The following is a 72,089-nucleotide window of genomic DNA, read 5'->3' as shown; positions in this document are numbered from 1 at the left end:
ATTTTAGGTAATGTGCAGTATTTAATTTTGAAGGTAAAATTTTAAATGTGTGTGTATATTTTCTTGTTCTCCAAGAAATTTCTTGTTCTCCAAGAAATTTCTTGTTCTCCAAAGTTACTACTCTTCAGCATGGGTAGCTGTCAGTATTTGCCAAGTGTATTTTCTCTTGAAACTATTATTAACGTAATATTTTATTTAGTTTCTTTCTAAGCTATAGAGGTACTTTTAAAATAATATTTTTTATTTTAAAATAGATTTAGATTTACAGAAAAATGGAAAAGACAGTACAGAGAGTTCTCATATACCTGGCACCTAGTGTCACTTATTATTAACATCTTACGTTAGTATGGTACATTTGTTACAATTACCGAACAATGATTTAAAAATTTTTTTTTAATGTTTATTTATTTTTGAGAGAGAGAGAGAGAGAGTGAGCAGGGGAGAAGCAGAGAGAGAGGTAGACACAGAATCCAAAGCAGGTTCCAGGCTCTGAGCCGTCAGCACAGACCAAGCCACCTAGACTCTCCTTAATGAACAATATTGGTGCATTATTATTAATAACTAAAGTCTATAGTTTTTTACAATTTACTTCATTTTTACCTAATTAATTTTCCAGGATCCCGTTCACGATATCACATTACATTTGGTTGTCATATTTCCCTAGGCTCCTTTTGGCTTTATGGTCTCTCATACTTGTGTTTTTGTTTTGTTTTGTTTGTTGTCGTTGTTTAAATAGATTCCACACCCAGCACAGAGCCCAACGTGGGGCTTAAACTCATGACCCTGAGATCAAGATCTGAACTGAGATCAAAAGTCAGATGCTCAACCAACTAAGCTACCCAGGTGCCCCAGACCTTCCTTGTTTTGGATGACCTTGAGGTTTTAGGGATATTGAAATGATAACTTGTAAAATGTCTGTCAATTGGCACTTGTATGATATTTTTCTCATGATGAGACTGGGTTTATAAGTTTTTAGGTGAGGACCACAAAAGTGAAGAAAGTGCCGTTTAAATCTCATTGTATCAAGAGTACATGTGATCAATATGACTTATCATTGTTGATGTTAAACTTGATCACCTGGCTGAAGTAGTATTTGCCAGGTTTCTGCACAGTAAGGGTACCCCCCTCCCCGCCCCCCGCCTTTCCCCTTTAAATTGTACTCTTCGGAAAGAATTCATTATTCACAGGCCACACTTAAGGAGAGCAAAGTTAGGATCCAACTCCTTGGGGTTAAAGTATGTACATAAAGTATCTGGGACATGTCTTTAAAGGAGATTTATCTATTCTCCCCTATGTATTTATTTAATCATTTCTCTATATCAGTTTGGATCCATGGGTATTTATTTTTGTTCTTTGGGTTATAATCCAGGACTACTTTATTTTGTTGCTTGAACTGCTCCTATATCCCTTGACATACTTCTATCATTACTGTTCTCCTTTCCTTCCTCCATTTTATTCCCATCCTCCCTTCCTTCCATCCTTCCTTCCCTCCTTGGCATGGCAAGGTATTGCATGCTCACGTTATATATTTAATGCCTCAGTCCTAGAATCAACCATTTCTCTATGGTATCTTCCTTCCTTTTATTGGAGGCAGGATTAGAAATGAAGATCCGAGCATTAGGTGTGCTAGCTGCTGCTGGGGTGCTTCCGTTAAAGCTGACAGCTGACAGGACAAGGAAATATACGTATGTATAGTATCCCGTATGTACACACGTCTATACATGTTTCTATATGGAGCCATCTGTGTCTGCATTAAGCTAACCACAAGTTCATGTTGAAGTCTCCAACTCTAATCCATTATTAACCCACTTTATTTTAACTGAAATGGCTTACATGGGAAAAACATGAAGAGAAGGAAGAACAGGCAAAGCAATGTCCCTACTTTGGGGTTGAGGAGGCCATAGAGCACACTGGGCTCTTGCAGAATGTAAACAAGTGCTCTTGTGCAGGAATAAACTACATACTTGAGTAACAGTCTTCAGATTTATCATCTAATAAGGTTATACTTTAAATGTGTAACATGCAAAAAATGAATATTTGCAATTGAAGTCAAATAGGTTTTTTAACTGAACTTTTCCAAGGCCAATATTTTGTCAATAACTTTTCAATAAGAAAGGTGTCAGAATTCTGTAAATGTAGAGGAAGAATTCTAACACAGGCCTATTGAGAAGAATGTTAAGAAGGCCTATTAAGAAAAACATTCCGGCTCTAGCTTGGTCTTGTTTCTATAGACCTGATTTTGCTTCTATTGATTCTGATGAGCACTAGAAGTTCCATAACAGGATGGTTGTAGATATAGTTGGTCTAATGGTTCAAAGTCCAAGGGGAGTAAGGGAAAAGAACACAGAATTTAGGATCGAAAGAAATGGATTTGAGGATCACCTGCATCATTCATTGACAGCATAAATATCCTGATGCCTCTAACCTTTAATTTTCTCATTTGTAAAATGGGATAATAATAATTGGTATAACATTTATTTCTAAGAGCACTATAACAGTAAAGAAAGCAAATATATGTGAAAATAATTTTTGAACTGAGAAAAACAATGTAAAATTATTATGGGAGGAAATTGTACCCATGTAGGTAATTGGAGGTGATACTGCATAGTGATCAAGGATGTTGGTTTTGGAAAGAGATTGTTTGAGTTAAGACCCCAGCTACACAGTTTACCAAGAAACCTAATTTCTCAAAGGATCAGTTTTCTTATGGGTAGAATGGGATTCATTTGGATTTCAGTTTAATCATCTATGGAAGAGAGAAGGGCATTATGTGGTTGATAATACCCTTTTAAGCTCTAAATATCTAAATTATTTCCTTGCAATGCTGATCAAGGCATTGGATATGGGATCCCAGCTCATAATGCAGAGCGTAGGTAAATTCTCTTGAAGTAAGTAGGAAGATTGGGCCTCCAAAGCAAGCCTGAGGGACCTCAGATAAATGATGCCTGCATTCGATGATCAGAGGAGGCTATACTCTGGGAAGCCCCCTCACTTGCAAGGGCCCCTTCCAAGCCTCTGGGAGTGGCCCTTGCAGTGTGCAAAAAAATTTTTTTAAAAAGGATGTTTTGATTGCAACCAATTAAAATTTCTCTCTATTTTCGCTTTGAATTTCCCTCATGTCAGATGGTATTGGGGGAGCCATAAACATTTATGAGATGTGATGGAAGGGAAGTTGAACAGAGAATGTAGTGTGAATTGAGTAGGGTGTATTTATGTGTTCACAATTACTTTCGTGTAGAATTAGGTTATTATTAGCTGCCTCAGTGAAAAAATGACTATCAGGAATATTCTGGCTTTCCATTGTAATGACTCATACAGCATCAAGGGAAAAAAAAGTGTAGGATTGGAAGTTCTATTGTGATAGGAATGTACACTTGAAACAGTCCTTAAAGAATATGGGGGTATTTAAGATGATTCCCTGCACAAGAAAAGTGAAATCTCATAGCTTGTAGGTGAAAGAAACTTCAGAGTTTTCCCCAAAACATATCGTACATGTTGGGAAACTGAAAGAAATGTGCTATGCTATCAATAATAATAAAAAAAATTGATCAATCATGGTAGAAGAAAGACTAGAAAGATGGCTCTTTTGTTCTCTAAACAACTATTACAAAATTTTTGCCATCATGCAATTGAAGACTATGAAGTCAAAATTTCATGGAAAAGAGCATTATAAAGGTATGTATTAGTTAATTCGTTAAAGTTATGTTATTTTTGTGGATTTTGCAATGTTTATAGTAATGCTGCCTTTTAAAAATTTGTCATTTTAGGCACCAGAGAATGTGTATCTACTCATGTTTCCTTCTTTAAGAATTCTGCCAAGTCTGTGCAAATAGCTATGGTGGTAGATGGATTTCTCTGATGCACAAGGATATAGGCTGAATGTACATTTCCTTTTAGATCTTTTGTATTTCAGGAATTCCCATGAAATGAACAGTTGAAGTTCCTGGAGTTTTCTTCTGTTTTTATGACCTCTCCCTGCCCATCTGGAAGAATCCTATGGCTTCTGAAGGCCCAACTTGCTACCTGGAGGCGCTTAGGCAGTTAACTGATCACCACTGGGGATAGAAGGACCAGACTTGTTTGTTTCAGTTGTGCTGTATACAGATGGGTCTCACTATGTATTCATTCATTCATTCAACAAATATTTGATGCTATTTGTGAGACGACTTTTGCATTCACATGTTGTTTCATAGAATAAATGCTTTGAGGTTCGTGCAACAGAAGAATTGGTACTGTGAGATCATCTAAGCACACCGTCACTTATCAATACAGTTCTGAAATCTGTAGAAACCTAAAAACTCTTCTGGGATCCCAATCTGGATTTTTTTGAACTCATACAGATATGTGGTGGCAAGTCAGCAGCTTTCATCCTCAGTTGCTTTATTCTAATGGCCAACATGTCAGAATCTGATAGAGTATTTGTGCTAAATAAATTTCTTAATAAGAATGCAATGATTTAAAAACAGCAAATTATTTGGGAAAATAATGCATTGTTGATTAAAACATCTAAATAACAATTTAAGTAGTCAGTTCTCTATCCCAGGGTGATTTTGCGTGTATGTTTATATGCATTCATGAATGTATCCATGTGTGCACACACACATATGCGTGTGCACACATGAATTATACTTTTCCATAGATGCACATCTACATACATGTCCATAGATACTCATAGTGTATATAATGTCTGCATGTGTGCACTTTGTAAAGCTTAAGAATTGCTTTACCCATTCTTGGAGGGTATGGTCTATTAAAATATTGTTTTAAGACCAATGTAATACCTTTAGTGTAGTAAGAAATATTACCTGTTTCCTATGACCCATGTGGATTCTGCCATATAAGAATATATACACGTTTGCTCAGTGGCCTTGTATATTTCCCAAGAGTGGGGCACCAGGTGGCAGATGCCAACATTAAGCAACTAAAAAAATTTCGCTCTACTCTCTAAATATTTCAAAGTCCCCAGAATCTAAATTTTTGTACAGCTCAGCCCCACAGCATGAACTGAATGGAAGGCATATGTTTTAAGTGAAGGACTTTCTGAGCCCATTTCTGGCACCCAAGCAGCAAATACTGGCACATGAATCTGAGCTATAGATCATTCAGAGTGGAGTTGGTCATTTTACCCTCTACTATCTGCAGAAAACACCAACCTGTTATCACAATATCCTAGTCAGCAATTAACTGGAGGCTGTGCCCATCCTCCAGGGTCCCCTTCACATTGGAGACACTCTCCTATTTGCTCTCTTCCATACCCTACTGAGAAGATATGTGGTTCCACTATGAGGGCCCAGGGGTAGCTTAAATAATTTCTGAAGTTATAGCTTACTGTAAGCTTTCATGCACTTACTCTGCTGAAGAAAATGAATTTACTACATGGAATCACACTTCTCCCACAATATCCCTGGGTCTCCACAACCTACAGACATATAACAGGCAAAAGAGTGCTTCTGGACACTCATCTATTAAACCATTTTCCTAAAATACCTACAATCTTTTCATATGAAACAGAAAAATACAATCATTAAACCTATGGTTTGTCAATCACTTTGTCAAATCTCAAGAAATTGCATAATAAATTGTAAACCTGCATCAAACACGAACACCAGAGGAGTCTAACAAGCTATGTATTTCCAATCTGCTTGTTCTTGTATCCAAACGGTAGCTTTTGTTTTCAAGAGCAAGTCTACATCCTTTTGGAAGGCTTTTACAAAATATGGACATACATTTATCTATCAAACTAAGTAGAAATAATTGAAACACTTAACATGCACAGTAATGGGGAAATGCACGAATAACTTCATTATTAATGTCTATTGATTATTTATGTTTTCAAACAGGCAAATGTGCTGCTAGTATTTTTATCATGTAAATCTATATGTGCATTTTGGTTTTACCTGTTTATTGGCAAATTTACAATCCACATTATGGGCATTTTTATTGCTTTACACACTTATTTGGTATGCACATAACCAAGGTCAGTTTAGAAACTGACTAGTGTTTACTCAATTTGATTACTATGTTACATTTCTGAGCAAATTTTCCCTTTGGAAAATTAACTGTACAAGGAAGCCCAGTAAATCTTTACTTAAAAATTCCAAACTTTAGATTGATTTCAGCAGTGAGTTTGTATTGATCTCAAAAGCTTTGCGTTCCTAACTAAAAACTAATCTTTATTTCACCCTTTAGTGACTGCAGCCATAAATATGCTCACTCCTACCAGTGTAGAGTGGATTAATGGTTATTGGAGATTGGGGCTTCCAACTGAGTCTGGGAAACCTTAACCTTTGGAGGACAACATGAAGGCATTTACCCCTTGTCAGCTATAATCCCTAGGTCCACTTTTGACATTTACCTGAGTGTTAAAGAGGAAGCAGAGCAGGGACTGGGGAATAAAGCTCCAGAGATTCTGCGTGGCTATTAATCACTCACAGTTAGATTGACTGCCGTGCCTGAAGCGGCTGCTTCCGGCCATCAGAGTCACGGGAAGGCAAGGCCCCCGGCTCCACTCTGGAACCTGGGTTAACTCCTCCTGGGGAAGACTTGTACCGCGCGCCTGCAAGGAGGGGCTCCCCGCAACGCTGAAACCCATCTGTCACTATCCTTCCTACTTTGCTGTATTGATGGAACTAATATTGTGGGGAGTGTGTCCAACCCATTTGTATGATCTAATTATAGAGAGTTAAAGAGTTAAAAAGGAACAAAACAGGATTTGTTATCGAGGGATGATCAATAACATTCCGGGCAGCAGCAGATGAAAGGCTGACAAATGGTAATGAAGCTGTAAAGCAGTGTTTCTCAAAGCGTGGTCCTGGGTACCTCCTGGATCACAATAACTGGATGAGATTGTCAACGTAGAATGTTCTGGCACCAGTGTTCCGAACTTCAACAAGCACTCCAAGGAGTTCTTATGTCCCACAAAGTGTGAGACACACAGTCACCCTTTTCCACTTTGTTTTTATTAAAAATTTTTTCTTAAATGTTTATTTATTTTTGAGAAAGAGACAGAGGGCAAGCAGGGGAGGGGCAGAGAGAGGGGAGACACAGAATCCGAGGAAGGCTCCAGGCTCTGTGTCAGCACAGAGCCCTACGCTGGGCTCGAACTCACCAACTGTGAGATCATGACCTGAGCCCAAGCTGGACGCCCAACTGACTGAGCCACCCAAGCGCCCCACCCCTTTCTGCTTTCTATGGTGGAAAGTAAAAGTTTTAATTTTCTTGGAAATGATGGCAGAAATTACTATTAGCTAACTCAGTACCCATATTTGTCTTTCTTTTTTATAATGCAACCTTAATTTTCACCTGAGCTCCTTGCTGCAGTTATTATTTTCCAGCCTTCCTGACAGCTAGATATAAGAGGGGCTTTTGTGTAGGCCTCATAAAATGGCTCCTTTAAAGGGTTGGGGCATGCCCTTTATCTTCCTTTTCTTCGGTGTGCTGCCTAAATGTGTGTCCATATTAACCGGAACCTCAGCAGCTCATCCTGGACCACGAGGACAAGGCTGACACCTGAGATAGGTGGGTCAGAGAACTTGAAGGGGCTTGGGTCCCTGATGATTTCATGACAATACCACCCTGGTCCTGGGCTGCCTATGACTGGATCTCTCTTACATGGCAGAATGAAACCTGTGTGTTTAACCCTTTACTGGGGGAGGGATTCACTATAGTTCATAGCTGAATGAGATTAATAAATGCTACAGATCCCTTGACGATTATGGGTTAACTTCAGGCAAAATCCTCCCACTTCGGATGACCCAACTTTTCCCAAGCTTTATTATTGCCCGTGACAGTGAGAGCGCATCTGAATATTAATCGTCATTTTGTTACATTTCTGTGGGCTCAGGAGTCGGGAAGGTACTCCTAGAATTTCAGAAAGGTCTGTGTGCTGTTAAAAAAGCTGAGAAGCTGTTACAAATGTAAAGTCTTGGACCCGGTCCTGGATCTACTGATCTGTTGTCCACAGAAAGGTGATAGGTTTGCAGTGGCTAGGTGGCTGGCCATGGGGGTTCTAGGGAGGGCGGCAGCCCCAAGGACAGAGGAGCATGCAGGAATCTAGATTGTCTGTTAGAGCAATTGATCACTTAGTGGTGCCCTCCATGCTCCATGAAGTTAACCTTTATCAGACTTAAGGCTAGGCCTGTTACATATTGATGAAATGGCAGTGTCTTAAAGACATTCGAAGCTTACTTAAAGTGTTCCTTTTACCTTGAGGAAGAAAAGATTGTATTTCTTTTCTCCCATTAGTATTTTTACTTCTTCTGTTTCCGAACCTGATGCTCTCAAGTCGTTATCTTTGCGTAGGGATAACACTTCCAACCCTTACCGTCATGACTCTTAAGACAATGTGCAAATACAGCAAGCAAAGATTCTCTATTTCCGTTACTGCTGCTGGCGCAGTTATTGAAGTCATTTATTAGAGGCTTTGTCCCTTTTTTTCTTTTCACCTTCATTCTGCCACAGATGCAGTTACAACCTTTAACATGATTATCTTTATTGATACATTGATTAATGAAACGGCTACAGATTCACTTGCCCAAATTCATTATTAAATATCATAGTCCAACATCTCATATGACTCTAGTTATATTAGAACAGGGACAATCAAAGTGTGGTCCCTGGACCAGCAGCAGTAGCATCACCTGAGAAGCTGTTAGAAATGCAAATTCTTGGACCCAGTCCTAGATCCACTGAATCAGTCCTACTTCCACTGGAAGTAGGGTCCAGAAATCAGTGTTTTTATAAGCCTTCTAGATGATTGAGATGCCTGTTCAAGTTTGAGAACCAGTGTTCCAGAGTGAGTCTAATCATGTCTTCAACCTAACCCCCCAAGAATACTTAGAGGTATATTCCTCATCGTTTCCATACAAGTGAAATCTTAGATTCCTATATGTGGGAATTGAACATTTAATTATATTACTTTTATCTCATCTATCTTCAGTCTACAAATAACTGGGCCAGGCAATAAGATGATTCACTTTGTGCTAAAATAACACAAATAATAATAACAGCTTACAACATATAGTATTTTTTCAGTCTTCAAAGTGCTGGCACATTTAAAATTTCATTTGATTGTGCAGCAGATTCAGATATACCATCTGAGTTAATGCAATTTAATTGTGGGACAAAATTATAAAAACAAACCGTTGCAGGCCATGTTTTATTTTTTCTTTGTCCCTATCACTGAGTTTTCTGGCATTAGAAACTATACTTGGTAAAATAAATATTACTTAGTGAATGATCACCTAAATGAACAATTTTTAATAATACTATTTGATTGGTATTTGCTAATGAATAAGAGGGAAAATCTATGGAGCTTTAGGTCAAGTCCATTTGGAAGGAGAGATAATTTATGAAAAACATTTCAATTTTGTAACCATGTATTTGACACTAAGACCTTTGACAGAGGTTAATACTCACTGACCTACAGATTACACTGGAAAGCTTGACTTACTGTCCTCATTTCAATGGAAAACACAAGCTCAAGATGGCTATTGGATCACACTCATGGGGCAAATATTCTTTTTGTGTTATTATGAAATATTGTTAGATGGGAGACTATAATTTTTCAAGAACATAAATAAAATATTTAGGAATTTGTTTTAAATGATTCTTAAATCCATTTTCCTTATACCTATAATACAAATTGTGCTTTTATGCTCCATTAGTTTACTAAGTATGGCTTAAATAGTATTTTTAAAAATTATATTAAAGATAAAAATTAAAAATTGCCTTTGAAAATGAGGAGAAATAAAGCAAAGAACTTTAAAAAAAAAAGCCCAGCTTCTAGCTAAGTGCTGAGTTTATTTAAAGGCATTAACCAAGTACTTTTACTAATATTCCAGGATTGTCATCCCAACCAAATATTTCAGGGTTTGATAATATTCTCTCTTAGCTCTGAGACTCTTAAAAAGTAATATCAATCCTAAAACCCTTAATCTTTTCGTAAGCTTTCCAAAAACAGCAAATCCCAAACCACAGTGTTTTGAAGCAAATTTCTGATAAAGAATTTGGAGTATTTTCAATAAGAATAACAAAATTAAATTTCCAGGAGCGTGCTTTAGTGGAAAAGATTCAAGCTTTGGAGTTAAAAAACTGAGCTCAATTTCCACCTCTTTGACTTACTAGCCCTAAGTCCCAAGTTAGTTATCCCACTGAACATCAGTTTCCTCATCTATAAATTGGGACTTATAATAATATCTCTCTCATGGAATTTTTGTTAGCATCAACCAGAATTATGTGTGTTGATTTTCCAGCCTACAGACTGGCAAATAGAAAGTCCTCGATATACAATAGCTCCCATTATGTGAAAAAACAATGCAAATGTACATGAGATAATTTGTAAATGTAAAAGGATTCATCCATGTTGGTTTGATATATTAGTTTTTGCGGAAACAAAGTGAAACAGTTATAGTTGGGGAATCACTATTTCTAAACACACACTTGGAAAATTCAAACTTGTTTGATTTCATGACTTTGTTCAGTTAGTGCACTAAGGACTCACGTAAAATCTGAGGAAATAGCAAAGTCTTCTATCAACGTGTATGAGGGAAAGCTATGCCCAATTTCCTAGTAATTCAAAAAGAAAGCTGATCTGGAATTCTGGTATGCTGAAAGGCAGGGAACTCCATAGGCACATTCGGATAACCTGCATGCTTTTTTAGTAACAAGAATATAGCGCTGAATTTTTATTTTTATTTTTATTTATTTATTTTTTTAAAGTTTATTTATTTTTGGGACAGAGAGAGACAGAGCATGAACGGGGGAGGGGCAGAGAGAGAGGGAGACACAGAATCGGAAACAGGCTCCAGGCTCCGAGCCATCAGCCCAGAGCCCGACGCGGGGCTCGAACTCACGGACCGCGAGATCGTGACCTGGCTGAAGTCGGACGCTTAACCGACTGCGCCACCCAGGCGCCCCAGCGCTGAATTTTTAGAGAGAAAAATAAAGATGACAAAGTGACTGACAGCATCCAGAAATGATCCTATCCCGTCTTCCATTCTTAAATAAATTTCACATCGCCATCTACCACTTACCCTAAATGTACAGTAATAAAATAAGGGTGAACAATATTACGCAGGAAGACAACTACCCTGTTGTCTTTTAATTCACTGAACCCCCAGCCTCTCCTGAACACTTACAAAGCATCATGTGTTATGAGTTCCAAATGAAAGAGATACAATACCTGCTCTCGAGCAGTTCAGCAGTCCAGCTCCGCAGAACGTAAGTGAAGGACAGATATCTCAAAGAACCTTAGTAATTGTTGAATATGGGGGTAAAATCAGATGAGTGAAAATAGCCAACAGACGAAGCGCTAACTAAAACCCACTCATTTTGAGGAACTTTCATGATAACGCATACATAGTTATGCACACCTTACAAATAATACCACAGATAAACCAGTGAGAAAAGGCCTGAAGGCGAAGATACAGAGTTTCTCATAGCTCTAGGATGCTCCATTTTTTTCAGTCCTAAGCACAAGATTATTTATACAGAGCAACGGTTCTTAAAGTGTGGTCCATAGACCCCTGATGGTGCCTGAAATCCTTTTAGAGGGCACACGAGGCCAAAACTATTTTTAGAATAAACCAAGACGTTATTTAAACTTTTTAGCATGTTGGCATGCCTACTTAAGTGGAAAAGCCGTGTGATAAAATTGCTGGTGCCTTAGTAAAAATCAGGGCAGCAGCACCAAAGGAAACAAGCAGTCATTGTATTCTTAAATGCTACACCCTTTCAGGTTAAAAAAAAATTGCCAGTTTCATTTAAGAATGTCTTTTTTTTTTTAACGTTTTTATTTTTTTTATTTTTGAGACAGAGAGAGACAGAGCATGAACAGGGGAGGGGCAGAGAGAGAGGGAGACACAGAATCTGATTCCACGTTGCAACTGATTCAAAGGTAACTACTATTTGTTGAATTGATGTAATATCCAAAAAGAATATCAAAGTTATCTGAAATGGGTACACAAATGCCCTCCCTTTTCTGTCTACCTCTCTGTGTGAGTCTGGATTTTCTTCACATGCCTCTCCCAGAGCAACATATCATAGCAAATTGAATGCAAACGTAGACATAAGAATCCAGTTGTCATCTATTAATCCAGGCATTAAAATGATTTGTAAACATATTTTTTAAATGGCAGGCTGTTCACTAATGTCTGTTTGCTTAGGACAATATAGTTACTTTTCATAAAATTATGATTTATAAACAGGTTTGTCATTTTCAAATGAATGAATAAATATACATTTGAAATGTCTGCCTTTTCATTTCTAGCAAGGTAAACATCAATAGGTATGATTCATGTAATTAAAATCTCTTTGGACTACTACATATTTTTCAAGAGTGTAAAAGTTTCCTGACACAAAGGGTATGAGAATCACCAGTGTGGATTATAAAAAAATAACTCTTGGTAAGGTTTTGATTTCGTAAACATACTCAATTTGGAAGATCTCAACAACCTTGGTCAAATGCAACATTTGAGCATGAAAGGGCAAAGTTAAAATTGCTGTGTTAAATGTCATAGAGGGATTCTTGTGGGGGCTGGGAGTTGTTAATGGACTTCCAGAAGAACCACAGGAAGTGACTCTCCCTTATAAGCAAGTCCCCCTGGTAAGATCCTCAGGGCATTTATTCTCTGAAGGCCAAAATACTTCTAGCACTGGAGCATAAGGTACTTTGATTTTGTGATACCCCAGGATGTAAAAAATAATCTCAAGGGATGATTATAAAAAACCTTCAGTGTCAAATAATTTTCATTTGCTTTAATTTTTAAAAGCCTTATAAATATTGAACTTATGATTGCTTTTTAGAGATATGTTGTATGTGTGTATATCTATGTATGTGTGTGTATGTATGTAAGTGTGTGTGTGTGTGTGTGTGTGTGTGCTAAACTTGGTGTCTAACATTTACTACCCGAGGGATATGGATGTTAAAACATTAAATGGCATCCATGGCTATGACGACAATGCTTGTGACATGAACTAATATAACCATTACTGAAGCTCACCTGTTAAACTTTTCCTTCAACTCTAGCCACTTCAGTCTTTTGTTTTTCCTCTTCCTTCCCAACGAGGTTCTAGCTCAGTACCCTCATTGTAATTGACTCCCCCAGGCTCTGTCCATTTTTATTAAGCACCAAAATGTCAGCTAGTTAGCCAAAAGATGTTGCTGAACTCTGCATGGTGCATTGCACACACTCATATTTAAAGGTATACATGAGCAGGGGAGGCCTTCTGCAGAGCCAGAAGCAGGTCACAGGAAAAGGAAAGCCTCTTCTGCAGTCACTCCTGCCTGCCGGAATTTCCTCTTGGAACAGAATCCCTTCTGTTTAAAGCTGAAAATATGGGGGAGATCCAGATACCTCCAATGTTGTACCTTACTGCGAATGAAGAACTCCAGAATCTGTTCAGCAGGTATCTGGAAGGAGAGGCTAGCGGAGGGCCTTCCTGTGGGAGAGGAGAGCTGAAGGGTGCAGGGGCCAGAGACACCAACATTAGTTTCCCTGGGAGTCCAGGTGGCGTGGTGTCAAGACCATGAAGGCTGGTGCCAGTAGACCTGAGTTTGAATCCCTGTTCACCCACTCATTTACCAGCGGAGTGACTTAAGGCTATCTGCTTAATCTCATGGAGAATCAGCCTCCTCATGTGATAAATGAGGACAGCCGTATCTACCTTGCAGGGCTGAGTGAAGATTCAATGAGAGCAAGCGTGTGACATGCCTGGAACACAGTAGGTGTCCAATAAATGCCTATTTTCTGTTTCTATTTTAGAGGTTTTCACATACATTTTGGTAATTCGTTACCTTTGGAATGCGCGAATGGACCCATTTTTCAGGGAATAGCTAGACATATCTTAACGTCTTCCCCATGTCCTAATGAGTTTACCTGTTTTAAAACTTTTCGTAGTATTTAACACAGACCAGTATCAAAAGCTTTCTTTAAAAAAATGCAAAGAATAGGGTGTTCATTCTATTCTCTCAGTCTTCATGGTCAGTTGTGTCTTCCAGAAATTCCAAGAAGTTAGTGAGGCCCGACCTTCCTCTTTTTCTTCTTTTCTTTTTGTAAAGCATGCCAGCAATCTTTAATCATGCTGTGATTTTCTAAATGCCACCCAGGTTAGCTTCTGAAATGGTTTCAAAGAAAGATCTAACCCACAGACACACAAGTAGCTCATTTGCAATTTTTAGAGAGGACTCAGAAACATCTTTTTTTAAATAGTACATTTGTCAGTTTTCTCCCTTTATTTTCCTATTCATTTCTAGAGGGAAGCATTTCCTTTGTCATATAAATTTTACTAAAAATTCAAGCCTGATTACAGTTTGGTGTGTGTTATGTGTGCTTTTTGCCGGGGTGATTAACATGAAACCGCTTTATAATGTCTTTTTCTTTTAAAAGAAGAAAAGTGGGTATGTAAGGTGGATGGAGTTGATCTATTAGCTGCTTCCCAGGTCACCTAGTTTCTGATTGTTAAAAACTAATTTGATCAATAGAATTTACTGTTCAAAATGGGAGGCTTTGGAAAGGAAGATTAGTATAGAGAGAATAGGCTAGAAGGAGGTCGAACCAAGCATAGCAAGTGCTCTATGTATTAATAGAGAGTGTGCTGTTGACCTGTCTTATTACAGGCCAAAAATTAGCCATCCAATCACTCTGATGGAAGAGGAGAACAGTTTAAAAGTTGGTGTGAGACGAGTACAAAGGGACAGAGGCAAGACACAAACAGCCGGAAAGTCCAGTGGGAGGAATTTCATCAGAGATGTGAGTACACCTTACAGAAGCAAAGTTCACATCAAATGGTTTCTTTGAAGCAAACGTTTCTCTGCCTGCTTTGACATGGCAGTGACCATACCTGAAGTCACGGTTCAAAGGGACAATCTCAGAATGAGGAAAATGGTAAACCGGACTTAAAAAAAAATACGGTGATCTCAGAGATGTATAAGAAGCACACAATGGCAAAAGCTTCCTTTAAAGGAGCTATTTTTCAATGGTATTCTTTTCATTGATGACAGACAAATCAGGATCCTTTCACTTGATGAAGTGTTATTGCCAACAGGAAACTCTTTAAAAAAATTTTTTTAATGTTTATTGTTTTGAGAGAAAGAGACAGAGTGTGAGTGGGGGAGGAACAGAGAGAGAGGGAGACACAGAATCCGAAGCAGGCTTCAGACTCCGAGCTGTCAGCACAGAGCCTGAAGCGGGGCTCGAACCCACCAACTGTGAGATTATGACCTGAGCTGAAGTCAGATGCTCAACCAACTGAGCCACCCAGGCGCCCCCAGGAAACTCTTTAGTGTCGACACCCAGGGATAGCTTGTCTGCCTGGGGTTACCTACCCCTCCTATGCTGAGCAATGATCAGATGAAAATGTTGGAGCTAGTTTTTGGAGTGAACTGAAGCGTATGGTGTGTGATAAGCCAAAAACATCAGTGGCATGCAGGGATGAAGGCATAATCAACTGGACTTGGGGCCTGATGTGGTATGCCTTCTTGCATTTCCTTCTACCTTACATTTCTGTTTGAGAGATTTGCTTTCATTCTTTTCAGACCTCCAGTGCGTGCAGTGGAAATCCTCCTCAAGCATTCCTCTCTCGATTTTGTTTTCTCTCCCAATAGATTGCATGCTTCCTTCCCCCTGTGAGAAATAGGTCTGGCAGCTTCGAGGCGGGTTTCTTAAAGTGTAGTGGGAATGCCTTGCGCTATTTGTTGAACTTCTTACAACGGTTCTCCTACATCATGCCCAATGTGCTATTTGCAAAATGCACGGCAAATAACCATTCATCACTTGACATCACTGTAGCACGCCACCGCTTTATTTCTTCTCCTCTAGGTGAGTGGAAATGATGATCTAAATGAGATCACAATCATTGCTGATCAGTACCCGGCCTCCTGCAAAGGCCCGTGTGAGCACACAGACTTTTTCTAAGACGCCAGCCTCTATCAGATGGAGAACCCTCCCCCATCACCTTCTCGCTGCTGAGAAACTTACTAACTTGGTATTGTTCAGGGAGTCACTCAAGCAAGGAGAGTGGAATTCTACCTGTTCCTCAAGGTAGAGTATCTGGTAAGCTGCTGCAGAGACTGTAAGGCACTTACAGCTCTTTCTACGTATAAAGAGCTAATGGTTAGGTGAATGCAAACCTTGAGTGAGAGCTTTGTAACTTCCTGTGTTTGTCTGAAGTCATGCACAAATTAAGCCAGTGTTGTAAAACAGAGCCCAACAAATATAGTCCCCTTTTTCAGGGGCTGTATATTTTTTAAAGCTGTATTTCCCCCCTCCACACACACACACACACACACACACACACACCGGGGAAAGGTGTCCTAGAAACAGATCAGAAACACGCGGAGCTGAAAACTTTAAAGAAAACTTTCATAAATGCCCGAAATGCTCATGTAAAGGTTTTTTTTTTTTGTTAAAACATTGGTTGTAATTTCTACTAGGTGTCACAACTCAGTGAACCATTAAAAGTGAACCGGCTCACTGAACCGAACTGAACTGAACAGATGGAATCCCACCCTCGCAATGCTTGAAAGAGTCTGTGAACAATGCGAAGTCTTCTCTTAAGCTCCCTCCTTGCAGGTGCTTACCTCACTAGTGCACACATGTGGGGGGATCTCAGGCTAGAACACAGCCCCTCCGCCCTTTGTTTGGTTGTATGGTGCCCTTGTTCAAGCGGCAGGGAGGGCGGTTCATTTGAAATCCTCAGGGCCACCCCCATCATTTTCAAAGTCCCAGTGTTATTTTCCATTTGTTTCCACGTGTAAGTTTTAGGAGGATGTTTGGTTCTCTTTTCATTTTGCCTTGAGTTGTAATTTGCTCTAATCTGTCTGGATACAGATATACCTCAAAATGTTTTTTGAAATATTTTTTCTTTTGCCAAATTGGCCTGAACGACACGGACTACTGTTGTTATTATTATTATTATTATTATTTATTTTTTTTTTTTTTTGCTGGCCTTTGGTTTATTATTTAAATTTTCTTTCTTTTCAGAAAATGCAGTTGAATGCCAGACCATGACACAGGCAATTTTAGGCTGTTCTTGACTTCTTTTTTTTATGTTTGTTTATTTTTGACAGAGAGAGAGAGAGAGAGCGCGCATAAATGGGGAAGGGGCTGAGAGAGAAGGAGACACAATCTGAAGTAGGCTCCGGGCTCTGAGCTGTCAGCACAGAGCCCGATGCGGGGCTCGACTCCCGAACAGTGAGATCTTGAACCAAAGACAGACGCTCAACCGACTGAGCCACCCACATGGCCCTGTTCTCGACTTTTAAAATCCTCATGACAACATGGGGGAGGTAAACTGATCAACACAGTTATAAACGTGTGTACTGAAGTGCCAAAGGTAGTCTTACAGGACCAAGAGATCAAAGGGCTGTTTTTAGTCAATTTGTTAAGCATTAGTTACTCAATTGATTAGTTCAGTATGTACCTATGAGGGCTAACGAGGCCCAGGCATTATACTGAACATTGTGTGGGATCTAAAGTGGAATGATGTTCAGCTTCTGCTTTTAAAGAGACGTAATTTAAAAGAGAGAAGCTAGACAACAATTGTGCATTTGAAAATTCGTACCCTCAAGTGGCTCTTTCATTTCTATATTTTTTCCTGCTCTCCTTCCTTTCTGGGCTCATGACTCGTGCCATGTTCTGCTGCTGTGTGATCAGCCCATCAGAATGTTCACTTTTGGGGTTTTGTAGATATGTTTATTTTCAAGGCTCGTGTTTTGTAAGGTTTCAAGATGATTTTGCTTCTTTGAAAGTCAGACTGTTCCTTCAAAGCATGTTCTAACAGGGTTTGGGAGACAATGGGCCAGAGAGAAAGCCGGAGACCCAAGACTGGGAGCTTGGTTAGGCACAAAGGTTACTGGCAGGTGGATCATTGATTAATTCCAGAGAGGTCAGTTGAGGGAGAGATTAGCAAGTAAGAGGACAAGAACCAGGGAGAGCGGCGTCAGGGATGGGATACCAAGGTTAGGATTCTGCAACACACAAGGTCAGAGGGTGAAAAAGAAGTTTTTGGCAACATTGGGTCATGAGTCCAGGTCACAACCCCTCAACAACAAGAGATTAGGAGCCGTTCAAAAGGTCTGAATAATAGGCATAGGATGTAAACAGAAAGCACAAGCTTGATGGTGACGGATCCTGTGGCTCTCAGCCGTTTGACGTGGCTCTTGAACTCAGGCTGGAGCTGGTTACAGGGGCAGGCATGTCTGTCTGAGTCTACAAGCAGACAGTTTTTTGATTCGACGAAGGAGGGGGCAAAGAATTAAGTATTTTGTGAGAGCATTAGAATATTATATTTGGAATCTGTCGGTGAACCTGGATTTCTGAGTTTACATATTCCTTCAGGATTAAATCTGCCATCTAATTTTTACACAGTAAAACATAACAGTGAAGTTCAGCCTTTCACATTGTAGATTTGAGCTTGGGTCCATGTCGTACATATGAACTTATGTAGGGTACTTAACCTCTCAGAGACAGGGTTCCTTCAAGTGTGAGATACAAATGACACCTATTTAAGAGTGTGAAATAGTCTCAACATTTAAAAATAATAGATATAGGGGCGCCTGGGTGGCGCAGTCGGTTAAGCGTCCGACTTCAGCCAGGTCACGATCTCGCGGTCCGTGAGTTCGAGCCCCGCATCGGGCTCTGGGCTGATGGCTCGGAGCCTGGAGCCTGTTTCCGATTCTGTGTCTCCCTCTCTCTCTGCCCCTCCCCCGTTCATGCTGTGTCTCTCTCTGTCCCAAAAATAAATAAAAAACGTTGAAAAAAAATTAAAAAAAAAAATAATAGATATAAAATTATTAGTTGCAGACATTCTTATTATCATAGTCCTCATTATTACAAACCTGGATTTTTTTTTACTCAGGAATCTTATCCTTTTCCCTTTCAGAATGCAAATATTATATTCTATGAAATTAATAGTTTGGTTATTCTCATTGATTTTTTTTTAAGCCAGTGACTCAGTCTTCTTTTAAAAAGTCTTTGCCTATTTTTTATGGGTCCTGATAAGCAGCAATAACATAAGCTTATGAGGAAATGTAGTTTAAACCCTCCTGCCCGCCCCTAAATTTTCCAAGCTTACATCCAGAGGTGCCCATCTAGGAACATGGATCGTAACACCAGGAGAAAGACTGAAAAGCCTAGGAAGAGCAAATATAAGTCCTTCTCCATCTTGTTCTCATGAGGCAAACATTTTACAGTGTCACTACCCCAAAATCACACAAAAATGAGTTCCTATGTGATTCCTTGAATTTCCCACATAGGAATCGAGTTAATAAGGTTTTCTTTTGTGTGTGTGGTCAGTACTTAAACCAAATGGATACTCAACTGTAGAATAGTTCAGAATGTGTTTAATTTAAATCCTATTTTAACTACTCCCCATGAATTACTATAGAGGGAAAAATACCCGCCATAAATGGAAGACTCCCAAAGCGGAAACTGATGGCTGTAATTACAAAGGAAAAAAACAGTTTTCTTCCATTCTTCACATTGATCTTCCATACACTTTATTTAAAAATATTAAACTAACATCAAATAAAGGGCAAGAATTTTGCTTTTTTTAGGCTAGATCGATCCGAACCTGGATTATCATAGACTCTTGAGAAATGTTTTTGAGGGGAATTTTTTCTTTGTCCCTGATGCCTGCTTGCGTTCTCATTCTTGCTACTTACTCCCTCCCATCATTTTATCTTCAGTAGTGTTTTCACATCCATTTCTGAACCTTAACTCATTTGTGTTGCCTGAATGTTGGTGTCACACGCAGTGTGGCATCAGTTTGGATGTTGGGGACAAGAAGGCCATTGTCCTAAAAGCAACCATCAGTCTGTGGCTGATTCCACAGTCAGACAGAATTCACTCATCTATAAATTAAGCATACCTCAGAATTTTATGCTTTCACTTGGGGAACAAACTGGTCACTTGGACTTTTTGCTTGATAGGAAGTTGGCAATATCTTTGCAGTTGTAGATTCTCACTACCCCACGGGCTTTGGGCAGGAGGACAGAGGAGTGAGATGGCTATGTCTACATTCAGATTCTGTGGAGCCATTGAAAGATCTAGGAGCAGATGGATCCCTAGGAAGGAAGAAGCCAACTGTACTACGCTCAAGCCACACTGTGAGGGTTCTTTCCCCTGTACATCTTCCAGATTACAGGGTCTTAGCTCCATGCTTCTGCCTCTGGAATGCCTATCTCCATCCCTTGTTTGCTTCCAAGTTCATATGTTGTCTCTTTTGCGACACTTCCTCACACACTTGTGTTCTCTGGCCCCAAACAAATTTAACTGCACATTTCTCTTTACTTCCATAGCAGTTATTTATGAATCTTCTTCCTCCATTCACCCATGAACTTCTTCACAGGAGGTTCCATCTAATCTTATTCATCTTTGGAAGGCAGAGTAAGTTAGTGGTTAAGAATATGGACCCTGGAGTTAGAAGGTTTGGGTGAAACTTTTGTTTCTTCCACTTACTAGCTGTGTGATCTTAGAAAAGATGTATGGCCACTCTGAGCCTTAGTTTTATCATCTGTAAAATGGCTGTTTGTTATGCCAGAGGGGTTGCTTTTATAAGTAAAAGAAAAATCCACAGAAAGCACTTGGTACAAAGTAAGTCCTAAATAGCTATGAACGCTGATTGATCATGCTGTTTAATATGCTTAGTGCCAAGCAGTGTCTGGCTCATAGCAGGGCCTCAGTACCTGTTTTGTTTCATTCAGCCCATGTCATCATTAAATTCTGTGGTAAAAAAATATATGGCTTCAAGAGGTAGCCTATACATTTCTTTCACTACAGGATAGGAAAGAGTCAGGATAGAACCTTTCCATGAAAGACGGTAGAATGGAGATGGAAACTGAACCAACTAAAACCTATTGAACATTGTGAAGACTATTGCTCAAGCAAGAGATTGGGGAGTTAGAGATCACTTTTATATCACTTCTCATTTACTATATGAATATAGAAATATCTTTGGATTTTTTTTTTGGTAGCTCAGTTTCAATATCCACAAAACAGATATCATAGTGCTAACTTGCCTTCTCCAGATGTAAAGAAAACAGAGCACAACAACACTCAACCAATTTTATTACAAGCCCCCTCCTGCTCTTACAGCAGGGAAACTGAGATACAAGTCTGGGGACTTGATCAAGGTCACAGTCAGTGGCAGAACCAAATTAAAATTCATGTTCCCAGAGTCCTTTCCATGCCATTGCTTCACCTACTGACCCATGGTGCTCTACCAAGAAGTACTTCTGATTAAGTGAACTTTCAGGTTTCAATAACACAAAATCTTGGCAAGGACTTTAGGTAACAATCTCATATCATACACCCTGGTCACTTTTTGGCGAGAACCAGCTGTCTCATATATATGTTGACTTAATTGCCTTGTACAGGCTGACATTGACAAAAGGGGTGCATTTGCAATGTTGAACCAAGAGTATAAGAGTTTATTAAAGTCTATTTGAAAAATAAAAAAGGGCAAATAAAAAAGGGGACAGATGCCTTCCTTGTAGACTGTATAGTCCATTATCAGGGACCATGACTTTTTTGGTTCTCTATTGTGGTTTCAGACCCAAGCACAGTGCTTACATATTATGCTTATTCAGTTAATACTGAACAATGAATGAACGAGTGCATGGAAGCCTCAATATTTCAGGTGTAGTTAAATGGTCACCCATACTTTGGTGTAATATTGCCCTGATACTAAAATGCTGGATATTTCCCTTTATCTAATGTTTAAAAAAAATTGTTTGCGTATATGTATTATCATGATAAAATCTAACACCGTACAATAGATGTGGCCCACCAAAGTGAGGCCTGGATCAAAATGCGCATATTTTAAAGCAAAAGGTTAAGAGCTGGTTTTGCAAATTCGGAGCTTGACATTAGGGGAACACTGACCCAAATGGAGGGTGTGAAAATGTTAAGAAAGGAAAGGGGAAAGCGTTTGAGAACCATTTCACAAGGAAAGCTGCATTGAGAGCTTCCTCTTTCCCTAAGGGACGAGGGCTGGAGACACAGCTGTCCTCTGTCCAAGAGATTAAGGGAGAACTTCAACAACTGTCCAGAGACCTTGTCATTCCTCCTCTGGGTTTGAGCCCAGAGTGAACTGAGTCTGATTTCCGTTCAGGAAGAGCAGAGATGTGTTGGAAAGCTGGTTTGGCAGCTATGCGGAGGTGAGTCACCCCTGCATCCTGAAGGTAACTGCTCTCTCTTGCCAGGTTGGAGACTGAGAAGCAAAACCCCAGGTACCAGAGAGGGATTGATGTAGGAATGAATGGCCTGAAGCTATTTTATGTCCTACCAGAGAAGCTGGCCTGGAAGAGACAATGGGACGCCAGCAGAGAAAAATCTCCATAGAATGGGTTGTCTAAGAACCAGGGGCTGAGAGGGGAGGTGGACCAGTGAAAGGAGAAACACAGGCTAGACATGTAGTTGGAGGGGACCAGCAAGGGACCTCCAAATTTAGCTACTAAAACTTCCACGAGAGAAACAATCAGCTTAAACAATATTCTCTGCCCGGGTAGCATAAAGTCAGCTTAGAACAATACCAATTCCCTGCCTGCCTTTCTGCTTCTAAGCTGCCTGTCTTTCAACCCAGGAAGAGTTAAAGACCACAGATAATGAGTAGGGTAGAAGAAAGAGAAGAAATAGGACAAAGAAGATGAGTGTCCTGCCTTCCAGGTGGCAGGAACTCTCCTGAGACTGGGAGGCTGGTGGATAGAGGAGGATTTAACTCCAAACCAAGTTCAAATATTTCATAATTGCTAGCAATGGGCATATGACTATTGATTTGACACTGTTTTGAACCTAAGGAGAATTTGGAATCATTTATTACTAAACAGTAAACAAAGAACCTGTTGAAAAGGTGTTTGATTTTTTAATTTCTTTTTTAATCTTTAGTTATTTTTGAGGGAGAGAGAGAGAGAGAGAGACAGACTGTGAGCAGGGGAGGAGCAGAGAGAGAGGGAGACACAGAATCTGAAGCAGGCTCCAGGCTCTGTGCATAGAGCCTGACGCTGGGTTCGAACCCATGAGCTGTGAGATCACGACCTGAGCTGAAGTCGGGCGCTCAACTGACTGAGCCACCCAGGAGCCAATGGGGCATTTTAATGGCAGGGGAAAACCTTCTCCACGGAATACATTTTTTTAAAAGTTTAATCAATTTATTTTTGAGAGAGAGAGGGAGGGAGGGAGAATGAATGGGGAGGGGGCAGACAGAGAAGGGGACAGAGAATCCCAAGAAGGCAAGGAGCCCGAAGCCAGGCTTGAGCCTACAAACTGTGGGTTCATGACCTGAGCTGAAACCCAGAACTGGACGCTTAACTGACTGAGCCACTCAGGTGCCCCATCCACCGAGTACATTTTAAAGGAGGAGACACTGAAGTAAAATTACATTTTCAGGATGTCTCATAAACTGAGCTTAGCCCAAATAGCAGATAGATAGATTTCCCTTGATTTCATATGTACATTCTTTTGTAAATATGGACAGAGCTCTCATATGAAAGGTGCATAATTTTCGTAGTTTTCGAGAACAATTTCTGTGTGTTACCTCTGTGTACCCAAGGGTGCACTGCCTACTTTTAGGGGGTGCAGATCTGAGGAGGCCATGGGTCACCAAGCCTGCTCCTTGGAAGCCAGATTACAAACATGTCAGTTTGACTAGGATCAGAAGAAAGGGCCTGAAAGAGACTTGAAAGTATTTGGTTTCATCCATCTAATGTCTGCATTGTCTCCATTTTACCCTGAAAAAAACAAGTCCATTCTCTGCTGATCTGCCATACTTAGTTCATATTTTATTTTATTTATTTATTTATTTATTTATTTATTTATTTATTTATTTATTTTTAACGTTTATTTATTTTTGAGACAGAGAGAGACAGAGCATGAATGGGGCAGGGTCAGAGAGAGAGAGGGAGACACAGAATCTGAAACAGGCTCCAGGCTCCGAGCTGTCAGCACAGAGCCCGACTCGGGGCTCGAACTCACGGACCGCGAGATCATGACCTGAGCCGAAGTAGGCCGCTTAACCGACTGAGCCACCCAGGCGCCCCACTTAGTTCATATTTTAGAGCTACCTTAATCCAGGTCAAGGTTTACCAGCTGGTGAAAAGCACTTCCTATAATGTGGTTCCTCTATATGTTTCATTCTCTCAAGACCTCTCAAGACCATTTCTACTCTTCCATTTTTTTCCCACTGGCCCGGTAGACTTAGAGAGTTGGCCTGGAAATGGGGATATGAGCACCTCGGTGGAAGAAGGAAGAAAATGAGAAAGGGGAGCTAATGACCGGTAGGTTGTTGCCCTGGAAATGAAGGGGGATGAGGAGGCGAGGCGACATTTACTGAGCAACTACCCGATGCCATACGCCGCGGGAGGGCTTTCACACGACTGATCTGACTTTCCGGGAACAATAGCTCTTTTAAAGCAGGTATTCCTGTACCCTTTGTGCAGCACAGGAAATGAGAGAAGTGACTCGCCTGGCATCATGAATTCAGGCCAGTCAGGCTCCAAAATCCCTGTTCTTTCTGCAATTCCACACAGCTTCCTTTGAAACTCTGTTTTAAATACATTTTGAAGCTCGCTTGTGACTTCTCTCATTCTTTTTAATCTCCAGAATCTAATCCCATATCACAGCTGATAGTATTTTTAAATAAGGAAATTGTTTTTGATTTCCATTACTACATTTTTATGAGACTACATTGACTTCTGTTATTAGAATTGAATTTCAGGATAGCAAATGTCATATGTTCTTAGCACTGTATACCTTTCCATTATAGTGCACAACAGTTGATTCCAATCAACTTTTTTTTTTTTAACTCATTCCACATTTCCAATATTTTTGTACTTCTATTACCATTCACAAATATTCTCAGAAGTGTGTTCCAATCTGGTGATATTATAACTTTCCCCTAGGGGTTTATTAGCTTCCATGTTACAGTATTCATTTCACCTACTTTCATTTCCTTGGACTAAGTCCAGAATAGCCCCTGGTCCTGTTGATTGCTTCACAAGCTGTGTGAGGGAACATTTTCGTAATGCACTCAGAGACGAGCATCCATCTGACTCCATTCCTGCGATCTATCCGTCATTGTCAGGGGATTGAAATTATATCGCGTTGACTACTTTTATTTCTCTAATGCCTTCACATTTTTTTCCCTGTTCATTGCCTAGTTTTCTGTTACAGAAAAACACATCTCCTCACATCAATATTTGTTTTTATGAATTTGGTTCTTTTCCGAAAAGTGGTCTTTCTATGCGGCCTTGCTTTTTTTTTTTTTTTGAAACCAAGTAGACAAGGGGTTTCAATTTGAACCCATGTTGCCTTTACCAGGAGCCCCTAGAAGTCAGGCTATTGCCCTCTGGGATCAAATAACCTCTTAGGAAAGACCCTTTCAAAGGAAGTTCAAGGGCAAAAGGTACATTTCAAGTTGGAGAGGGGATTCTAAGTACGGCACGGTGGTTGTCAAGTGGAGGGTCCAACAGCCTAATTGTAGGATGTCAACTTGAGTCCTTAGGATAAAGCACGTGGAAAAAAGCAGGCCAAGTGAAGATAAAATGAGCAATTTCTCCACCTCTGAGGGACAATAAGAACACAAGGTGTAAGCAGCATTGACATCAGTGGCCAGGTGTGGAAGGCCTTACGTTGGCCTGGAAGGGGCAGAGCTGGAGACAGCCGTACAGCTGGGGTTGGCAGTGGTGACACTGGTAATGGTATGCCCATGGTGTGTTTTGGGGCCCTCAAAATTCGATATTAGAAGTATCGTTGTGTGTATAGGCATCAGCAATGACAGAGCTTCTGATGGGCAGTAGTGAAGACCGCTTACATCATAAGACTTCGAGAAAGGGGCAGGATTGGGCATCCTGATAGCCCAAGGAGACAGTATGTGGTGATTTCCAGAATCGTTTGGCAGCTTGAGGAGGCCGGTCGAAATTCCTGCAACGTAAGCTGGAGATGGAGTCACAGAAATACCGTTTTGTAGCTTGTATGTCCATTTTCTTAGCCTCAGGTTGACACGATGTGGGAAACACAAGAAATAACAAGGCCAAGAATGACCTGAATGACAGCTGACGCTATGTACCAGGTGCCTTCTCATTCCTCACTGCCACATGACACTATGACTGCCCCCATTTTGCAGATGGTGAAATCGAGGCACTGAGAAACCACGTCTTGTCCAAGGTGGTATGACTCCTAAATGCTGAAGGAACTCAGGAAGGCTAGTGCCGGAGGCCGTGCTGGCAGCCGTCGCACAACAGACTGGAACCTCATTCCTTTGGTCTCAAGATTTAAGTAGACTCTTACTTACGATCTACTTACTTAGGATCTTAAGATCTTAGGATCTTTCAGAGAATTTTCTGAGGCTGGCGGAATTCTGTTGAGAAAAACCACTGAATACATGAACGCAAGATTGGAAAAGGAATATTAAGCTTACTTGAAAAAGAAATCTTGCTTTTGATAACTAAAATATCTGTGTTCCAGAATAAAACTCCTTCAGATTTTCCCGTTTCTCTTAGTATTTCAATTATCTTGCATTTATTCTTGCATTCCTCTCACATTTTTCTTTCGATTACAGTTACCATTGCCCTCGACCAGACCCTCATCACATCATGCCTGGACAATTACAACGGCGCCCCAAGGAGATGCCCCGACTCTTGTCTGTCATTGAATATATTGCATTAGACAAACGTCACTAAAAAAGCAACCACTTGTAACCCGTTCAAAGCGTTTATTGGCTCTACATATCTATAATATAAATCCTGTTCTCTTTAGCCTGGAGCACAAGGCTATTCATGTACACATACACTCATATAATGTCTTCCCCATAAGTTTCCTTATCTGTAAGCACTCCCCTTGTAAACACTTCACTCTCCCCACACTGGTGGCTCCCAAACATACTTTTCACCTGCTGGATTTGCAGCAAATGACACTAGTTCTCCAAGACCGTGTTTAAATCTTACAGCTTCCATAAAATTCCTCAGTTCTTGGCATAAATAGTATCTTTGTGTGAATTATAAAAAGGCCCCTCCTATCCTGTCTGAAGCAGGCTGTATCCGGGGAGATGGCTTGAGTGGAATTGGGGTTGAATTTCAGCTGCTTCACTTCCACCCCACCAGGGTTTGTGTGCGGAACACGTATGTTCTTCTGCTGGCAACAGCCCCGTTCACGTCACCCCGGCGCTCACACTGCGTCCACTTCCTAATGCAATGCTTGCCTCTTTAATTCATTAGGCAATTCATCATGTAATGCTTGGTGACATTCCTTCAACTTGGTTTTTAAAATTATTTTATCCATATTTTTATTGTTAACGTATCACTGTCTTAACTTCTCAGAATGTACCTTATCGAGGGCAGGGTTAACATATTATACTTTTTTGTCATTCTCAGAATGCACAACACAGTGCTTTTCATTGTAGAAATGCAACGAAGACGTTTGTTGATTTGCATTGTTTTTGCGCAAATAAACATAACTAACTACAAATGAAGGATGAATTTGTTGGAATTAATGATCAACAGTTGGCTGCCCATTGCTAGCTGGACAAGATAACGTTTCCACCACCACACAAACGCACACACACACACACACACACACACACACACAGACTCATACACACACATACACACATGACAACGTTAGTGTGATTATACTTTACCTTAATTGTTATTATATATCTTTCACATTCTGGTATATTGTACTACCCACAACTACAGGGGAGAGAATTTTCTGGTACTTTGACTTACACTGAATGCTATATAGCCTTTCATTAAAGCAAGGTCGTTATTCTCAATGTCGTTATTTTGCCAACAACTATTTTTTTTTTCAACGTTTTTTTGTTTTTTGTTTTTTTTTATTTTTGGGACAGAGAGAGACAGAGCATGAACGGGGGAGGGGCAGAGAGAGAGGGAGACACAGAATCGGAAACAGGCTCCAGGCTCTGAGCCGTCAGCCCAGAGCCTGACGCGGGGCTCGAACTCCCGGACCGTGAGATCATGACCTGGCTGAAGTCGGACGCTTAACCGACTGCGCCACCCAGGCGCCCCAGCCAACAACTATTTTTAAGTACAAAGTAGTTCAGGGGAAACGATGGAGACATTTCAGTCTCTGTCATGACTGAGATTTAATTCTGAGTGGGAGAAGACATTCATTAATAAACACAGTGTTAGCAAGACCAGTGGAAATTCCATAAAAGCACCCTAAGAAACGTGGATTAGGTGTCTGGAGGACCAAAGAATCTCTAACATTTACAGTTGAGCTGGAACTTGCAGCAAGGCACATACGTCACATAGTCGTGTTGATGTGAAAAGAATACTCGCGGCACAGGCGAAGACTGGAAAAGGGTACATTGAAGAACCAACCTTGAAATCACAACACTTTTTTCCTCTGGTGCAAAGTTTCCTCGTCTAGCACCTTCCCGATACCGCATCCGAACTCCTCCCAGTCACTACCGATCTAATGTATGAGGTCTGCCGGGGCAGACCTCACAGCATTTATCACAGCATTACCTGTTTCAGTCCTCAGCAATGATACCCGTACAGTGAGAAGCATTATGTGCTAGCATATGTTTTCTTTTAAATTTTTTTTCACTGTTTATTTATTTTTGGGACAGAGAGAGACAGAGCATGAACGGGGGAGGGGTAGAGAGAGAGGGAGACACAGAATCGGAAACAGGCTCCGAGCCATCAGCCCAGAGCCCGACGCGGGGCTCGAACTCACGGACCGCGAGATCGTGACCTGGCTGAAGTCGGACGCTTAACCGACTGCACCACTCAGGCGCCCCTTAGCATATGTTTTCTAATACTCATTATGCTCTAGAAGGAAAATTTCTCAGGGAAAAGAGATGGCTGTAAGACTCAAGACACTGAAGTTTTCCTTAAGAGTTTCCTTTTAGAGTTTTCTTACTTGAACCAAATTTTTCACCACCTCAGTAAGACGTGGGAATATTCTGCAGTACTCTTGGGGGAAAAAACCCCCAAACAGTCCTTTTGTATTTTCCATTCACCTTGGCACAGTTAAGAGAGATTAGAATTTTCCAGAGGAATGTTATTTCAGAAGCGTGTGAGTGGAATTTCTACCTCTGGTTATGACAGACTACTTGTGTGAAAATAATTCTTCTTCCAAGTACAAGTAGGAAAGCTGGAAGAAGCTTTAGAAATCTCTGGTTAGAGGCAATACCCCTCTGACTTGAGGGTTGGAGTTAAAAGCTAGCATTAGGGGGGCGCCTGGGTGGCGCAGTCGGTTGAGCGTCGGACTTGAGCCAGGTCACGATCTCGCGGTCCGTGAGTTCGAGCCCCGCGTCGGGCTCTGGGCTGATGGCTCAGAGCCTGGAGCCTGTTTCCGATTCTGTGTCTCCCTCTCTCTCTGCCCCTCCCCCGTTCATGCTCTGTCTCTCTCTGTCCCCAAAATAAATAAACGTTGAAAAAAAAAATTAAAAAAAAAAAAAAGCTAGCATTAGGGCTAGCAGGGGCTTTGAATACTCGAGACACCATGAATTCAGGGAGAAGTGTATTGAGGTTATCCCAATACCTTATGCCACATTCATCCTCAATGCATATGCTGATTCATAGGTGTGCAGGCTGGAGAGTAGAGAGAGAGTTTTTGGCAGTTTTACAATGTGGGGAGATGAAAATTGGAATTTAGGGATATGAGGGCAGCCAGAATTTTAGGAGTCAAAGTTCTGAAGACAAGTGGCATTTGTTAATTTACAAGCATCAACTAAGAGGATGGCAAGCCCAATAAACTTTTATCAGTCTTGTGGTCCTGGGGAAACAAATTAAAACTCAGGGCCCTTCAAGGAAGCAGGATGTAAGAACATGCCAGTTTTTCAGTTGTGACCCCTGAAGTCTACACTCGATCGGTAGAGGCAAACAAAAATTAGCTGTCACAAAAATAGAAATTCAGCTTCAATTCAGTTCAATCCAAATTTGTACTAGTTAATACAACTCCTATTCTTACTTCTTGCCAGAAACAAAAATAAAGAATCTCTCCAGGAGGACAACATCATTCAGAGCTTCAGACTATCATGCACAATGTCTGGTATTCACCACCAACGACAACAAGTTACCAAGAAGGAAAACACCAGGAGAAACCATCAAGTTGCAGAAAGCCAAGAGAAGACAGCAAACACAGTAGAGACTGACAGGTGAGTCAGATAATGGAAACAAAGTACAGGGACTTTAAAATAACCGTGATTATAACACTGTGCCAATGTTAACCAAAAAGAACAAACAGCTGGAGTGGCTATACTCATATGAGACAAAGTGAACTTTAAGACAAAGTACTTTTAAGATAAAAGTACTGCGAGACTTCATGCTTGAGGGTTGGTTCACCAGCAAGAAGTAAGAGTCCCAAATCTATATGCACCAGATAGCAAATCCTCAAACTGTGTAAAACCCATTTGATGGAATTAAATGGAGAAACTGACATGTGTATAATGATAGTGATAGATTCAAACACATTTATTTTAATAACTGAAGGCGAGCATAAACAAAACTTAGTGAGGATATAGAGAGTTTGAATAACACAAAAACGTTCTTAACCTAGTTGACTTGTATAGAACATTGCTCAAAGCAATCACAGAATATACATTCTTTGAAGTGCCTGTAGAACATATCCCCAAAAGAAACATATGTTGGACCGTAAAGCAAACCACTACTAAATTGAAAGGTTGAAAACATACAGAATACATTTCATAGTTAATACTTTGCTGTTGTACACAAATATTCATTAAGAGCATAGATCTTATGTTAAGTGTTCTTACCATAAAAAACAAAAGGCAGCAGGAAACTTTTGGAGGTGATGGATATATTTCTTTTTCTTTTTAATTTTTTAATTTTTTGTTCTTTAGAGAGAAAGAGAGTGGGGAGAGAGAGAGAAAGAGAGAGAGAGAGAGAGAGAGAGAGAGAGAGAGAGAGAGAATAATAAGCATGCTCTATGCTCAGCATGGAGCCCCGTGTAGGGCTCAGTCCCACCACCCTGGGATCATGACCTGAGCTGAAATCAAGAGTCAGACACTTAACCAACTAAGACACCCAGGAACCCCATTTATTTTATTTTCTATTTTTTGGAGGTGATGGCTACATGTCTAACTTTGACTGTGGTGATGGTTTCTTTCACAGGTTTATGCATATACCCAAACACATTAAATTGTTTACATTAAATATGCCCATTTCTTTTGTATATCAAGTAGGACTCAAAAAAGTTGCTAAAGAAAAGAAAATTTCCAATTATTTAGAAATTAAGAAAGTCTCTTGTGTAATTCACAAGGAAATACTTGCAGTGGAAATGAAAAACGTTTTTAACTTGATAATAAAAATGTGATATTCAAAACTGGATTGTAGCTACAGCTGCAATGACAGAGAAGTTTTTAGTCTTAAGTGCATGTATAGAAAAGAGGACAGATTACAAATTAATGATCTGAGCACTCATATAAAGAAGTTTAGAAAAGACTGGCAAACAAAACACAAAAAATAATATGGAGAGGATAAAGGTGACAGAAAACAAATGTACAGAGAAAATTAAAGAAGCAAAAAGTTGGATATTTGAAAGATTAATAAATTCATACAACCCTAGCAAGACTAATCAAGGGAACGAAAAGGAGGATAAACACAGAATATCAAAATGGCAATGCAGCAATTCCTCCAGATCCTTCAAACAGTAAACATATAATAAAAATATGTTAAGAAAAATTTAAAGCTATGAATTTGAGGATTCAGAGAAAATGGACAAATCCCTCTGAGAAATACAACCGAATACACCCTATATAAGAAGAAATAGAAACGCCAAACAGTCCTATACCTATTAAAGCTATTAAACCTTCAAAAAACAGCTTTTCACACACACACAAAATGCAACGATGAGATGGCTTTATCAGTAAATAATTCTTTCAAATAATTACAGAAAAAGTCTTTAGAACATATCTCTGTGATTTAGCAATTCCACTCCAACAGAAATACATACATGCACTCACCAAAAGATGTGTGTGTGTGTGTGTGTGTGTGTGTGTGTGTGTGTGAGAGTGCGTGAGTGCATGTATATTTGTATGAATATTCACAGCAGACACTTCAAACCATAGCAGATGGTTCAACACTGGTAACGAACCAATTGTCTATCATCGATAGAATGGATAAATTCTAGTATGTTCACACAATGGAATTCCTCATAGAAGTAAAATTAATAAACCATTGCTATATGCAATAACATGAATATATCTCATAAATAATGTTGACTGAAAGAAGTCAGACACAAAAGGTTACATACTATATCATTGCATTTATACAGAGTTAAAAATCAGGCACAGCTAATCTCTGACATTACATGTCACCAGAGTATTACCTTTGGAAAAGGTGATAGAGAGGGTCCATGGAAGGCCTCCGGGGGGGGGGGGGGGCGGGGGCGACATTTATTTCTCTCTCTGAGTGGTGGTTATAAAGGTGTGTTCATTGTGTAAAAATTAATTGAGCTGCACACTTAGGATCTTTGCACTTTTTAAAAAAAATTTTGTTTTAATGTTTATTTATTTTTGAGAGAGAGAGAGAGAGAAAGAGTGTGAGCAGGGGAGGGGCAGAGAGAGAGGGAAACACAGAATCAGAAGCAGGCTCCAGGTTCTGAGCTGTCAGCACAGAGCCCGACACGGGGCTCGAACTCACGGACCGTGAGATCATGACCTGAGCCGAAGTCGGCCGCTTAACCGACTGAGCCATTCAGGTGCCCCTGTGCACTTTTCTTATATTTGTATTGATAAAAATCTTTATTTGAAAAAAACAACGTGTAGGAGTGGGATAGGGTGAAGGCAAATCGATGCAGAATTAACAAAATATACTTTTTAAAATGCATATTAGTGTTTCCAAGATAAAGATTTCTGACCCTAAGTTTCCTGTACAAAATACTAGAGAATTATGTAACAAGTTTTCTCAAATTCCCTTATAAAATAAGTTGACACAAACTGCTAGGTTTCTTATCAGCTTTCCCTAGTTGTGTGTTTGTGTTTGTGTTTGTTTTTTATTATTAGTGTAGGAATGAATTAGACAAACTTTCTCCTTTCCCTCGCTCACCTTGTTCCATCCTGCCCTCAGGGCTGAGTTATAGCTGTTGAAACAGTCTTGGACCTCTCTTGTCTTCGCCAATATTTTCCTCCTGAAAGAGCTGTTGGAAAAGCAGGGGCCACTGAGTAGCAAGGGAAACTCACATCCTCATTTTTCAGGATTACAATTTGGCATCTGTTTGTCACTTCAGACAGCCTAAAAACAGATGATTTCTTATATTTTTTTTGACCAGTTGTGTTGGTAATGCATTATTTTTTTAAGTTTATTTATTTTGAGAGAGAGAGAGAGAGAGAGAGAGAGAGAGAGAGAGAGCAGGGCAGCAACAGAAAGAGAGGGAAAGAGAATCCCAAGCAGGGTCTGCACTGCCAGCACAGAGCCCGATGCGGGGCTCGAATTCACAAACCGTGAGATCATGACCTGAGCCGAAGTCTGATGTGTAACCGACTGAGCCACCTAGTCGCCCATATTGATAATTTTTTTAAAATCAACACACATATAAGTGACCTCCACAAAGTAAATTTGCTGCTCAATCTGTAACCTGTTCATTGAAAATTGTTTTATATTTGGTTTCCTTCTATACCATAGCTATATTATTTCAAGATACGTTCAAACACAGCGTTTCATCTTCACTAAGGGAGCTCACTATTTAAGAGAATCTAATATTTTGAAATTAACGAAGCTTCTAACTGATCTCGATAATACACTCAAATTAAATTCCATGCATTTCCCTAAACTGTTGGACAGCAAAATTTGGAGTTGATATGGTCTATTGCAGTTATCCACGGACTCAAATTCAGTTTTCAAAACTATTCTACAGGTTAAAATATTCTCACTTTAAAATTCTACTTCTAGGATCCAAGGCACCTTTCTGATAGTTTATTGACAAAAGTGATTCCAGAGAGAAAAATGGAGGCGAGACCATGTGAGGGCCCTTCATGCCCCGAAAGAGCCTCTTTGAAAAACTCGTATCTCGCAATGACATACTGTTGTTTTAAACAAGTCCTGCTGGAATTATTGCTGCTGTGGGGTGGATGGCAGAGAAGGACTGTCCCTGAGGATGAAATAGTGCTGAAATTCTGCACTGCGGATGGAGCTGTGAATGCTGTGGGAACAGGACACAGAGGGACTGAGAAATAAAGGGGAGTGAAAATCCACCCTTCTTATAAATGCTGTATTTCTGGATGTCTGAACTGTGATTGCTGAAGGATTCGATAAAGGTATTACTTAATTGCATACACTTAATACTGTGAATACTGTGAATACGGAAGAGCTTGGAAATAAGGGAAATCGGATCACGCTGTGAGGGTCAAGCTGTAAAATCGGCACACCTAGAATGAATCACACGCAATCATCTGAACGAGACCGGTTCTCACTTCCGAAGGAGCACCCTAAATGCTGCTCTACCTGTTCTCTGAGAGTGTATTCCAGATGCTTCTACCCCAGCCTTCTCAGTTGCTGCCATGCAGGTACTTCTTACTCCGTGTTCCTTCATGAGACCGTGGATGCTCTAACGACTATTAAGTTCACTCGTGGCGGCTACACCTGCCATCCTTAGCCCATCCTCAGGGGAGGACCACTGTTTTTCCTGTATCGTATTTGCCCAGACCCTGCCCCACTTACTCACAGTATAGCGCTTACAAATATCATGCTGTAAATTGAACAAGGTTTTACTTAAGGTTTGGGTACAAAGGAATGGATGTGAAATATGGAGAAGTCATAACTTGTTCCTAAGCCCAGACTCTTAGATGCAGTTGAGGTCTGGCCCCCTTTTCTCTCCCAGGCTCCTGCAGGGTGGCCAGGGATGGTTCGCGTCCACCTACTTTCACTTTCAGATTTCTCCATGCACCTGAACTCCACAAGAGCCTGTCTCTGGCTCCAGAGAGAAACTGTTGCTTTCTCCCATCCCTTCTACGCCTCTTTGTATAAAGAAATGCGTCTGTCTTGATTCTAGTTGCACCTTCGGCCTAAGACATAATGGGTCTTCAATAAATATCGTGTGAATTTAAAATAATGGTCACTTAGCCATTGTTTATTGTCCTGTGGAGATTTGACAAATATGATTGTATCATGCAAATTAGCTAGCGTTTCCAGATAACCTATTGAAAGTTAGCAGGACCCCCCTCCTCGAGATCTTTGAGGACATACTTTGTAACTGACATAATTTATAGACCAGATGACAGCTATCATTTCTTTGTCTTCTTTTGGATTAGGAGTTTGATAACACACATTCTTCAAAGTCAGCCTTGAAACTCCTGCCTTCTTAAGTAAGCAGTTAAGTGAATTTTGATCCTAGGGTTCAGTGTACTGATTTTTAAGACGGTTTTGTAAACTGTTCATCTATGACAGAGCAAGATTTGTAGTTAGTTTTCTTAAAGCCTTGCTTGAGTGTGACAGCCCCAGAAGGAGTCCCCGCATCACCTGGGAGCTGGAAATGCAGAATCTTAGGCCCTATGACTTCTGAATCAGAATCTACATTCTAATAAGCTCTGCAGGAGACTCCTGTGCATTTTAAAATTTGAGAGCACTTCTCCAAGGGGTCATGGTTCTTGCTTCTCTTGTTTTAAGTGGTCTGTACTGAGCGGAGTTCATCTTCACTGAGGAAGAAAAAGTTCCTCTTGCTTTGGGTTTTCTTCCTCCGCGTCCTTCCTATTCAGATAGCACAACTCTCTTAATCTAAGAGACTGGCGTAGGAGATGGTGAAACATTTGCTTCTTGCTGCCTCTCTCTTCTGGTAAACTTCTACACGTAAGACATGGTTAGGAAGAATATCCATCTGGATGTTGTGTCTGCAGCATCAGCTAATTCCTCTGAAGAGACTGGAGTTTACTGCCATCAACTCAACCACTGCTGTACCCGTCTCCTCTTGAACGTGTCCAGCCTTTAAGAAGATTCCAACTCTAAAATCACTTATCTAAGATAACTGCAGGTTCCTGCACCCAAGCAGCACAATTGTAGTCCATTAAACTCTTATTAAGAAGATGGCTCCGTTTTTCTTCATTGTAGAAAACTTTAAAATTAAGACCACTTCTAACCCTCTATCCAGACCCCGAATATAACATCTATTTTATTAGGATTGCCACCCCAAGCTCCACGCAACAAACGTTAGAGATGATATGTTCGGGATAGTTTAAGTTCCTGGTCTGTCTTTAACCTCGAGAATGGTACAAATGGGCTTTCTTCTTGGCAACAATCTTTGCGCTTATGGCTGTGTGTGTGCGTGTGTGTGTACGCATAAAATTTAGTTCTATTACATTCTGCATCATCTCACATCATCTATATTATTTCAGTGGGTAAATTTCCTTTTTAATCCCCTTTCTCCACCAATACTCAGGGCTATAATTTGCTGTTACATGCTTATGTTTTCTTTTGCTCCTTGTGGTTATCTCAGATGTTCTAGAGTCCTCCTTCTGATGAGGGAGCCTTGACCCCTTGGTTTTCCTTTCTCTATTAGAATAACTAAAAGAACCTGGACGGTTATCTTTGAAGTGGTAGCTGCAACTTGGACTGGAAAGTTCTCCCTGGGATAACACTGGCCTTCCTCGACCTAGTGGGCTTCTCTTTGTATGACCTTCCTTGACAGGTTTCCAGATTGCAGTACATGGGTCAAAACCATTCCTCCTGTTGCTTTCTGCTACACGGTAAGTTATCTGGCTCCCAGAGTCTTGGGTTTCCAGAAATTCTTATCTCTAAAGGCGGCTTTGAAATTCTTCAAAGTCTAGATGTTAGATAATAACCTTGCCTATATCAAGAGTATAGTGTGGAAAAGTAACAATGAAAGGAAGGATATAAAACTGTTAATACAGTTAAGTGGAATGCTCCATATGACACACTTTAAGCGGAAAATATAAAATTTTACTCATAATGTTCTGGAAAATATATACAATTTGAACATGTTGCTGTATGTGAGCAAACGATTTTTATCGAGAACAGCAGCATAATTATGGAAGATAGTTTTCCTGGATATCTGCTTTATTTTGAACTCAGTAAAGTGTTTGTTAAGGGTGTCAAACATTTGTCATTATAACTAAAGAATTATTAGGGTTGAGAATGTAAGTGATGAAATGCCTGGTGTCTAAGGTTCTGTATTACCTGGTCCCTCTCCTGTCTGTAATAGCTTCTGTTCTTGAACTTTCTAGTGGTATTCTTCTGATCAGAGTTCTAATGCCTCCCAGAGAATGCTTTCACCTTCTGGAACCTTATGATTCCCACTCTATAGTCTCCCCTACCGGCTGGCTCAGTAACTGGCCAGGTTGGGCTCTAACCCATCCTGACACCCAACACTCTGACACTTCCAACAACTATCATTTCTTGTGCAGTTTTTGAGAAACTCCATGTTTAAAAGGCAGGGCTTAAAAGCAACCACATTTCACACACTTTTCTCTCTGGACACTTTCTGGAAGATTGCAGGGCATTTTCACTGCATTCTAACGTTCTTTCCTCAAACATGTCCATTTTGCTCCTGGCAGTTTTGAGTCGTGTTTATGTTTGCTGCTTCTAATGATCTTTCATCTCTGTATGTTCTTCATTTTCTCTTCTATTTCTGATTCTTCCACCGGCTCAGTTTTAGCTTATCCCTTTCTCTTAGTTTTGAATCTCTAGTTTAATCACTACAGATAATACAGAACCTGTAGGTTTTCTTTGACTGCTCTTTTTACTATTTATTTATTTATTTATTTATTTATTTTTGAGAGAGAGAGAGAGAGAGAGAGAGAGACAAAGGATGAGTGGGGGAGGAGCAGAGAGAGGGAGACACAGAATCTGAAGCAGCTCCAGGCTCGGAGCTGTCAGCACAGAGCCCCACATGGCTCTCTGCGAGATCACGACCTGAGCCAAAGTCGGATGCTTAACCGACTGAGCCACCTAGGTGCCCCTTGTTTGGTTTCCATGCACATGTTCCATAGTGTCTCTAGTCTTATAATTAGCTTATAGTTGTATGTGCTATACAATATTCGAAAGAGGGCAGAGATTTGGGATGGGATAAAGGTAAGGGGGCAGGGGAGCATGAGGTGAGATTTACCAGGTCTGTCTGATTCACTGAATCAGTTACATCCTTTTCTGGTGCCGTGTCTCTCATCTGATCGTTAGCGTTCATAACATCGGCTCATCGTGTTTCACTTGACACTATCCTGTGGATGGGTGTCCAGGTTGTAGACCATAAAAATGATGGCTAAGATAATTCTTCCTTTAGTATGGTCCTCCTGTTGCTCCATGACACCTCTATGGGGGGGTACCCTGCTTCTCCTAGATCACATCTCTCTCTTCAAATACCCACTTGCTTAGCACTTAGGGATATGATCACTTTCATTACTTTAATTAATTGAATAATTTGGTAAAACTCTGTATTTTGATACAATATTTGGCAGGGACACTTTGTAGTTTGGGCTTTGGCACTGTGACTATTTTCTTGTTCCAGTGAAGATTAATTCCTCTCCTTGTGTTTCTTAGATTTTGGTGAGTGCCTTTACTCTGCCATCTCTCCCTATATCCCCAGACTACACGTTTGAAAATGAGGCTTCCTTGATGTCTTAGAGAAAAGCCAAACAGAAGATCAGCACGGAGCATAGGCTGTGCCTCCTAAACGTAAACTTAGTTTCTTGGCGCTGGCTGCCCTGTGCCTCACTCCCATCCTGTCTCCTGGACAACATATGCCTTGTATTGGGAAAACTGTTTTCACTCCCTTTCTCCTGAGTTTGTAGGGGGAAACCCAGTTCTTCCTCGCTGTGTGTTTCTTCCCTGTGTGTCTCCTTTCCTCTCACAGAGAACACTTCCCTTCCGGTCACCAAAGGTATAGTGTTTTGTCCCCACACGTAGCAATTCTCCACATCAGCTGGGCATCCTACAGTTTAACTCAGTTCTGACGCTGTCTACCTGGAGATAGTGTCAGATCCCACAAGTTAAAAGCTCAGTCCCTCAGGACTGCTTCCATCCCACTTCAGATGCTAATCTCAAGTAGGTCCCCAGGCTACCCACAACTTCTGACCTTGGCTACCAGCTGGAGATTCCCATGACCCCCACTTTGGGTTGGATTAATTTGCTGGAGCAGATCACAGAACTCACGGACACACTTCTTATAGTGACCAGCTTTTTAAAGGCTCTGATACAGAATATTGATGAACGGCCAGATGAAGATATACATAGGGCAAGAGTCCCAAGAGCAGAGGCTTCTTTCCAGCAGAGTTAGCATACGTCACCCTCCCAGAATGGGGTTGTATTCACCAACCTGAAAGCTTCCCGGGCCCTATTCCTATGTGAGGAGACTTCCTCACACAGGTGTGATCAATTATTAGCTCAATTTCCGGCATCTCCCCACTCTCTGGAGGATGGAGGTAGGGTCTAATCATGGCTTGGTCTTTCTGGTGACCAACCATCATCCAGGAGCCCACCCAGAGTTACCTCATCAGAACAAAACATGCTCCTAATGCTCTTATCGCTTAGGAGATCACAAGGGTTTCAGGAGCTCTGTCGGGGGGGGGGGGGGGGCGGGGCGGGGGGGTGGCAAAGGCCAATATATATTTTTTTCTGTTGTCTCACAGCCATCCACAGAAAGGAGCTCACTCGGTCCTCTTCACCACCCCCAGGACTTGCTCCAAACCTTTCCAGGCCTCGTAGTCTGGGCCGAAGCAACCCTGCTCTCCATGGTTATTCTTCAGCTTCCATTCGGGAACTCTCCCTCTCAGTGCTCATTTCTGTGGCGGCATATTGAACGCCTCTTAGAACGAATAACAAAAGAGACATCATACCTTTCAGATGGTAGTTTTTTCATACATATAGGTTTGTGGTTTAGACTGACAGTCAACAAGATGAACATAAAATAGTGTAGTGTTGATATGCTTCCAGATTTCTTGGTTATTCATTTATTTCCAAATTTCTATATTACACAAGGAAGAGATGTGGCAAATAGATGTTTTTCCAGCAATCGAAGGGCAGAGAGAGGCTACTTAGAAGGGCGACTTTAATTAGGGCACCCCAGGTCTTGTCCCTAGGAGATGTATTCTTAAGTTAAGTAGTTATTTTGTCTGTCTATTGAAGAGCCAGCTGCAACCCCCTATCAGAACCGATGCTATTAAATACAAGAATCATATAACTTCCTTATTCTGATTTCATTCTGATTCTTTCATAATTTGATTTTCTATAAGCTTGTCTGTAGGAAAAATATATGCTCATTTAATCTGCCGATTAAATAAAGTTCTCCTCAGCAGTGAAATGTCTCCTTATGAAACAAAAATGAAAATTCTGAATTTACAGGTGAGTCTGTTGTCAGGATTGATAGCAGAGTTCAGTATTCCTAAGTTAGATGGTCTTCAGAACAAAGATGAGGTGGAATTTTGGAATATGCAAGGCTTATGGCGGCCCCTGGGCTGTGGTCAACATTCCAGTAAATGCACCTGACGGGGGCGGGGGGGGGTCAGTCTTGGAAACAAAGATATACTTTCCTGAAGAGGCTGCTTTAGAAGGACAGAGTCTGCTTCCATTCGAACCTCCATAGTATGGACATTGCCTAACTAGAGAAAACATCAATCTGATACCCAAACACTCGTAAAATTAGACTTATTTAATGAATCTATTGTCACAGGTCAGCCCTAAAAACAACCCCAGGAAAGTTTCAAGCCCAAAATAATTTTAACCAATATACCATCCCTTGCAGAAGTCAAAGCTGTAAAAAATTACATCAGAGTTCACCGAGCGGAAATAATTTCTCATCCTGGGAAGGTAAATACATGTTTATAGTCAAGATTAGTTTCACTTATTTAGGTGAGTGTCAAATGTAAGATACCTTGGGATATTTTAAATTTAAGCAAAACTTGAAGTGATTTCCTGGTTTTTGTAAAAATAATTTTTTATCCTCACTGAGATAAGAAGGAAACCCATATGCTGAGCATTTTCTTTGCTCAAGGCAGTGTAATCAGTGATTGCTAGACATTATCTCATTTAATTCTTACAACTGCCTGATTGGTTATGATATTGTCCTATCTTTTTTTTGTTTTAATTTTTTTTAACGTTTATTTATTTTTGAGACAAAGACAGAGCATGAACGGGGGAGGGTCAGAGAGAGGGAGACACAGAATCCGAAACAGGCTTCAGGCTCTGAGCTGTCAGCACAGAGCCCGACGCGGGGCTTGAACTCATGGACCGCAAGATCATGACCTGAGCCGAAGTCGGCCGCTTAACCGACTGAGCCACCCAGGCGCCCTGATATTGTCCTATATTAAAGATGAGGAAATTGAGGCATTGAGAATTTGTTTCTTAGGCAAAGTCATACAACTCATAAAGATCCAGAATTATAACCTAGGTCTGTGTCCCTACTGGAAAAGAAAAAAACAAAAGATAATTATTACTATGCCCATGCTTTCCAGCCAGAGCCCATCAGAAACATATCTGGGGCTGGGTTTGGGGATTATTACCTATCGCAGAGAGGGACAACGCATACCATGTGGAAATGTGTGGCATCTGAGTGTGTTAGAAAGACCCTATTACGGGATTTGGGGGTTTGGTTGGGTGATTTGGGGAGGGGTCTGAGGGAGTGGGGGTTTACTCTACATTGGATAGAAAGCAAGAGTAATTCTATAATTAGGTATCTCAATTAATCTTAACGACAGGAAATGTAACCTTCAGTATCAGGCATAATGGTAAAGAAGTAGCACTCATTCATATTAGCCTATAGAGACGCAGGTTTGGTGTTTTGTGGGTGGTACAGAGACTCTGTTTTTGTCTGTGTTCAGGTGACACTGTGAGTGACCTTGTCTGGCGTTGGTGTTCTGCGAGATTTTTTATGTTTAACAGAGGAATGTACATGGCCTAGTTGTGCACACCATGCCAGCTTCCTGGTGTCAGACCAGTTCCTGGCTCTCAGGGGCTGCTTTCTGTTTCTCAGCTAGAGCCGTGAAATGACAGCAGAGAAGTAACAGTAGCTGAGCTTTGAAATGATGAAACTAAGGATTCTCTATTGGTCAGAATGGTTTGTGGGATTTGGATGAGTCTAAGTCACGATATGACAACAGAGAAGGGTCTAAGTTTGAAGTTGAGGGATAGATAATGCAGTTTCCATAGGATCATTCCCAGGACACGGTTTGTGAGAAAGAAATGGAAGAAGGAAAGAAAAAAATGATAGATTAGAGAAAGAGAGAGAGAGACTGCATCCAAGATGGAAGCTGCAATCTGTTAAAAGCACACCCATCCTGTTTGCCATATGATATTCATTACAAATGTTGGGGCGCCTGGGTGGCGCAGTCGGTTAAGCATCCGACTTCAGCCAGGTCACGATCTCGCGGTCCGTGAGTTCGAGCCCCGCGTCAGGCTCTGGGCTGATGGCTCAGAGCCTGGAGCCTGTTTCCGATTCTGTGTCTCCCTCTCTCTCTGCCCTTCCCCCGTTCCTCTCTGCCCCTCCCCCGTTCATGCTCTGTCTGTCTCTGTCCCAAAAATAAATAAACGTTGAAAAAAAAAACAAAAACAAAAACAAATGTGTCACTAAGCCCAGCCCACACTTTACCTCCTGAAAGGAGATGAATCAGAGAATTTGTGTACCTATTTTCTAAACCGCCAAAAGTACATTTCTTTTAGTTATTGTGATCCCATGAAGTTTTTTATACTATGCTTTATTTAAAAATATATCATGTTTTTAAAAATTATCATTAATTAAAACAAATTGCATATTGCACATTTTAACTTCATAAAATTTACTTAAACACAATCCATATGAGAGACAGACATGAAGAGAGAGAGAGAGAGAGAGAGAGAGAATACCTATTTAAATAGTGCTGGGGAAGGGAAGCACAGTGCATGCAACTTAATTGGATTCCAGTTGAATTAACTAGCTACAAAAGGTATTCTGAGGAATACTACAGGAAATTTGAATATGGACTGAATATTAGATGATATTAAGAAGTTACAGATTCTGTTAGGTGTGATAATGACATTGGGCCATGAAAGGAAATGCCCGCTTTGGAATGAGGTACTTATATTCAAGTTTTTCAGGTGAAATGTAATACCTGTGTTTTATAATTTCAATCATTCCCCCAAAAGGTAAAGCAAATAACGCCCAAATTAACATTTTCACAACTTAGTAAAGGTGTATGAATGTTCCATATACCATTCTTTGTACTCTTCTGTGTTTGAATTTTTTTTATATAACAATTAAAAAAAAAAACAAACCCAGTGCAGGTGAGTCAGAGCACAGGCAGAGAGTGAGGAGAAGGTAGGTGTGTGGGCTTTCCATAATGTGAGTTTTGTGCCACATGGAGTGAAGATCTATCACAGAATGGTGTTTTATATGGAAATACTTGTTTATAGACTGTGTATTATAAGTTTGTGTACACAAAATTGCTTATATCATACCCCACGGGCTATTTTAATATTTTGAAAAACTGCTTTGACATCGTCTGACTTTTGCCTGTTGTGATGTTGTTACGACTGAGACTGGGGAGATTGGTTTTTTTTTTAACTTATATTTATTTGTTTATTTGCTTATTTTTTTAATTTATTTTTTAAATTTACATCCAAGTTAGCATATAGTGCAACAATGATCTCAGGAGTAGATTCCTTAATGCTCCTTACCCATTTAGCCCATCCCCCCTCCCACAACCCCTCCAGTTTGTTCTCCATATTTAAGAGTCTCTTATGTTTTTGTCCCCATCCATGTTTTTATATTATTTTTGCTTCCCTTCCCTTATGTTGATCTGTTCTGTGTCTTGAAGTCCTCATATGGGGTGATTGTTTTAATAAGGGTGTTTAAGCATGTTTTTGTCTGTACGTTCCAGGCAATGGCAACCCAGGATTCCCTCTGGTTCTCCGCTCATGGCCCAATATGGTGCCATGGGTCGAATGTGCGAACAAGGGCAGCCTCCAAGTTGGGCGATTGTCTATCACGATTCATCTTTCCCAAAATGAGACAGTTTCAAAGTAGTAGCTTGGGTTTTGCAGTGCTTGTAGCTTACATCTCCCACGTTGAAGATTTCACGTCGAATCCTTCCAGCTATGAGAGTCGATCTGCCAGATATCAGTGTCTGACACTGCAGTTTGGGTGGGAGAGGCTGCGAATACTGTGGAAGAGGAGAGCCTGCCAGAGAAAAGTGTGACAGAGGGAGAGGGGAGCCAGCAGTGAGGAGACCCGGATGGCAGAGGCCAAGGTCTGGAAGAGAGCAGGGAAGAAAGGTCTATTGCAATTGAGGACGGAGCCAGAGACCATTGTTGGATTTAGGGTCAGAAAAATCTGTTGTCTCGGTGAAGAATTAAATAGAGCAAAGACAATTGTTGCTCCAACTCCAGGTTTCACTCATAAAACAACGTGGGGTAGGTCTGCAGTTACCGAGTGGTGGAAACCTTGTGTCTAATTGATCCTTTTGAACATTTACCTGTAATGATGGAATTAAAACATGATCTGTGCAGCACTCCTGCCGAAATGCTTCAAGCGTACAGCGCACGGGGGGCCAATCAGATCTTGTGCACCCTCCCACTAAGGCGACATTCAAATCTGTCATAACCACCCTCTGAATTCCGTCGTGGAGGGAGCTCATTCCATCTGTCTGCCACGATGGCCCGTTTGCAGCCACGTGGATTGCAGCCCTTAAAAATGATTTCCCCTCCAAAGCCCTTCCTTTGTGTGTGCTTGTGTGAGATTTCCTGTCTCGGATCAAAGTTCACCTCGCCAACATTACCACGTAGTAACAAATGTTATTTAAACATAGTCCCCCTCACGCCTGCTCGTGACAAAGTTGGTTCTCATTCATCTCCCAAAACGCCATCATATTCACCAGTGTCTTACAGTGGCCTTGCCCGCTCGGCAGTGTGCGCCTCGTATTTTTATCTGTGTCTGTCAGAGACCCAGGGTTCAAACTATTGGAGGTCCAGATGACATCTGGCTTCCCAGCTCCCCCGGAATCCTGGCTGCAGTGCTTATCAGTGCATTATTCATCAAAACTGATGATGCAAGGTACAACATGCTGTCTGCAGTTCAGTGTATGAGTAGAAAGGAGTTGGCAGAAACGCCTGGTGTTCTGTGAGCAGCATGTAATCAATAGTCTGGGTGCTTGTTCACTTCGTGTTGATGACTATTCCCTCTAGTACATTTCTGTATATTTTTGGGTTCACTCTACTACCAGCTGTGCCATTTTTCTTCCTCCTCCATTCCTCATCTCAGCCCTGATAGAGCAGAAGGAACAACCTTCCTGTGTGGTGTCAAATCAAATAATCTAATGACCAAAAAGAGGGCAGCAGGCATAGGCAAAAAAGAGACAGCTCTAATAATTTTCAAGTGTACTTGGTAATAAAATCAAATGAGTTGCGTTTAAATTCAGACTTTCTGCTACTTGACTCAAATTAAACAATACCAATCCTCCCCTGTGCTTCATCTCAAATGACAAACAAATCATTGGATCCCCCCTCCCATTTTCTCCTTTAAGTGTGTGTGTGTGTGTGTGTGTGTGTGTGCGTGCGCGCCCACTACTGTTTGTAAATCTGTTTCCTCTGAGAGGGAACTTAGTCCCTCTGTTAAGGACAAATGCTCAACATTGTCACCAACTTGAAGAGTGTGAGAGTTAATACCCCAGCCCCTCCATCACCGATAAAGATCTCAGGCATTGTGTAAGATATTCTGGAATCAATACTGAAATCCATTCAGTTATCTCTGAGGTGAAGAATTTAATTTTCACTTGCAAGTTAAGCAGTTATCCATCTTGTACAGTTTTAAAAATGTGATTATTTATTATTAAGAGAAAGATATATATCCTTTATAAGACAGAAAACAAACAGAAATCCAAGTGCAAAAATCTGGTTTTAACTGTTTCTAATCAGTCTCAAATTTTAGTCAACTTAAACTTAGCAATTATCCTAGAATATATTTAAGATTTTAATATCCTCTGCAAGTCAGAGTTTTAAAGAGCTCAGTCAGGGTCCCCATGGTTTCAGGCAGGGTCCCCATGATCTCAGACTTTACTAAGTATGTTTTCTGGGAGGGGATTTGAAGGCTGGGAGGTCGTGGCCAATGTGTACCCTGATGTTGGTCCCATGTCCGTGGTTTAATAGCTGTCTCCATCGTTTTTGTTAGGCCAGATGGTAATTGTAGGACAAAACCATGATCACTAGAAGACATTAACTGGTCTCCCAGGTCTCCACACATCTTCAGCATTAAAAAAAAAGTTCCTTATTTTTATAATAAGTCTGGTTAGACTGATTCCTAGTTGGCAGTGGTATTACGTGGATGCAGTGAAGACCTCAAGTAGGAATTCCAAGTTCTGAGATGTGTTCTGGATGCAGCCCAGCCAGCCACTCTGAACAGATATGACGTTCATCTCCTGATAAAGATGAATCTCTGGCTTCTGGGTCTTGCCCAGAAACACAGCTTAAAGTGGACACCCACACAGACAATATCGTAGGATGTCGCCAGCTATAGACAGAATTGGAGTGAAAGAAACAGCCATCACGGTGGTTATCAAAGTCACAAAATTCAGGTTTGGATAGTGTTGCAGTTCAGTCATGGGGGGCGGGGGTGAGGTCTCCATGCCTGGGTTCCCTATCTTGCCATTTCCTAGCTCTGAGGCCGCCAGTTAATTAACTTGTCTGTCATTCTGTTTTGTTCCATGTTAAATGTGAGTAATATTACCCAGGTCATAGGGTTATTGTGAGGAATAAATTGAGATATATCATGTAAAGGATTAGCAAGCTCCTGTCACTGGGTAAGTGATCAGTGAAAGCCATTATTATTACTGATGGCTATCTACTAGGACTTTGTAGCATTATTTCCATTCACTTCTCTTCAACTGCACTAGTGTCTGAGCATCTAACATGTGCAAGGCACTATCCTACGTGTTGAAGAGTAAAAATATGATGAAAATATGGCTTGGACCTTAAGTTGCTTAGAATTGATGGGTAGAGTTAGACATGCATACGCCTAATAACAATAAAGGTACAGAAATGCCAGCGTAGAGGCACAAATCATGTCCAAAGCCACGAGGCTGAGAGGGAGGACAGAGTCTCTGATTCTTACTTGAGGTGGGGAGGAGGGTGGCTAAGGAGAGCCATTTGAGCTAGCCCTGGAAGTATAAATCAGAATGTAAAAAAGTAATTGGGAATGTGAGAGGATATTCCACAGGAATATCAGAAGCAGGAATGTGGAAAGTTGTGGGGATTGTAGCAAATGGCCTGGTGCACGTCAGGTATCTATCTTGTTTCATCGGGAACTCACGTGAGGTGAAGAAGAAAGTATGAGCTTTAGCGTCAGGTTGACCCGTGACTGGATCTTGGATCTTTATGCCCTGGTTGTGTGATAAGAAACCTCACCATACGTGAGCCATAGTGACCTCATTTATATGTACAACAGTGATGATAATAACCACATATATCCCATAGTACTTTTGTGGGGACCTACAAGAATAACATATGTAAAACACCTGGTTTATGATAACCACCAATAAATATTTCCTTTGAGGGGTAGAGAGTGGGAGGTTTGTTCAAGCCCAAAATGCACTTTCTGGTGTGTCTGTGCATCTCTAGGTCACTCCTGGTTCTAAGCCCCCCAGGCCGCCTCTAACTCTCCTTTGTGCTCTCACTTGCCTTCCAGAAGCTGCCGTTGTCCTTTTCTGAATAGCTGTGTGGACATTAGCCCAGGCAGAATGGATAGTACATGCAAAGACCGTGAAGTAAGAGTGTGCGTGCCTTACTCAAAGAAGAGCAGGGAAGTCCTAGGGCCAGAGCAGAGGAGAAAAAGAGACCGTGACAGGAGATGAGGTCAGAGCAATAGTCAGGGAGAGATCATGTAAAGCCCATAGACTATGGCAAGGACTTCAGATTTTATCCTGAATAAGATGGCAAGTCTTTGAAGGATTTTAGTAAAGGGAGTAAGATGATCTATTTTATGCTTAATGGGGACAATTCTGACAGTAAAAGGGAAAACAGACTACCGAGGCGAAAGAAGCAGGGAAACCACTTAGGTGGTTTTCAAGAGCTGACAGTGACCCGGGCTAGGGTTGTAACAGTGGGAGTGGTTAGAAATGCTCCAGGGGGAGGGGACATGATCCATCCATGGTTCAGATACCAAGGTGAGAAAAAGAGGAGTCAAGGGTGAGTCCAGAGTTTTTGGCCAGAGCAACCAAGGGTTAGTGTTATATGCCAAGTGGAGACAGATTGTAGGAGGAGCATGTTTTGGGAGGGAAAACCAAAAGTTCTGCTTGGGACATATTAAGTCTGAGATATCTTTTCCTATTAATCGTCCACCAAGTGGAAATGGCAAGCAAATAGTTTGAATACATAATTTTGGAATTCAGGGGAGATCTTAAGGCTAAAGATTAAATTTGGAAATGCATTATCCTCCATTGTTAGATGAGAACATTGCACTCATAGCTCAGAACTAACATGGATTTTAATTTTGACCAGAGATATGAGTTTTGTTCCAAATCGGTTTGCCTAAAACACCATCAAGTACCTTGCAGTGCCTAGGAGGTAGGGTGCTGGGAGCAAGGCCAGTTCCCTGCATTGGCTTGTGTGGGGTTGCACAGTGAGGGCACTGGTGAGCCAACAACAATGAATGTTGCACACAGAAACCCAACGGGGGGAGAGGGAAGCAGAAATCCAAATTGTTCTAGAACACATCCAGAGTAAACAAGTAAAACTCATCGTCCTTTATTTTGTGTTTTATATCACTGAGCAATTTGATTAAAACAAATCAGCAGGACAAAAAATGAAGTTGCTTTTCTGTGGGGAGACAAAATCAATGAGAAGAATCAAGGTTGAGTAAATGTCCTATGGATACTCAGGGGAGAGAATAAATTTTCCAGAATAAGAAGGGAATTCTTCAGAATTAGTTTTCTAAAAGACAAGGTTGTTTTCATTTAGTGCTTTAAATGGGGTCGGGGGCAAGGGGCATATCTAAGGATAAATATCCCATGACCTGAGAGAATTTCAAAAGTGTTCATGATACATTTTTGACTTGATGTGGAAAATTTTCACAAAGGAATTTCTTTATGAAAGTAATTGGGAAAGTCATTTGGATAGAGTATCCGTGCACATTAAATCTGGCAACACTGATGTAATGACCTGGTTGGCTGTCATAAATTTCAGCCCATGCAACCACACTGGAAGGGAATCTGTGTCTGCAAGTGGATCGCCATTTAGCGATTGCTACAAGACGTGTGTATAGCCTACAGACTTTGGCTATAGATGACGTGGGGATCTGTCCCAGCTGACGACTAAGCAAAGCTTCCGTACAAAGGCTTGTAATTCTGGACAGTGGGGGACTGCCCTCTGGGAGCTCATTATGCTGCAGCTCCTCATTGGCTGATTGAGCCTTTCCTGCCCAACTCCTTCCTTCCCTAGTACTTTTGCAGGTGTCAGACCTACATCAGAGTCTGAAAGTCTCCCCCAACTGCTCTTCTTCCTTTTCCCTTTTATCTTTCATAGGCACTATCTCCAATTAATATCTTGCACTTCTAGCTCTGTCTGGGCATCTTCTTCTGGGAAGACTCAACTGACATATGCTGCATTAACTTGCACTTTGTAGTTTTGGGGAGCTCACAGATAAGATACGGGAAAACAATAAACAAGCCTACTTTTATAACTTCTCATTTATTCATATTTTCCCCATTTATTTATTTATTTAATAATTTTTAACATTCATTTTCGAGAGAGAGAGAGAGACAGAATGTGAGTAAGTGTGGGGGAGGGGCAGAGAGAGAGAGGGAGACACAGAATCTGAAGCAGACTCCAGGCTCTGAGCTGTCAGCACAGAGCCAGATGTGGGGCTTGAACTCACTGATTGCAAGATCATGACCTGAGCTGAAGTTGGACACCTGACCGACTGAGCCACCCAGGCACCCCATATTTTCCCCATTTATATCAATTTTTAAAAAATGTGTATTTATTTATTTTGAGAGAGAGAGTAGGGAAGGGGCAGAGGGAGAGAGAGAATCCCAGTCTCCACACTCAGTGTGAAGCCCAACATGAGGCTTGATCTCATGACCGTGAGATTGCAACCTGAACGGAAATCAAGAGTCAGACACTTAACGGACTAAGCCACCCAGGCATCCCTATACCAATTTTTGATGTACTCTGAGACATTCCTTGCCTCTAATGCCTGATTTTCAAGTTTCTGCTCTGATTAGGCCCCCTGGACTCTTTGTCAGAGAGAATTTGGCATTTTTTTGAAAGAACACTAACATTTTGGAAAAATTAACGTTAAAAAAGTATACATCATTTAAAAGATAAATTTTTCTCTTGACAACTAAAAAATTGGAAACTGTTACCAAGTATTTTCCAATTTTCTTTGGAGTTCTCTGACACAGAATTTGTTCCTATCAAGTATAAATGCTTATTCTCTAACTCTAGCAGGTTTAGGGAGGAAAGGCTATGATGGCAAGTCTGAAAACAGTTGGAAGAAAGTTGGGATGGGTTGACTTCCAATGAGTGTCTCAGTGGAGGGTTTCTTTTGAGTAGTTTGCCTGTTTTCAATATATCCTTACCGTCCTTAACCCTGTAGTGCCATGCATGATTCCTGTAGGAGAAAGCCTGTAAGATCAATTATCTTTCTTTCTTTTTACTGCTGAACAGAACCCTGCCATGGGTTTGGATCATGAACCCATGACATCAACATAGACAGGCCAAGTATGAAGAACATTCCACTGCAGAGGCAGAACCTGGTTTCTTACGCTGGTTCGGCCGTAACTCCCTATGTGACCTAGGCCAATTCACCCAAGCTTTCAGAGGCTCCCCTTCCACATGCGTGGAATGAAGGGCTAAGACAGCAACCTCATGTATGACCGCCTTTAGCTCTTACTGTCTATAATTTGATTAATTTGAAAAGGAATAAAATGCACTTAGAGTCATAGTGTTGCACTGTTTCTTCTTTTCTGAAAAACAAAACACTAAAACGTGTTTGGTTTTGCCAAGACCATTTTTGCCATACTTAAACCCCTTCCCCTGCTTTGTGGGATAATCTCGACAAACTTAGAGGAATCGACAAGCCCAATTTCCAAGTCATCTGGAGTAATTAATTCCAGTGGTTGGAGTTAATTATGATGAGGCAATTCATAAAGTATACAGTAGGAAAAAAAAGCAGCAATTGATGAGACTTCATCAGCAGTGGGATTTTTTTCAAAGGCATTCTTCTGGCAATGCATTGCAAAGTTAAACATGTGTGTGCTTCAATGGCGGGAAAATAGTTTACGAGGTTATCATTAGGTACGGGTATGAATTACGTGCACATGGCCCAGTGTATATTTTTGCAGATAGGATGCAGATTTAATTGGTGTGTAACATGGGAGAATGAATGACTATAGCAGAGACCGTAACCCCATCATAGTTTTTATGTATAAACTATAGTATATTTACCAAAAAAAATCCATTAGTAAAATGGCATGATATTATGAAATAATATTAATATCAATATGAAAAATTAACAGGAACATATTGAGTATAAAAAGGGCAATTTGGGAAACACTCTCAAATCTGTATTATCAAAATAAAGAATTTGCAATAATGCAATAACAGACTGTATTTCTGTTTTATGATTCTGATAATAAAGCACTTGGGTTCCACTTTCATGGTTTATGCTGTTATCAGAACCCCCCGATATAATTAGATGGCCTTATTTTAGATAATTACTTATATTTTCTTATTGCATAGTGAAAATCCCACTGGTAACAAAACCTCTATATCTTAAATCTAAGAGCTATGTTGCTAAAATAAGCCAGGAGAGCCCTGCGATCAAGTTCACTCACAGTAAAGGAGCCAGGATTTTCGTAAGCTCGTTAATAATGATAATATCACTCCTTTGCATTTTACATTTTTTTTTATAGTTTGCAAATTGATTTTACTTTTGTGATCTCTTTCGTTTTGTTTTCTTAGCACCCTGTGAGGCAGGTGTTATTATTCCCATTTTATAGATGGAGAAGTTCATGTTAAGGAGTTACGGGCATGTTAAATGGCAGAGCAGAGACCCACACATTTATCATCCTGCTCTTTTTTAAAGCCATTCTACTCACAACCTTTTTAACGCCATTCTGCTCACAACCTTGGAAATTACAAGAAAAACCATCTAATTATGAAGCCTCACGTATATGGTGTGCTTTGCAATGTTGCGTTTAAAAGCTGATGATTAAATTATTATTAAATCTATTCCTGACCCTTTCTCAGAGGTGCCAATAGTTCTACCTTGGAGCTGGATGCCTGAGTTTTTCATTTTAATTTTTATTATTGAAGTATAATTGGCATACGGTATTATATGAGTTTCAGGTGTACAACGTAATGATGCGACAATTCCATAACGTTTACATTATGCGGTGCTTATCATGGTAAATGTAGTCACCACCAGCCACTACACAACATCGATACAGTTATTATTGACTATATTCCCTATGCTGTACTTTTTATCCCCATGACTTATAAATGGAAGTTTGTACATCTTAATCCCGTTCACTTCTTTCGCCCAACCCCCCCGCCACCCCCCCATCCTGTCTAGTCTGGCAACCACCAGTTTGTTGTCAGTAGTTATGAGTCTGTCTCTGTCTTGTTTCTTTGTTCATGAGTTTTAAACCAGGCTTTGTTGTTAACTGGCTTTGAATCCTTAGCCACATAGTTTGCCCTCTCTGTAATGGTTATAGGATGTAATCATTGGCTCAGAAAGTTTGCTTCTATAAGAACAAGCTAAAATAAGCTTGCATAAGATATTTCCTTTGAAAATTATTATATCTGAAAAGTTTTTTCCTCTAACTTACATAAATCAGGCAAACAGCCTATTTTGTTGAGGTAAGGAGAAAAAAAAAAAAAAAAAAGCAGAAGCCTCAAACTGAGATTAGCTTAACAATGTCTTACTAATTTTCTTATTCTTTATTTAGGAACCAGAGCTGCAGAAATGTTTTATTTATTGTGAGCAGGGAAACAATTCCCAGTCTTTTGACACTAATATAAGTGTGTTTGTTCACATATACTATGCTAAATTTATAGAATTACTTACACACGATACAAATGTGCACACTTACCATTAAGAATGTGAATGGAACTGGGGCGCCTGGGTGGCGCAGTCGGTTAAGCGTCCGACTTCAGCCAGGTCACGATCTCGCGGTCCGTGAGTTCGAGCCCTGCGTCCGGCTCTGGGCTGATGGCTCAGAGCCTGGAGCCTGTTTCCGATTCTGTGTCTCCCTCTCTCTCTGCCCCTCCCCCGTTCATGCTCTGTCTCTCTCTGTCCCAAAAATAAATAAACGTTGAAAAAAAAATTTTTTTAAGAATGTGAATGGAACTAAAAAAAACCCAAAATAATTGTTAAAATGCTGGCCACCCCTCATGAAAGTATGGATTCAAAATAAATTTCAAACTTTCTTGTGAACATAAGCATTCACAATTTGCTTTTGATTTTTGTCACATTTCAGGTAAGAAGTTGTCAGTAAAAACGTCGCTACTGTAATGATGTATTTCAGCTCAAGTACATACATATCTTCTTATATATTTACACAAGCCTTCCCCAATTTTGCCCCCAAAAAATCCATGTCTTAAAGATAGCTATTGTTTATTATGGATAGGGAACTTGTGTATATTATTTACTTTTGTCTTGTAAACAAACTTGCAACTGATGTATTCTTATCTCAGTTTTGCGTATAAGGAAAACAAGATCAGTAGTAAATCCAAGTATACCCGCTTCTCCAGAGAAGCTGGTTTCATTAACCCCAAAACCTTTGGTCCAATTTGCAGTCTATTGCTGTAGCCTAGCCTAGTTCTAGATGTAGAAATATCGATGCGCTAGGAAATAGGAACACTAGTGTGGTAGAAATTTCTATGCAATGGTTCTTTCTGGAGAATAGGAAAATTCTGGGAGTGTTCATGAATAGTCCTCAGAAATAACAATTTTCCCCCTAAGAAGACAATTTCTTTTATGGTTGGGGACAGGCATCAGTTTTCTAAACTGATGTGCCTTTGTGTTCATTTATGTATTCTGTATCTCCGTCCATTGGCAGACACTTCTGGGCTTCCCTTCACCCCCCCAGCACATGATCAATTTTTCATGGGAAGAGGCATGACCTAGGACACTTGCCTATTTTATATATAGAACTATAAAGATAACGATACCCTCCAGCAAATGAGGAAACCTGTGAGCTGTAAATGCCTGTGTCTCCAACTAATTCACAGAATTCCCTCCAAGGGAGGGACTTATTTTGCATTTGAACTCCAAAACACCTTTCAAGATTGTTAAACTTAACACCAGCCTGAAAATCCCAGTCATGCTGGAGATCAATTAACTGCATCTAGTGCTCGACTAGCTCCCCTTTAAGATGTTTGCATTTTAGAGTAAGTAATTTGGCCATTATCACATTTGCACCAAATAAAAACACATTATTATTTTGTATGATAGAAAGGTCATTTTTAATATTCAAATCCACCAGAAGCTTGCTCCTTTACTTTCTAACCTGATCTACTAGTCAGATATCATCATATTTTTCCTCTTTATCAGTTTCAAATCTCAGCCTGTCTTCCTCTCCACACTTGTTTTACTTGATTTCATTCTTTCCATTACACAATTGCGTTCCTCATTCCCACATTGGGATTTAAATGCTCTGATACTCCCCTTGTACATATATCAAGCCAACTTTCTCAAATTGCATCAAAATTCATTACTTCACTACTTGATTACCTAATTATTTGCCATTAACTTTAATATTTTAAAATAATAATCTCTTATGACAACAATTGATGTTCATTGTGGAAGATTTATACAATTACATAAGGGAAAAAGAGAAAATAAGAAACACTGCGGTATCATCAACCAGAAATAACCACTGTTGTGGTATGTAGTTTTTCTTTATTTCCATGGATACTCTTATTTACAAATAGTATAATAATGAATCAGGCTATATAAACTATTGTGTAACCTTTTCCCACAATATCACGTGAATATATTTCTATCATCCTAGATATTATTTTTCAATCTCATTCGTAATGGGTTTATAATTTCCCATTATATGGATATATACAGTTTATTCAATCATTTCCCTATTGTGGGTTTGAGGGTATTTCCATGTTTTTGGCTATTTTAAATAAGCCTATGATAAACGATCTTGATAGATAAATCTTTGGCACGCCTATAATCATTTGTACATAGTTTTAGGATTACAAGAATTGATATATTTTTCCAAAGTTTCATCTAGCATAGTTGTACCAGTTTATACTCATTGAGAGTGTTGATAGTTCCTTTAATACTATTTCTTCATCATCCCCCCAAATTATCAATTTTAAAATAAATCTGCTAAGCAAAACTCATTGATTGAATCAGGATCTATTTCACTAGCTGAAAAAATAGAACTGAAAACATTTTCTTGGTCTATCTTTAGTTTGTGTGTGTGTGTGTATTTTATTGCCTGTTCATATTCTTTGCTCATTTGTTTATTGGAATACATACTTTTTTTTTTTAATTTTTTTTTTCAACGTTTATTTATTTTTGGGACAGAGAGAGACAGAGCATGAACGGGGGAGGGGCAGAGAGAGAGGGAGACACAGAATCGGAAACAGGCTCCAGGCTCTGAGCCATCAGCCCAGAGCCTGACGCAGGGCTCGAACTCAGGGACCGTGAGATCGTGACCTGGCTGAAGTCGGACGCTTAACCGACTGCGCCACCCAGGCGCCCCTACATACGTTTTTTTAAAAGTAACTTGTAAGAAACGTCCATGTATTAAAAATAGTAAAAATTTAATGTCATATATGTTATACTTTTTCCAGCTTTTTAATTTATTTTATTATTTTATTTTCAAATTTTAATTAAATCATTAATTAAAATTTAAATCCAAATTAGTTAATATACAGTGTAATAGTAATTTCAGGAATAGAATTTAGTGATTCATCACTCACATGTAACATCCAGTGCTCATCTCAACAAGTGTCCTCCTTAATGACCTTCACCCCTTTAGCCCTTCCCCCCACCCAACAGCCCTGCAGCAACCCTCAGTTTCTTCTTTGTATTTAAGAGTCTCTTATGGTTTCTCTCTGTCTCTGTCTCTGTCTCTGTTTTTATATTATTTTTGTTTCCCTTCCCTTATGTTCATCTGTTTTGTATCTTAAATTCCTCATATGAGTGAAGTCATATGATATTTGTCTTTCTCTGATTGACTAATTTCACTTAGCATAATACCCTCTGGTTCCATCCATGTAGTTGCAAATGGCAAGATTTCATTCTTTTTGATCACTGAGTAATATTTCATGGTAGGTATATGTGTGTAGGTATATATCTTCTTTATCCATTCATCAGTCAATGGACATTTGGGCTCTTTCCATACTTTGGCTATTATCGATAGTGTTACTGTAAACATGGGGGTGCATGTGCCCCTTCGAATCAGTACTCCTGTATCCTTTGGATAAATACCTAGTAGTACAATTGCTGTGTCACAGGGTAATTCTATTTTTTTATTTTTTGAGGAACCTGCATACTATTTTTCAGAGTGGCTGCACCAGTTTGCATTCCCAGCAGCAGTTCAAAAGGTTTCCTTTTTCTCTGCATCCTCACCAACCTCTGTCGTTGCCTGAGTTGTTAATTTTGCCATTCTGACAGGCGTGTGGTGGTATCTCATTGTGGTTTTGATTTGTGTTTCCCTGATGATGAATGATGTTGAGCATCTTTTCATGTGTCTGTTAGCCATCTGCGTGTCTTCTTTGGAGAAGTGTCTCTTCATGTCTTTTGCCCATTTCTTCACTGGATTATTTGGTTTTTGGGTGTTGAGTTTGATACGTTTTTTTATAGATTTTGGATACTAACCCTTTATCTGATAGGTCATTTGCAAATATCTTTCCCATTCTGTCTGTTACCTTTTAGCTTTGCTGATTGTTCCCTTCACTGTGCAGAAGCTTTTTATCTTGATGATGTCCCAAAGTTCATTTTTGCTTTTGTTTCCCTTGCCTCCAGAGACATGTCAAGTAACAAGTTGCTGCAGTCGAGGTAAAAGGCTGACCTGATTTCTCCTCCGGGATTTTGATGGCTTCCTGTCTTCATCCATTTTGAGTTTATTTTTGTGTATGGTTTAAGAAAATGGTCCAGGTTCATCCTTCTGCATGTCACTTTCCCCAGTTTTCCCACATGCCCAGTTTTCCCAATACCATGTGCTGAAGAGACTGTCTTTTCCAGCTTTTTTTTTTTTAAAGGCTTTCAATTATTTTGTTTCAGACAGTCCAGAAAATATGTGGAGTTCATATTTTCTTTTGAAGTGTCTTTGATGTCACAGTTGCTAACACATTTCAACCCTAATATTATATACCTTTTCAGCTATAGGACAGTTTCTAGCATTTTTATGATTTTATTTTAAAATTTAGATTTGCATTATTTAAAAGAGTGCAGGAACTAATAATAGATTCAAAAGAAAACAGAGGGAGAGACACAAGAATCCCCCTTAGTCCCCTCCATCCCACAAGGATCAAGGCTGATAGGTAGGGTTTGATGGTGAAGGGACATGACCTTAGAGAAGGTCAGGGTTAGAGACTCATATTGTGGAGTCATATGGAGAGAAATTGCATCAGCACCAAGGGAGGACATGCCAAGGAAGGGTGGTGAGAGCCTGGTGAACACCACTTTGCCTATTCCACTGACTGAGGTTCATTGCATGGGTGTTGTCCATCAACAACACTCATTTTAGGATCATTTCACGTGCTCCAGATTTTGCTGAGTTCCATTCAGCTGAGAAGACTACATTTTGCAAAGGCATTTTTTTCTTCTTGGAAAAGAAGAAGGTGCCTGATAGCTAGAGGCACAGAACAGTATGGAAAGAATAACAAGATGTGATTGTGCCAGGGTAAAATCCACCCTAGACCATTTATTGGCAGCATATGTCCGCCTTCAATAACTTCTCAGGCAAGAACCTGTCTTAGTCATGATTGTATCTTCAATGCCCGAAATGCGGTAGGCACTCAGTTTTCATCCAAATATATGAAAAATGGTGTATGAAGGAATTGTGTTGCTTTAATACCTGTAGTCATGTTTTATTTAATTAATTTCTGCTAAATTAAAAATGATGGAAGTCACTGGCTATAAAAATAGCATGCTATTTACTTATTTTTAAAAAATAAGTGTAACATTATAATTGAGACAGTGATATAATTTCAGCGTATCATCTCGACCTCTTAATGAGCAAAGATAGCATATTACTTTAAATCAAGTGGAAGAGGCCAGAGGAAAATCATAGTTATAAAAGTTATATATAAGTATAAAATTATATCAAATAATTATTGGATATTTACTATGTACCAAATACTATCTTATATGCTTTATGCATAATATTTCATTTTTCTTTATTACTATTATTTTGGTTCATATTAAAATTATCAGTTTGCAGATGGGGAAATTGGGGTATGAAAAAGTTCAGAGAAGCGTAATAAAATGAAGGGAGTGGATCAGAATTTGTGCTTTAAAAGTAATATGAGACCACCTAGACATAGAAATCAAAGCAGTGGTATCATTCTATTCAATTACACTTTGCACTAAAGTATTTATTGATTATCTGCTATGTGGCTAGAACTGCACTTTGTAGTGAGCAGGGACAACATGATAGGCTGCTATACAGGAGTACTTACGCCATGATTTAAAAGAGCACCACTGTTCTACCCCACCATTTGATAATCAAAAGTTAATGTAGGACAAGTTTGTTCCAATAATCAACAAGAAAGTTAGTGTATATAAGAGTTTGCAATCTGTTTGTGGAGAGTGTGTAAAACACACACACACACACACATACACACACACACACACAGTTTCCACATGCAAAAGGCTCCAGTTATTGTTTAGGGAAACTTAAAAAAAAACCATAAATCAATACAACAGTACAGGAAAATCAGTAATGTGATAAGCAAAAGGTACTGGACTGACATTAAATGTTCTAGGCCATCAGGCAAAAACGATGGGGAAATGTTTAAGGGAAGGCTGGGTCTTTAGGGCCTTTGTGGAATTTTAGACATTTGAATAGCAGACAGAAGTTGAAAGAAGCCCTCATCATGTTTACTCTTAGGAAGTTGGAGGGAGATTACTGTTCTGATATGTTGACTGCTTTTATACGTACAAGTCCCCCCTTTCTTTATTTCTGCAAAGGTTTCTAAAGTTTGATACCACACTTTAATGTGCTGCATATAATAGGGAAAAAACCAGTAAAGAGTGGCTTAAACAAGTAACAGGGTTTATTTTCCCTCATGTAATGAGAATTCTAGAGGTAGAAGTCCATTGCTGGTGAGGAGGTCTCCGCATATCATCAGGGGCCAAAACTTTTCTACATTGCTACTCTACCATCCTTATAGGGTGGCTTCATTTTAATACGTGAAAAAAAAAGGCAGCTGGTTGTCAAATCTTCGAGGCAGAAAGAAGGGGGAAGGATAAAGGACAAAATCACAAAGGGAACAAGCTGGCGAAGACTGTCCTATTTAAAAAGACCTGCCCAGAATCCCTACCCGGAAATTTCTGTTTAATTGTTACTGGCCAGGAGTATGTAGCAGGAACACCTCTCACCACAGGAGAGACTGGAGTGCAGATTTTTAGATGGGCACCCTCAACACAATGAAGGTTGTCTTTGTAAAGAAAGAAGGGGAGACTAAGTATTGGATGGGCAAATAGCAGTCTCTGTTATTCACTGGGAGGAATTGAGGGTCACCATTTAAGTAAAACGTGCAGATTCCAAATAATAATATGTTGAGTAGAATATTAATGATCTAATTCATTACTTCATAGGGTTATTGTTGAGTATTAAATGAGGGAATGCTCAAGAAGTCTTAGCCATGATTGTTAGTTACTATGAATACATTTAATTTAAATGAGGGAATGCCTATAAAGTGTTGGACAGAGCAAATGCTCAAGAAATATGAACCATGATTCTTTGCTCTCCTGAATTCTTATGTAATTCCTTACTTCTGCTTCATAAATGATCTGAGTACAAAGCTAGGCAGAGGTTCTTCTTTCCCATCTCCATAGTTATGACAGGTTGAACCTTAAGGAAGATGGCAGTGCTTTCTAATCACATAGCATAAAACATCACTTACGAAGAATGCTTTGGGAAGCTGTAGCAGGTGATAGTATATATCTGCCTTACTGGGATGTTCTGTTTTATAACAGGTTGATTCAGGAAGGTTTGTTGGAGTAAAAATTGCTATAATGAACACCCAATGTATATGAGACTATTCGAGAATACTTGGTTAATATTAACTGTCTTACATTCTGAAAGACATAAAAAGAATAATGAATATAAAAGAAAACATGCTTTCGAAAACTGATGGGACTTGGAATGATTGAATCATTGAATTTTAGTGCTGGAAGGATTTTAGAGGGGAGACTGAAATTCGGAATGTATGGAGTGAATAAGTGAATTGCAAAAGTTGGCAAATAGATAATGGCATTTATTATATCTTGTCTCATGAAGTCATATCAAAGTAGAACATAAAAACCCTTTGCAAGAGATAGTGTTATGCTTTATTTTTCTCATGTAATTGGCATTATAATAGGTTAGTTGTGATCTCAACTATAACAATGAAAAATATGGATAGTCTTTGTTAGGTAAATTGATAAAAAATAGTGATATGATATCAATAGCTAGGATACAGGCTTGATTTTGCATTTGTTGTTTGTTTGATCTCTGACTTTGTGAGATTTTACTCTTCACTTTTCTTTCAGTTAAAAAGAAAAGTAAGAATCAAGAATGATCTCATTGTGACTTCATCTTAGAATCTAAGGCACTTTGCAAATGACTATGTGACATTAGCAGGTAATTTTAACCACTCCAAACTTTGGTTTGGCTCACCTTATATGGGAATAAATGTAGTACCCGCCTCATTGTGTTGTTGAGACTTACATAAGATAACACGTTTAAATACATTACGGAATATGCACTGTGTGCATTCACTATTATTCGTATGAATGGTAGTATTATGAGTATAATAAGTGGCATATGCCTGACACATCCAAGAGATTTTGTTGCATTGAAAAGCAGTAGATTTTTCCATGGAGGTCCTCATGTTCTGTGAAAGTAGCCATTTTATTACTGTCTAATCTTTAAAAGAAATCCTCTTAACTTAAAGCACAATTTCTCTTGAATCTATTTTTATGTGGGGATTCTCGATATGTGAGTGTTAGTAGAACACACTCTAATGGCATTTGCAAGAGCGCAACTTACAAAGGACCACCTTAGCCTGCAGATCACAGATAAAAACAGCTGGAGCTAACATCTGTGCCTTACAAATCTTTCAAAGTCATGACAAAACCAGCCTGATTTCATACCACAGTATGAATTTCAAGTGGTGGATAGGAAAGATGCCTGGGAACCCCCACAATGCTGAGCACACAAGACCAAGGCCTGCTCCTTTCCCTCCACACTGGGAAGCTCTGATGAGGAGAGACTAAACGGAAATAAAATGTTCACTTGACAGCTCCCTAAGTAAGCATGAATTTCACCATCCCACCTTGATATAATTTGACAAGTTTGTGCCCTTTTAATGATTCTCACCACTTTCGAATTGTAAGTGGGAGTATGTCTGGCATCGATTACTCTGATTCATAGCCATAAGAGTAACAGGATGAATCAGAAGACCCAAAACAGGATGCTTTTCCAAAAATGCAATTTGTCTCCAGTTCCTTTGGCCACCCTGTAATTGCTAATGAGCTCTTCTGCCAGTTATAAGTCACATGTGCCATGACAGGTTTTCCTATATGATTTTCATTAAATGCTTTGGAATCCTGGGGCTGAAGGAAATTATGCAAATATAAGTTTTTATTACTGTTTTGTTTTTATTACTTTTCTCCTCTGGTTTTTATTGCCTCATATAATACAGGTAAATATGGTGATCACACATTGAGACAGGGGTTTCTGTTCTAATGTCTCTGCTCTCATGCTTTGTATTCAACCCATGTTAATTTAATTATCATGATTTCTTAGGCAAAGAGAGGAATGTAGACTTCATGCTGTCTGCAACTACTTCAGTCATTCCTTTACTGCCCGTGACACCATGTGAGACCTGCAGATGCTAAACAATCCCTCCCTGCACCAGCTCAAACAAAAAATGTTAACCATATGCAGCTCCAACCTGTTTATCCTTAAGCAATGCAAAGCCATGCAGTGCTACAGACGGGCAGTGGGGGAGGGCGCGGGGCTGACACTTCATACAGGGTTGCTTTGTGAAAAAGCAGAGCACGGAATGGTGAGAATTTAGGGCAGGGAGAGTTGAGCTGGGCTCCTTTCTTCCAACTCTTCTTAACGATAAACGTAAGGGCTGCTCTGAAATTCTATTCATACGAGTAGAATGGATGAATTGCTACTTAAATATTAGCCCCCGGATTTCAGATTTGGAGTCTGAGGTACTTTGGGAGGACCATGCATTCTGCATGCCTATGTACCTTGAGGCATGATCTATTAGCTGCAGGTAAGAACTGAGACATCAGGAAAAAATTGCAAACTTTAATTCATTTTAGCTCATATTTAATTTGAATGTAATTTTCTGTAGAACGTTATTTTGGGGTACAAGTCTTTTCAAAGCTCTCTTCTGGGCAGCTGAGATTTCTGAGAAACTTCTGAGAAAAAAACCCAGGAGATTATTAGTAACAGGAAATTTAAAGGGCATGGGAAATATGTTAGAAAATAGGAAAGAATAGAACAAAGATTCAAAATGATATTAGAATATAGAGTTATAATCATAGTCTCTTTTTTTCCTTCGAAATAGGCTTATTTATTCACAATATTTCTCCCCCTTTGAATTATAAAACAATCTGATCGTACTCAAGAGTATTCTGGAAAAAGAAAACAATGTTCCCTGAATCCAACATGTTATTTCCATTTCTTTTTAAGGCTATTCAAGTCTTGCATATTCCCTTTAAGACTTTGTTCCTTTACAAGTGTGATGCTAAGTGAAATAAGCCATACAGAGAAAGACAGATACCATATGTTTTCACTCTTATGTGGATCCTGAGAAACTTAACAGAAACCCATGGGGGAGGGGAAGGAAAAAAAAAAAGAGGTTAGAGTGGGAGAGAGCCAAAGCATAAGAGACTGTTAAAAACTGAGAACAAACTGAGGGTTGATGGGGGATGGGAGGGAGGGGAGGGTGGGTGATGGGTATTGAGGAGGGCACCTTTTGGGATGAGCACTGGGTGTTGTATGGAAACCAATTTGACAATCAATTTCATATATTGAAAAAAAAGACTTTGTTCCTCTACAAACTCTTTATCCTTAATATATCCATTACTTGAGGGACCCAAACAGATCTGGTAAGACAATCTTAGGGAAATTTTCTTTCTAAACACCTGGAACAAACAATCCTACAAATGCTAAAGACAATGAATACGATATCATTAATTCTGCATTTTAGTAAAATGGATTTGTACATTTTCTAGTTGAATTCAGGGTGTATTTGTGATTTATTTTCAGTCATCCTATAGGCTGTCATCTTTACAAATCATGGTGTATGAGTGACAAACTGAATCTAGATTGAATGAACTTACATACTTCTGTCCAAGAAACAACTCCATCAGTCAGCACTATTACAGGCGTATTATTATTGTTGTTATACTTAAGTGTTTCACATTAAATCACGACATTTCCAATAGTGTGAAAAGTATTTGATCACAACTAAAATACAAACTGTTAGCCAGCAACATATAAACAAGTTTATACACTATGGCCAAATGGAGTTTATCTCAGGAATGCATGATTGGCTTACCACCTGAAAATCAATCAATGTAATATATCTTAGTGGTAGAATAGAGAATTAAAACTACATGATTACCTCAATAGATGCGGGAGAAGCATCCATTAATGCTTCATCATAAAAACACTCAACTAACAATTAAAAGGACCTTCCTCAATCTGATAAAATGTGTCCAGGAAAAACCCACTGCTGATATTACACTTCTGGTGATGGATAGAAACCAACAAGACTACAATATCTACTCTTACACTTCAACACTGTACTGGAGGTCTTAGGGCAATTAGGCAAAAACAAGAATTGAAAGGCGTAGAGATTTTTGTTGTTGTTGTTTTAAAAGGCATAGAGATTTTAAAGGAAGAAGCAAAACTATCTTTGTTCATAGATGACAAAATCTTACTGAAAATTTCCCAAGAAATCCACATGAAAAATATTAGAATAAGTGAATTCAGCAGAGTTGCAGGACAAAAGATTACTATGCAAAAATCAGTTGTCTAACTATCTGAAAGTGAAATTAAGAAAATAATTCCACTTATAATGATATCATAAATAATAAAATATTTAGGAATAAATTTAACAAAAGAAGTGTAAGACTTGCACCCTGAAAGCTGAAAAATGTTGTTTCAATAAATAAAAGCAGACCTACATAAATGGAAGGACATCCCATATTCATGTATTAGAAGACTTAACATTGCTAAAATGGCAATACTCCCCAGTTGATCTACATATTCAACACAATCCCAATCAAAATCCAAGCTGCTTTTTTGTTTTTCTTCAGAATTTGACAAGTGGATCTTTAAATTCATGCGGCAGCACAAGGGATTCAAAATAGCCACAAACAATCTTGAAAATCGAGAACAAAATTGGAGGACTCACACTTTCAAAAGTTAGCTCAAAGCTAATCAAGACAGTGTAGCACTGGCAGAGGAAAGACATATAGATCAATGGAATAGAATTGAAAGCCAAGAAATAGTCCCTATTTATAAAAAGATTTGTACAGACATTTCTTCAACGAAGATATACAAATGGCCAATAAGCACAGGAGGACATGCTCGACATAATTATTCATTAGGGAATTGCAAATAAAAATCATAATAAGATGCCACTCCATGTCCACTAAGGCAGCTTTAAAAAAAAGGCAAGAAAAAGTGTTGGTGAGGACATGGAGAAACCGAAGCCCCAATACACTGATGGTGTTGTAACATAGCGCAGCTAGTTCAGAAAACGGTTTGGCATTTTCTCAATAATTTACACCTCTGACTTGCCATTTCACTCTTTGGAATATACCCATGAGAAATGAATACTTCTGTCTAGAAAATACTTGTACATGAATGTTCATTAAAGTATTTATTATACTCCAAATGTTGAAGGGGTCCAGAAGGGGTCCTTCAACTAATGAGTGGATAAAGTAAAAGAGATATATTTGTTTAATATCACCATATAATAGAATATTACCGGTGACAGAAAGGAATGAAATATTGATCCATGCTGTGACACGGATAAGCCGTGAAAACATTATACTAAGTGAGAGAAGTCAGACACAGAAGACCAAATATTCCATTTATATGAAATGTCCAGAATAGGCAAATCGATGAAGACAGGAAGTAGATTAGTGGTTGCCAGCAGCTGAGGGAAGGGAGAAAGGAGAGTGAACGCTAAGAGGTATGATGTTTCTTTTTGAGATGATAAAAATGTCCTAAAAGTAGAGTGATGGTGGCTACACCACTCTGAATACACTACAAACCCCTGAATTGTATACTTTAATAGGGTGAATTTTATTTCATTTGAATTATATCTCAATAAAGCTGTTATGAAATTAAAAAAAAAACTGATCATAAGTTTTCCTTTATTTTTTCCTTTGCCCTTCTATTTTGTTTTTTTCCAACAGTTTTTGTTCAGTCTGCAGAGTCCTGGGGAAATCTCCAGTGACTACTCCTTAAGAGTAGTGTAACATCCTCCAGTGAATTCGTTCCCAAGAGCCAACAGTTTCATTTGGCTTTTGAAATTTATCAAGGCAACCTGTCAGCGTTATTGCTTATCCTGCTTAATCACAGATCTAAGGGCACGCTGAGACTTACCATATTAGTGCTTTTGTTTTTATTTATTTTTTTTAATTTTTTTTCAACGTTTTTTATTTATTTTTGGGACAGAGAGAGACAGAGCATGAATGGGGTAGGGGCAGAGAGAGAGGGAGACACAGAATCGGAAACAGGCTCCAGGCTCCGAGCCATCAGCCCAGAGCCCGACGCGGGGCTCGAACTCCCGGACCGCGAGATCGTGACCTGGCTGAAGTCGGACGCTTAACCGACTGCACCACCCAGGCGCCCCTGTTTTTATTTTTTAAAACAATCTGTGGTCAGTTGGAGAAAAAAATCCAGGAGGAAATCTTTCTTTTGGTGGTAAGATCTTAGCATGGAAACTTCAGTGCCTTGAACTTCAGGGAACATAGGCTAGGCTGACCAAAGCAGGATAAGGTTCCATGGGGGACCCAATGTTATACAGTGTCATATAACCTGGTGGTAACTAGTCCTGGATCCATTCAGGGTCTTTCAGTAGAAAACTCAAAGCAGTCTCCTATTAGAATGTTTACTTATATTATTTTAATATGGCTTTTTAGAACTAAGGAGATTAATATTAATGAGGCTAAAATATTAACTAGAAGCACGCCCCACAAGCAAAGAAAGCTCAATCATTTTATAGAATGAAGAGGAGAGTTCTTCATATAGACAAGGTAAAATATTTACTTGATGCTATAAGTAAGCTCTAATTCACTAATTGATGAATCAATAACTTATGTTGTAATCATTAAATTACAGAATACTTTCATTATATTCACCACTGCAAATAAATGTTTATAAGTAGCTGCTCTGTTAGACATTATTTAATCTGAAACCAAATCAAAACAAGATATTCTCAGATTTGTTATTTTTTAGCAAGAAAGTTAGAAAACAAATTTAAATGTTAAAAATAAAAATCACAGGTATAAATCGGAGAAGGTTGTATGATCATACCATCTCCTCTTCCTCTAGGTCACTTCTAAAAAGATAATAAAAGGATAAAATAGACTTGTAAGAGCAAAGATAAAAAGACAGAAGAAAGTAGCAGATGAGGGATTTTAATATATTTTGGAAAATGACATTTGATGGGTCATAAATGTGGAGAAAGCTAATCCAAAGGTCTTGTGACAAAAAGTGAGCTGATTTGCACCTGCAAACCTCTAATTACTTGGGATTTGGAGTTCTCAGTCTAGTGCAGGAAATGGTTGAAGATACTCTGAAAATCAGGGCTGGCTAGAAATACATTAACACACACACACACACACACACACACACACACACACAGAAATGCATTAATGGTATCAGATTCCAGGAGTCTCTACTTGCCCAGTAAAGTCGGCTTCCTTCACCTTCCCCTTGACCAGGTGGAAGGCTTTGAGCTATTCTCTGAATAAACTAGCAGGTGGAGTCTCAGGACTCAAGAACATTGCTTGCCAATCAACAACCAGCCTTGTCTAATGACATGGATGTTCAAACATACTTTCCTACCGTGAATCTTAAATGGAAACAGAAACTGAGATAAGTGTAACCCTATTTTTGGTGAAAGTCGAAAAGAGAAATTTAAAAAATAAAACCAAAATAAACTTTAAAGAAATAGAGATAACGTTTGGGACAGAAGAAAATACTAAAAACCAACCTACCAACAAACTGAACTCCACCATACCACCACCACCACCACCACCATTACCATAAAGATAAAATTATGAAAATACTTCAAAAGTAAGATAAAAAGATAAAAAATGGGAAAATATGAGAAAAATCTCTCTCTATAAAGGATCAGTCCAAAAGATCTAACACTCAATCAATAAGACTTGTAGAGGGGCGCCTGGGTGGCGCAGTCGGTTAAGCGTCCGACTTCAGCCAGGTCACGATCTCGCGGTGCGTGAGTTCGAGCCCCGCGTCGGGCTCTGGGCTGATGGCTCAGAGCCTGGAGCCTGTTTCCAATTCTGTGTCTCCCTCTCTCTCTGCCCCTCCCCTGTTCATGCTCTGTCTCTCTCTGTCCCAAAAAATAAATAAACGTTGAAAAAAAAATTTAATAAGACTTGTAGAAAAAGATGGCACACAAAACAGAGTGAAATAATTGATTAATGAAAAGGCAATTTCTCTGCCCTGAAGAATATGAGATTTGAGATTCAAGACATCACAATGAATTGAACTGAAATTACCATATTCAGGCAAAACATTGGGAATGGCAGACACCCAGGGGGTAAAAGGCTTCAAATTCTTTGCACAATTTCATTTTCAATCCAGAATTCTCTACCTAATCAAACCATCAATCAAGAGCTTGAACATGGAATAAGGCCATTTCTCACGCATCTCCTGTGTATCTTATTTAAAAATCAATTAATTAATTAGTTTTAAACAAATTATCAGAGGATATACTTTGGCAGAACTAAGAAGCAAAGAAAAGGAAGATGAGGGCCCAGGGACAAAAAAAAAAAAAAAAAAAAAAAAGAAGACTGAGAAGTCAAATTCCAGGATGCTTTCTTTGTCATAGGCTTAATGAGAAACAAGTCTTGGGATGAAGAAGAAAAACTGAGGGTTCTAGGAAGAAAATTCCCAGAAAAAAAATGGGGCAGGTGAAAAAGGGATTGGTAGAGTTTCAGTTATGTTTAAGCATTTGAAAAAAATACATAACTAGTTTTAAATGTATGGTGACCTCAAAGGAGTAGTTGGAAAAAGTTAAGAATTTGCTTCTACAAAGCCATTCAGGTAAAGGACAAAGGCAAAAATAAGTTCTAGAAGGGGCAATTGTACTAGAAAGAAAATATAATTATAGTAATTATTTCAATCTATAGTACACAGTAATGTGAACACTGATTTTTTTTTTTATTTAGCTATGTTTTTGTTTTAATTATATTAAATGGGGAAAAGTGGCAGGTATCAGAAAGTGAGAACACATAGACAAAGATAGCAACCTAAGAAAAAAATTATTTTTTTTGTTTATTTACTTTTGAGAGAGGGAGAGACAGAGTGTGAGCAGGGGAGGAGTAGAGAGAGAAGGAAACACAGAATCTGAAGCAGGCTCAAGGCTCCGAGCTGTCAGCACAGAGCCCGACGTGGGGCTCGAACTCATGAATCATGAGATCATGACCTGAACTGAAGTTGGACACTTAACCGACTGGGCCACCCAGGCGCCCTCCTGGACTCCTCAGAAAACTTTTTACAAATATGGAGGTAAATGCCAAGAGAAGCAGGTAAAAGAGAGAATGATTGTTTTTAAGGAGAAATGGAGAGAGGGAGGGCAAGTCTTTATTAAAACTCAGTCAGTATTATTATTGGATTAAAATTCATAACAATCCCAAAGGCTTTGGGGGCAATGCAAAAATAAAAGATCATACAAAATCTAAAAAGTCATGAAGAAAAATTTAATTTGCAAAGCTACAGAGAATTACAGTGAAGAAAAAAATAACCGATTAGACCGATTTCATTTCAAGCTGATCATGTCCTTTTCATCTGATATATGATGCACAGTCATATTTTCCTGGCTGTACCTAACAGACCCGATCACATAAGAAACAGAGTAAAAAGATATATAATAACCAAAGGATGACCATAGGTTGTTTGTTTGTTTTTTTCAAGCCCTAGTTCTATAACAGTATTTTAAGCCAAGGTTATCTCAAAAGCTTTCAAGGTCCTCCCTGCCCAGGCTGTCTCTGTTACCTCAGGGATCTTACATTCAGCTATAGTCCTACTCCCTTGCTTACTCGGCTCCAGTGACCTCCATGCTGATTCTTGAGAATGCCAGTCATGCTGCTGCCCCAGGGCCTTTGCATTTGCCAATTCCTTCTGTCTGAAATACTTTTGGATATCCACAGAGCTGGCACCTCACTACCTTCAGGTCATTATCCACGTGCCATTTTTTTGTGAGCTTCCTATTTAAAATCACACACCGTCTTCTCAGAGTCATTCCCCATTCTCCATTCCTGCTCTATTTTCTTTATATCACTTATAATTATCACTACTTTTACCTAGTTTTGTTTGTTAATTATCTGTCTCCTTCAACTAGAATGTCTGCTCCATATGGACAGGCATTTTTGTCTGTTTCATTTAGTGTTACGTCCCTAGTATAGCGCCTGCTACATAACAGAAACTCTGTACATATTTGTTGAATGAATGATGGTGAATCCTACTCCCCATCTTTTTTTTTTTTAATCAAGAAGAGGTGGGAAAGCATCCACCCAAAGTTTGTTTGGCATCTATTCAATTTAATATTAAGACATTTCTGTTCGATTGTCTGAAGAAATTGAAGGGAAAGATATGGAATGTTGTATGAATCTGTCCTCATAAAAGCCACCACAAAATGGCTTCAATTAAAAATAAGGTTGACAAGTGATTAGTTCTACATTATGGCTTTTGTACGTTTACATCACATTTATTTTTTTTCAGTTTTGAGAATGACATTACAAACTGGGTAGGACACTTTTAGTTCAGTTTTGGCAAATGCTTCTAACAGGAATCGTGATACAAATGTTACTCTTCTCTACCTCTCTTCTTAAGATATGTTGCTGACGATTTTAGACGTCGTCTCATTCACGTAAACCATTTTTAAGACACACACAAAATGCTGAATCTAACTATAGCACTAAGGTTTCTAATAAAAAATGTCTCCATTAACATTCATTTAGTGTTTCATTTTTTTCTTGTTATGGTTTAAATATCTGATGTGTAATTTCTTTTATCAGTTAACATATCATGACAGTTAAGTAAATACTAGACAAAAATAGGGACACCCCTTTATGGGGAATTAACAACTATTAGAGGATGTTAATATGGTTTTTCTACACTCTATGGGATATACAACTTTAAAAGTAATAGTTCCATAATACAACATAACAAAAAAGTCATAAAGATGATAAGGATACTTATGTCCCATACCTGGAACATCTCTGGAAGTCTGGAGACCGAGCAGAGCATTCGGGGTTGGGTCGGTGATATCACAGAGCTTAAATTCTTTCCATCTTTCTGGCCTACCATTCTCAGCATAAAATGCTTTCCTCATTAAGGTAATAGATTTGAACCTGTAAAGTATACTAACTACCACGTCCTTTCCACCAACATGAGGAATTTCTTCTGTCCCCTGTTGTTTCCTCCCCTTAGAGTCTCCCAGGTACTAACAGGTGAGTGGAATTCACCAGGAGGCGGCTTACATTGAGGCGGAGAGCACGTGGGGTGGATTTAGTCTGCCGGTGTTCAAACACTGGACCTGGAACCACTACTACTCATGAACTCTGCTTTCTTGAGTAGTTAACTTCTCTGTGTCTGAGCTTCCTTACTTGTAAAGAAGGTAAGAGGACCTTGCTCAAATACGTTTAAAGTGTTTAAAACTGTGCGTGGCCTATGATAAGTGCTCAGTGAATGGGAGGTCTCATTGTTATCTCCCTGTTACGATAGATCTCCCGAGTTCAATACCAAATCAAGACTTGGCCGTTACCTGGACAATAGAGACGATAGTTCAGGCCCAAATCATTACTGCTTCAATTATATGGAGCGTTTAGGAGTTAGGCATTTCATTTGTTTAACTGATCTGTATAATACAATATACCTTGTCACTGCGTTAGTGATGAGGTTAAAGTTATGGTGTGAAGACTAAGAGGTATCTGGTAGACAAATGGACTGGGGTTATACCCACCACTGATACCTACTGAAACCATCAGGCAGTCAAACACTGTTCAAACCTACTACGAAGCCATGGTATGTGTGGATCCTTTGGACAGATTATCTGAGAAGGGAGTTTTATTTCATTTGGTGTTTCACACGTTACCTGATTGAATTGCTTGCATGTACGCAAATATGTATGTATGTTTGAATATCCACAGGCAAGTAGAAACAAGGAGAGAGATAATGAGAGGTAGATTGTAAGCCTGAGAGTATTGTCATTACAGACTTTAACAAGTTAGAGATCTGGTAGGAACTATGTCAGGCTAAAATATTTGTGCAGAAACTATGGAGCGATGGATTTTCCGGAGACAGTCCTGATCAAAACAGCATTCTCTTGTTCGTTGCTTTTTCTTTTCGAAGTCCTCTGCTTGCTATTCTTGTTCCTTGGACACAGAAGTGGAGCTGATTTTACAAATGAGTGTTGCTTCTATGTTTCTTAAAAGCCGCAGGAAAATAAGTCAAATCCTCTGCAGATGACACGAGAGCTTTCTTGAGAACAAACCCACCTGTCCACCTCTCTGATGAAACAACTTTTCAAGCACTTTCCCTTCATTATAAAAGTGAAAGATGGTGTTCCTACTATACATAATTATCGGGCTATCTGCTTCCTTTTTCTGTAAGAAAAGAGAGCAGGGTGTTCATCTTGTAAGTACCATTTGGTTTTAATAAAAAAAAGTTTCTCTCTTTTTAAACGTTTTGGTTAAATCCTGATACATACAACCTTTAAATCA

Source organism: Herpailurus yagouaroundi, unplaced genomic scaffold, assembly GCF_014898765.1.
Source record: "Herpailurus yagouaroundi ecotype Mexico unplaced genomic scaffold, PumYag 142, whole genome shotgun sequence".
Taxonomy (NCBI): domain Eukaryota; kingdom Metazoa; phylum Chordata; class Mammalia; order Carnivora; family Felidae; genus Herpailurus; species Herpailurus yagouaroundi.
The sequence above is the reverse complement of the archived record's forward strand: the minus strand, read 5'-3'. Positions refer to the sequence as shown.